The 66,586-nt window shown below is 38.6% G+C and overlaps 2 protein-coding genes across 6 annotated transcripts; both read right to left on the reverse strand.

Moving 5' to 3' along the window:
* Positions 1–6,975: 6,975 nt before the first annotated feature.
* Positions 6,976–59,262, reverse strand: POC1B (POC1 centriolar protein B). Of its 5 annotated transcripts, none has more exons than XM_030478362.1 (12): positions 59,159–59,249; positions 58,896–58,977; positions 50,587–50,758; positions 49,657–49,836; positions 48,257–48,364; positions 47,205–47,320; positions 46,726–46,859; positions 45,921–45,989; positions 41,869–42,021; positions 35,413–35,496; positions 9,188–9,370; positions 6,976–7,968 (listed from the first exon to the last, which is right to left on the reverse strand). In XM_030478362.1, the coding sequence occupies exons 1-12, from the start codon at positions 59,171–59,173 to the stop codon at positions 7,864–7,866; spliced, it is 1,401 nt and encodes a 466-aa protein (XP_030334222.1). In that variant the 5' UTR covers positions 59,174–59,249; the 3' UTR covers positions 6,976–7,863. The 5 variants fall into 5 exon arrangements, with proteins under 5 accessions (XP_030334222.1, XP_030334223.1, XP_030334221.1 ...); XM_030478363.1 differs by having other exon boundaries at positions 6,976–7,339; positions 58,896–58,980; XM_030478361.1 differs by having other exon boundaries at positions 58,896–58,980.
* GALNT4 (polypeptide N-acetylgalactosaminyltransferase 4) lies at positions 56,323–59,232 on the reverse strand. Its single transcript, XM_030478360.1, has 2 exons — positions 59,159–59,232; positions 56,323–58,434 (listed from the first exon to the last, which is right to left on the reverse strand). Exon 2 carries the CDS (start codon positions 58,410–58,412, stop codon positions 56,661–56,663), a length of 1,752 nt encoding a protein of 583 aa, XP_030334220.1. The 5' UTR covers positions 58,413–58,434; positions 59,159–59,232; the 3' UTR covers positions 56,323–56,660.
* Positions 59,263–66,586: the final 7,324 nt, after the last annotated feature.

The raw sequence follows: 66,586 nt of genomic DNA on the forward strand, positions 1-66,586 counted from the left end.
AGGGAGGAAAGGCTGCTCTGGGTCTCCCATCTCACAGACCAAGGGACTGGGCTGTGTGACGTTCTTATTATCAAAATAGCTAATTCTGAACAATCAGAAGCAGCCAATGTGTGTTTCTCCCAAGACCTTTTCCCTGTAATTAAGGAAAAAAAAAAAAAAATCAAAAAAAGAAGTCAGGAAGAATCACAGGTTCAGTCCAGAGCCGTCCTGGAGCCATGGAGCCTGGAGAGCTGCCAGGCAAGCTGGCAGGAAATCAGGCAGGCTTGTGATGGAAACCTGCCTGTGTTTCATCGGAAGTTCATCCAAACAGAGACGCTTCTGCGAAACATTTTGCTTATGACAAATTGGCATTCTCTGACAAAAACCTGTGCTGTTGGAAATCTCCCAGCCAGTGCTTCTTATGGCATAAACATTCCTTCAATAATAATAATAATAAAGAAGAAACTGGGTGTGTCATAGCTAACATTAATGGGCTACATTACACATCATTTCGTAAGTGACATCTTGAAAATGAGACCTCAGGCATTTCAGTCTGGTACTTCATGATGAATGCTGAAGGCTCAGCTTTATTGCCCTGCAATGTACACAAATGTAAAAGTGATGGTGAGATGCTGGGAGATGGATACAATTTTATTGTATCCATGATTTTTTTTTCATTGTGAATAGCATTTTTCAGATATTACAGACTGTTAGTTTTGTGTTCCTCCCTGTTCCTTCCAAATCCATTAGACAGAAAAATATGGATAATTTCCTCCCAATACTCAGATTATGTAACAAGGGCATAACTCTCTCCTTTGAAATTACTAACTTGAGCATTTAGAGAAAACAGAAAAGTGTGGAAAACACACAAACAACTTGGAATAGCTGGAGAGAGCATCTTTCTTTGTAAGAGGGATATTTCCTTTTTTATGGTTTTGAATGATACTGGAAACCTCTCTCATTCTATCATCTCTTCCAAAGGAGTACCCAAAAGGCTGTAGGATATGGCCTGCATAGAAACTGGGGACTAGTCCTGAATACTCTCCATCTACCTGAGCACCAGAGCCAGAAGTGGGAGGCTTTAATTCAGATATCTGTGAAATAAATAGCAAAGTGCCCATTTAAACTAACCAGAAACTCAAATTACAATTTGTTTTCCATGAACCTTTAAAGGAACACAACCATCAGCTGCTGTTCAAATTTTCTTTCTTTGCCCCCCAGTCATGTGAATACAGTGCACAAAATTAAGACATTTTCAGCATGTAACTTCAATCACGTGAGAAGTCCCACTGGTTTCAGCCAGCGACTTCCTATTGAGTCAGCAAAGTACTTATGCCTGCGTGTGATTTTAAGATGACTAATCTCCCTGGCTGTGTCTGCACTGCTGGGTAGGTGCATTGGGCAGGATGTCCTGCGGTCCCGGCCCCCGGCATACGCCCTGGCTGCATCCTGGCTCTGGGCTGGGATAAAGTTGGCATGACCACAAGCTCCCCTATGCTTTCCCCTTTCGTTTGGAAAGAAATCCCAAGGTCCAGCAAGAAGTGCCGTGTACTTTGTGAGAGTCTGCAGCCAGGGTAATTGAGGGGACGACTGGAGGGGCATCAACTCTGCTGCATGGCCAAAAGCCCAGCTTCATGCTTCGTGCTGAAGCTCTTTGGTAACTTGGAGTGGTACTGTATCAGCCCTGGCTTGAACGAGGCTGTCACAACTACTCTAATGAACCTCTCACAGTCTTTCAATAAAGCAGCTATTTATAGGCTAGGTCTATACTGAATAGATTGCAGAAGCTGCACAAAAGCTCACAGTGTTTCAGCAAGGAAGCTGTAGAGAAACATCAGTACAGACCGAAACCACTCAGCGCAGTTACAGACAATCAAATATCATAATCTACTATGCTTTGCCTGATTACACTCGCTGCTTAACTGAAAAGTTAATGGCATTTTATTACATTTATAAAATTTTCTGAGAAGTGAAAGCTGGTCTTATGAAATAGAGGAATTTTCAAGTCTTACAGATTAAAAGCTAAGCCTTGCTTTTCCTCACATCGTTTTTAGGTGTAGCATCACTTCATTTTAACAGAATACCCCCAGTAATCAGTGCAGAACTTGGACACAGTCAGAAACCATCACCAACCATCTCATCTTTCTCTTTCAAATTGCTCTTTTTAGCAAATATCCTGCGTCTTGTGCTCCCAGCACATATCATAGGGTGAAAATATTAATAAAAAGAATGATTAAAAAATGTTCAACAAGTGCTCTCATGAGGAAGAATTGCTGCTGGGAGCATTCTGTCCTTTTCACCACCCAAACACAATGCATCTTAAGTGTTTCTTTTTGAGATGTGCAAGATGAAAGTAGCATGAAGCAGCAGAACCCTTTGCACTTGGCTCACCTGAATCTTCCTTAGAAGAAATAGGAGAAAGGATTTTCTGCTTTGTCCTTCCCAGACTTCTGTCTCTATGACACTTGTTCATAAAGTCCCAGTAAACAGCAAACTGCTGCAAGCATGCTTTGCTCATGAATCTTATAAAATTCCTTCTGAATCTTGTGAGAGAATTAATGTTCAATATTGGTATTGGAATAAGTATTGTAAGTCTCTGGCTTCCACCACTGTGGCCAGGAAAGGTTCCAGTGACAACCTCTAGCACATACTTGCAGTTCCTGCTACTTTCTCTTTGTCCTAAGGTTTTATCTCTGTAAAAGGAGCAGGGATTTCCTCTGGGGATTAGAAGGAGAAAAAAACTTGAGACAGATGTACTATTTCATTACAATTCAAAGCACAAAAGGATGAAAAAGATAGCTAATGGCTGATTTTTCTTCTTTTCTTCTGACAATTGCTTCCTCTTTAGCAGCTTTGAAGAGCAGTTGGGTCCCTCTGCACCAGGTCTGTAAGGGCACAAGCCATAAGGGACTTACAAACCTAACTACTACTCTGAGTTGGAGAATCCTCTATTTAGATGGCATTGAGGCCCTCAGCATTTCTTCTCAGCCCCCTCCTGCCTCTGCAAGTGCACTGAGGTCTCTGAAGCCCAGGTCCCTGCTATAAGCATGGGAAAACCGTGTGACCCCAGTCGCCAGCAGACTCAGTACCCCCGTTAATGTCAAAACTCCCAGAGGATTCCTGAATTAGATGTTCCTACACTGGTGTAGACCACTGCTGCTTACCAGATAGCTGAATTTTACACTCAGGTCCCAAGAGACCCTTGGAATCAAACTATCAAAGTAGCAAACAGCTCTTCTGACCCTGACACACCAAGGTGTGGGGATTTTTTTCACTTGTTTTATTAGTTTTTACTTCTGAAGACAGGGAAAATTAAGTGAGGCAAGGTGAAGACCTCAATCTGATTGTGTAGCTTTGTGGCAGGAAACATGTTAGTGAAAATAAGCAATTTTCCTGCTCTAAGTTGCATTTACAAATACACTGGTGGTACCTTGTCTAGAACTGCTGACTCTTTCATAAAAGAAATATTTTGGGATGACACATTTTGTCTTGTATAAGGTTCCTCGGTGCTCACCAGTAAAATCCTTCAAGACCAATAAATACTCAAAGAACTTATTTCATATTATGAAAATGTTTAAGTACAACCCTGAGTTATAAATATATTCTGCAACAGGTAATAAATGCAGTTTATTGGTCACTGAGTGGGTTAGAAACTATTTTTTCTCCTGAATGTAAAATTTGGGGTGAAATTGAAGAGTGTACTCAGCACATCCTGTTAGCTGAGTCAATTGAAATTGCACCTGTTCTTGGATGCAAGTCATAACAAATGCAACCCATATACATTGTAAAGAAAAGGACTTGTATGCACTTTTCCAATTAACATCTGCCTTTTGGCAAGTCATTAACCTATTTTCTCACAAAGAAACGGCTTCAATTGTATTATGCATCCAAAGCGTGCAAAGTCCCTGAGGGGGCACTCTGACAAGAACATACTGTTCCTGGATCCAACGTGAACATACATATTCATTAATTGTTTGGGGCAAGGAGTACAGAATTTCTGATTTTTACAAGTCTTACAAGGTGAACAGGTTATATAAAGCTATGTCCCTGGAAATACATTCACATCCCAGCTACTGTCACTCAGTAGAAGACTCAAGAGCGGTTTTGTGCTGTGATATGGCAATGAAAATAATTCAGTAATACTGTAATAAGACTTTTAGGAAGAAAAAAACCCAACCCTGCTTACCCTAAAAGTAGTACAGTATATTTTTTATTTAAATAAACAGAAATAAAGGTGGAAAGTTGTATTTCTCAAATCCTTCATGCCCCACCGAGCTGTTCAGGCCAGCCATAAATAGCAAGCATCCTTAAATTTGCGACCACAATTTCTCCAGCCAGATTAGTTGAATCAAAATTTTAAAGTACTGTTTAAGTTTCTCACCATAAAGATAATGATAATGAAGCAATGAATTATTATCTTACTTGTGTAAAAGCAAGAGATAACAATCCCCCAGAGACAAGGGAGTTGTTCAGATACATTCACCCCCAGGAACTAGTTTTCCAAACCCATAATTTTATAAATATATCAGCAGTAGTAAAAAGTAATTGAGAATTTGGAGAATGTAGTGGTGTGTTAAAAAGATAAAAATAATAAAATTAATGAAACAACCTCCAAAAAAAAAAAAACAAAACCAAACCTCAGAATACAGTTTGAGTTGTCAGGTTGGTCCATAAAGCGCAATGGATTATTGGCATAAACTGATGTCTCAGTCAGATTTTGCCATGGTATTTGAAAATCTGTAAGTTTTGATCAAAAGAAAAAATGAAGTGCCTTAAGGTCCAACATTGCAATGTTTAGCCATTCAGTGTCTGCCCCCACGGTGATAATTAGGAACCTCTAAATGTGCTCCCAAAGTAAGTGCATATTGCCATCCAGAATGAAAAACTGAAAAATATCCTTATTGCCTCAACATCATGCTTTATGTAATGGCCAAGATAAAAATGCCATTAAAATTCCAATAAACTTTAATGGGAATTACAAATAAAATTTAAGGCACAGTAGTAACTGGCAGCATTTCTTTCAATTTGGAAGAGCATTTACGCTTTGAAATACCCGCAGAAGCACGTACAATGAGTAGCTGAGCTACTGCATAATGCTTCAACGCCTCAGGAATCTGAAGTTGGGTTCCTCCAGGGATAATCTCCCTTCGAGGCTGGCAGGAGAGGTTATTCCAGATGCCACCTTCTCTCTCTCCCCACCTAAACCCTGCGGGGGGTGGATCTACTGCACATCATTCACACATTGCTGTTACTACTTTTAATAAGTAACTGAGCCATTTTTGCAATAGGTGGCCTGGGCGCTGGAAGCACTCCTTCTCCATCAGAGTGGCGTATTTACATTTACTATCAGAGGGATAACTTGACTTGAGGAAAGCTGGACTGCATCAGGTACCTGGTTCAGCTTGTTTAGAACAAATATGGATTTTCAGTACTTCACCACAGTCTGCAACACAGATATACTTTTCATAATCATTTAAAGACCTGTACAGTTATGTTTTCACATGCTGCAGGAGCACAACTAAGGCTAACAGCAGTTATTTTCCTCCAGCTCTATAACATAATTCAAATCAGCCAAGTCACCAGTTATTTGCCAGAGCACAAACCCTAGGGTAAATGCTTCCGAGAGTTTAACCAGCCCCTTTAGGTGCTTTTAAAGGAAGTTCTTCTATTCCGCAGCTTTATTTGAAATTACACAAATGAAGAGAATGAGGTAACTAGCCCACACCAATGTTCCTTTAAAAGAAACACCATATAAGCAGGTTGTGTTTTAGGAGAGCCAAAAATGTAGCTTTTAGAATTGAAAAATTTTGGCTTTAAGCCTAAAATTTAGCTGAAAAAGAATTTAGCTTGAGGAAAACACCTCCATTCTGATCTGAAACAACCATCTCTAGTTTTACAGACACCCCAAGTGTCATGCATGTGGGGTTTCAATATAAAGAGATCACCTGATATAATGAGAAGAATGTATCTTAATTTGGAAATGTTATGTTAGTTCATCAGATTCACAAACAGCAGAGGAATAAACTGGATTAAGTAGTAAATGCTCCAGATAATAGGTGCTGAATAGGAAGGATTAGTGGTGGGACCTAAGGCAGAAAGGAAAATTTCAGCAGAGATTTTATTTAAAAATACAGAAGTAAAAGAAATTTCCAAATCTCATTGATAAATAATCCTGAAAAATTTAACAACAACAACATAAAAAACCCCTCTACATATTTAAAGCATACAGAGAGAGTCCACTCAGAGAAAACAAGAAGCAAGCAAGAGGATTTCAATAGCTACATGGTTTTGTGTCTTCTAATGGAGCCAAGAAAAGGCAAAGACCAGAACTCGCAAATGCATAAAGCAAAGTACATCTGACCTAAAAGACAATATTTACATAACTATGCCTTATATGCCATTATAAACAATTGCATAGGCATTTGTCAGGCTGTTTACACTGGAATATGTAAAAAATAAAAATCTGTGGCTAGGAGGTTGCATCAAAACAGTTGCATCTAAAGTGTTTTATAAGAAGAGACTGCTTCACTGTGATAAACGGAACTACTTCAAACTGAGCTGAAAGTCTGTAGTAAAATTCAGAAGTTACCAAGCAAGTGAGATGATGTCTGGCTACCTGAAGGTGATTGATTACTATGAGAGAAAATGAAAAGTTATAAAAGAAAAGTGGATTGCTCATTGCTTTGGCTTGAACCACAATAGTATTTGCACAGTGAGCTTCTGGACTTAAGCTGAACTCTATTGATGTTAATGAGGTTCAGCCTGGGAAATGGGCTTTATCTATATATGGTCAGTTGCAGAATTGGATTAAAATGCTCCCCCCATTTCAAGTGTCCTATTTTTCAACATACAAAATGTGAAGTTGCAGAAATGGACGACTACCTAGTTTTGATTGTTGATTTACAACACGTTTTCTGCAATTGCCATTTAAAAAATAATAGGTAGACATACAGAAGCATAGATGTTTTCTGTTAAAAAATAAGACCTACAATCAGCTTTCTAAAAATTGCATTTTTATTAAAACCAAAATCATCATACATTGCAAAGTCCTTCCTGATTAATGACATGAGCACCTGTCAAAGTCCTTGAGAGATGAGATTCTTTTGTATTTATGATACAGATTTTGCATCACTTTGCATTTGGTTCAGATATGTTATTCAGAAGTATGAAGCTGAATTTTATTTTTCTTAATACGAAAAATGAATTTTGATGGGGGTGAGAAGCAGAAGTGCTCGACTGCATCAGTCTTGCAGCTGAATTCACACATGCAGTTATAGTTTCAAAGTTTACGTGACTTCATTTTCATACTTGTAACTAAAGGTTTTTACATCACATCGTCTTGCAATCATCACTAAAACACCTAGAAGATATAGAGTAACTGTCACTACCTTTTTGGTAAAATGTTTGAGAGTATGTAAGGGACAAAAAAAACCTCTGGCATTTTTGGAGTTAGGGCTGATTAGGTCTTATTTAATTTAGGTGCTTGAGTAATGCGACCTTAGCACAAGGAGCATTATTTTCACAATCCTTACCTGAGCTAAAAAAACTGCATAGTGCACTTCCATAGTAATTGCTATTCATCTAAAAATACATAGTTTGTTGCTTAGTTGTATTCAAAGATCTTATTAGGTTGAAATAAGAGTCTTGTAACGCTCAATGGTAATGACTTTGGAAACCACTAATTTTGGCCGAGCTACACTTTATTAAATATACAAACAATCTGCTTGCTACCAATGTTTAAAATATGTTGTATACTTTTTCTTCAGTTATTATATTGACTTGTTAGAAAAGGAGGGTCTATATTTTTTTGCTTATAGCAAAATTCCGTGAATGTATGTTTCATGAATATATGAAACATTAATCAGTACAGTTCATTTTCATCTTTTATGCTTCCTGTCTTTCTTCAAGTAACATTTTTTGCTGATTTTCTAAACATTCTTTCAATTTATCTTCAGTCAAAGTCAGACGTTGTTCCAGGATTGAAACAGTCTGCATGAAGAGGACAATAATTTCAATTGGTTTTGTACTACTCACACATTCTTACAAGTGTGCAACACAGTAACGTAAGAAAAATCATTTTAACTCAACAGGAAAAAATATCCTAAAATGGCTTTTCCTTAGCTACTCCAGTATTTACAATTAAATTTAAAAATAATGGGTTTGTATCTCTGGAGATTGTCTAAAGGTTTAAAATTGTTTTCACAAAATATTTTCTCTGAGAGCATGCAAGATATATGTGCATATATAAATTACTCTGAAATACTATGTGAAAGTTGCATCCATATTTCAATACAAAAACAGCCGTCAGTGTTGACCTCAAATGATATCTTCCAAAAACCCAAAATAAACTTCTAATGCATCCCCAAAAAACAGGAAGTGAGAAAAAATATGCTATTAAAAGGCATTCTCCAAGAGATTGCCTTCATCAGACAAGGTTTCTGGACACAGGCTGGCAGTTTCTTTTTAATCCAACTTACAACACAAACCATTTTCAACTTGACTCTGACTTGACTCTGTACTTCCCAAAACTTATTTCTTGAGTTAACATTCGTATTGCAAAACAATGCAGGAAAAAAAACCCTTAGGCACTCCCTTTTGATTTGGTTTAATGTTAATATATGACAGCCCACAGAGTGCTATCTTAAAACAGAGTGGCTAAATCTGGATCACTAAAAAGAAGTATTAAGCATTTGCAAACAAGTGACTCAGAGTCACTGCTGGCGACTAGTATTTGGGCAGTTTTACTGACACTAGGAATTATTCCCCTGCTTAGATTCCTACCCAAGCCAACACCTTGAACACTAAGTTTGAAAAAGTATTGAATGGTACATTACAAATTTGTTTTGTTCATCCCCTGCTAACGCATGACTGTTCAAGCTGGAATCTGACAAAATCTGCTAAAGAACTGGCTTCTGGAAAATCAATGCTAGATCTCATTACTAAAAAATAGTGAGTCTTTTCTTCCTGAGTTAAAAATACAACAATAATATTTATGATTATGTAGCAGGAAGCTCTTACTTTAGCAAACACAATGTGATCAATATTTACTGAAAGGAAAAAACCAGAACAGTCACTTGACTATACAACTATTCAAAATAAACCCATAGACTTAGCATTCTGGTTTATGAACATGGTTCATGGGATTTTTTGCCCATTGACAGCATTATCATTTTCCCACTGCCAGTGTTATCTGTTATTGCATACTTACTAGAGTTAAAACATCCAGCTGCTCCACAATGTGCTCCAAAGTGTTACCCAGGGAGGGGGCGATGCCTGTTTGCTTGCCCACATTATGCACAGCTGATTCACTCTCATTCTCTGACTTCCTTTTTGAACTTGTTGCCAAGACTGAAGCAGAGGGATTCTGCGCATCTTCATTGCTGACATAATCCTTGAATACAGAAACACCATTTGAAGATTGAGTTTCCTTTGTCTTCATTTAATTGGAACCATATAAGAAGATAGAAAAGTCTGGCTTTTAATTAAAAAAAAAAATAAAAAATCTGTTTACACATAGATGCACACACACAAGGGTTTTCAGATTTGCTTCTTGTACCAGGTCCAATTCATAGCACTTCAATTCATTCTGACCTAAGAGAGAATTTCAGCTGTGGTGGATGAGGCAACAAGAGAAATCTCAGCAGACTTTAAGTACATGTTTCAGGTACATATGGTTGAGGAACTACATGCTGTACTACTAGAGCTTGAATTAAAGCTCCAATAAGTACTACTGCTGACTAACGTTGTCTTCAAAAAGGTAACTTTAGTTCACAAAGGAATTCATTCACAGCAGTTATATGGATGAAAAATCCATATGTGACTAGATGATCGCAAGGGTTCCTTCCAGTGTCATACTATGAAACCTTTGTTTAGTATGAATTAACTTCTTTCAGCATAAAAGAATTAAGTAGTTTTTAGTTGTTTACTCAGTGACATTACTTTTTGAGGAACTGATTCCTTCAGAAAAAGGGAGGAGGAAACAACAGAAAAGACCCACACAATGCAAAGTTAAGAGAGAAATAACTCTGATGTATAAACTTTGCTCATGGGTAAGAAAGAGAGCACGATCTTCCCAATCACTTCTGGTTTTGTTTGTGCCTGGAAGTTCTTAATGGCACTTTTGAGTCATGAAAGGTTTAAATCATCACTAATTCATTAGAAGGTCCTTTACAACAACTTTACCTGACTTAATGACTTTTTCAGATATGTTTGAAAACTTCTTATACCTTTAAATAATTTTAGTTAATTTTAGACTAAAATAAACTGAGGTAGTCAAGTTTTATTATATCTAATTATATTTCCACATATCCATATCATTTATGAATATATCATTTATGAATATCCACATCATTTATGAATATCCACAACATTTATGAAACTTATAAATGGTTACAATTTAACTGCTTCTCTGAAACTTAACGACAACTGATAAGAATATCCATTAGCTATGCAAAGGGGAAATTTCAGTCTTATCTGACATATTTAAAATACACAATTTTTATGAGGTACCCAAAATATATTTATGTTGTAAAGCTGAACAGATTTTCAAAAGGAAGAGTCTTAAAATCATTGTTAGACATTAAAAAAAATTAAAAATCTCCCACGTCTATAAAATAACCTTGCAGAATGTGAAGTGCTTGGCAGAATTAGTGGCAAACCTTTACAAGATTACCTAGGCATGTTGAGGAGTTTCTGTGAAGCAGGATTTATGTGTAGTTGACCCTGCCTTTGAATCAGGTAGGATCAGAGAATGATGGATGAAATACTACTACTACAGTAATGTAATGATTTTAAATCTAAGTAATACTAAATTATATCAATATTATCAGGAACTCATATTGCTGGATTATCCACTTATTACACTATTTCTGTGTCTTCAGTGCCATCCTGCACAGTCCTGACCAACTAACATGCTCTGTTCTCTGAACTCGCTGATTCTCCAAAATATTTTCTTCCCTAAGTTTTGGGGTTGTGCTACCTACATCAATGAGAGAGAACTACGCAAGAGACAAGTGGTGTCCACCATCTGCCTTGAAAGGACTTTTTATTTTACAAGCAAAGCATAAGAGCAAACCAAAAATGCCACACACACAGAGGCAGTAGAAGACTGTGGGTTTAGGGATGGGAATAGCTGATAGCAGAGATTGTGGTGGGGTAAGAGGGTTTTGTATCTTAGGAAGAGGAGGGCAAAGAAGAAAGACTCACCACCCTCTCTAGGTTAAAAGCACCACTGTGCATTTCCGCAAAGACAGGTCTCAGCCCCCAACCAAGAACCCATGATGTGCAGAGCATGGGATTGATAGGGATAGAGGGAGATACCCATGCATGTGCTTCTATACGAAACTTACAACTCTACAAAACCATGTGAAATCCTTCTCAAGATTTTAGATCACCATGGTATTTGATGATATCTCACTTTCATTGATTTCACTATGATGAAAGAAACAGCTAAATGAACCAGAAGATACCTCCAGTTCCCTTTCAGCCCTCTTTTCTGTGCTTCGTGAGTGATTTATGCAAACGAACTAAGCATGTCAAGTAATAAAGGCCTGACACAACCACTGCTGAAATCCATCACTGATTTGTACTGATACTAGGTTGTGTCAAAAAATAAAAGCATGCTAGACATCGAACTACGGATTTCAAACATTAAACATCCGAGGCTGTTCTACAGAATGTCCCTGGTGTCCTCAACATAAAAAGGACATGGAGCTGTTGGAGCGAGTCCAGAGGAGGGCCACGAGGATGATAAGAGGGCTGGAGCACCTCCCATATGAAGACAGGCTGAGAGAGTTGGGGCTGTTCAGCCTGGAGAAGAGAAGGCTGCGTGGTGACCTCATAGCAGCCTTCCAGTATCTGAAGGGGCTCTACAAGGATGCTGGGGAGGGACTCTTCCTTAGGGACTGTAGTGGTAGGACAAGGGGTAATGGGTTCAAACTTAAACAAGGGAAGTTTAGACTAGATATAAGGAAGAAGTTCTTTCCAGTGAGGGTGGTGAAGCACTGGAATGGGTTGCCCAGGGAGGTTGTGGATGCTCCATCCCTGGCGGTGTTCAAGGCCAGGTTGGACAGAGCCTTGAGCCACGTGGTTTAGGGCAAGGTGTCCCTGCCCACGGCAGGGGGGTTGGAACTAGATGATCTTAAGGTCCTTTCCAACCCTTACGATTCTATGATTCTATGATTACAACATTTGCATTGGACTGCAGAGAACTGGCCTTCTCAGTCTAAAGCTATTTAAATTCATGGCTCATAGTGTAATGCTTTGTCAGCCAGGCTGTTGCCTTTTAAAGGTGTGAAACAGTGGTAGAAAGGGTACTCTCTCCAGCCATCTGTTTGAGTTTTGCTACTGGTCAACAGAAAGCAGCTTTAGTTCAGTGGTTATGATGCTCAGTCAGGAGCAGGTAAGTCCTGTTCCCATGAGGGGTGTTTTATTTTATATTTAAGGGGACAAAATTAATAAAAACTCGAGAGGAGAAAGGATTTGAACCAGAACTTCCTCACTCCTAACTAGATTGTTCAATTACATCTTTCTCTCCAGCACCATGAATTTCAATTTCTTCTCAATATGAAAAATCTTGTGATGTCAACTTGAAATTATTCCAAAGAATTGCACATTGTGAAGGACTCACTTGTTAGCACAAGATGAAATAGAATACAGATGGTTTGATATTTGGACAAGGTAGGCAGAAAAAGAAATACCCATTTAATTTTATGTTGCTTTAGCTCCTTGCTTTAAAGTGTTAGAAGTCTGCAAAAGAAAGTGTTCTGAGTATCTCAAAATATTCTGTCTCACAATGCATCCCAGGTACTTTTAGATGAGCATGAAGTATATAGGATTACTGCATCTTAAGACTGTCCGTATCTTCCCTTTGCAGATTTCATTATGTGAGATAACATTAATTCAATCCTAGAAGAGCTCAGATTCACTGTGTTATTTCTGATTTACCAAGTTACATCTGAGGTCCTTGGGAAACAGGATTAATGGAAGCTTTTTGGCACACTTAGTAAATCACAAGATGGAGATAGTCTCAAATGCTGATTAACACAGAAAAGATTAAGCTCAATTTGGCATTCAAATGTTCAAGAAAAAAATATTGCCACACATTAAAGAATTCCTGCCTTATAACCAATCATACTATGAAGAACATCCTTGTATTTAACTACAGCAGAAGAGTCCATTAGAATAGACTTCTTAATGAGATTTCTATAGAAAGATGGTGAGAATATAAAACCTTGCTTCTGTCTGCAAATCTTGACTGCTTGCCCAGAAGCTTCCAAACCTCAACCAGCATTAGCTAAATGTGACAGTGAGGTAGAGGCCTCACTGTTTAAGTAGTGACAAATTTCAGGAAAACTGGAGGCAAGGTAGATGGGACACATTGCAGGAAAGACAGGTAGAACTCAAAAATTATATATTCTGCATGGCATTAATAAACCTGCCCATTTATCACATACCTTATGGAACACAGGCAGCTGATAAGGGAAGTGTCAGTGAAAAGCCGGTTGGTGCAGGAACAATTTGTAAAGCTTATGTGATTATTCTTTGTAGACACCTGTATGCGTCCTCTGAAAATGCTAGCACTCTTTGCTGATTCTAATCAAACCTAATGAAGAGGTAGGGGTCTCCAAAGTAGTTAAGTTCGTCAAAGCTTCAGGAAACCATTTGCCAGAGTTTCCCACCTGAGGTTAACGCTGATCTATAAGTTCACACCCCTTTGCTCCGAAGAAGAATAAGGATGCAAGTTTCAGAAGCACGAGAAAGACTCAGGCTGGAACCCATGTTTTCCCAGACACCATTATCAATAAGCTCAGTGGAAATGGACCTAAGGTAGTTTGTCTAATATTAAAAAAAATACTTGTACTAATGTTTTGAGAAGTACATTAATTTTCTTGCCCTTTGAATGACACAAGTAACTAAATAACACAGCCAAAACAGATGTAACTGTAAACTTCAACTGACACTGATTTTGCTTAAAGGCATACTGCTTGGCAAGTTCAGTATCCTAAAGATACTCTATTAATTCTCAAGTACTTAAAAATAATGAAAAATAGATTTAACATTCAATGGCACTCAAATTAAAAATTTGCTGTCTGTGATTTGAAGTATTAGGATTTAAAAAAAAAATCAAGCAAGAGAGAACAATCTGAGGTTATTACACATTGACAAGTTCTTCTAAAAACAATTCTACTCTGAGATTGGTGTTTCTCAGTTTCTTTTTAAACAAGCCTGCTATACTTCAGAGTGAAAATAAAGTTGAGATTTCAGTTTAAGCTCCCACAAAGTGATTACAAATTTTGCTATTAAAGCCAACCTAAACAGATTCTTCCAGCCCAAGGAGGAAAGCTGTCAACTCAGGTAAATAGAGCAAACACTAAGCTACTAAAAATCTCACCAAACATTTTTTTCTTACAGTAAAATTGATCCAAAACTCAATGTATCAGACAAATAGGCTGTGAAAAATGCTTTGTAGCTCAGTAGATTGCCACCAACATTGCCAAGTCAGAGTACTGGCAAAGTCATCTTGTAATTTAGTGGGTTAAGCAGGAAACAGAGATTCCTCTGTTATATACTCGAAGACTTATAGGGACAAAGTGACACAAAAGTGCTAATATAAATAAGGCAAAGGCCTTGATGTTTGTCAAATCTGAAACGATCAAATACAGATAAGCAAATAATTGAACTTTCAAAATTCGTAAGAGAGAAATGAAATGAGATGGTTTCAAAGTTTCAAATCTAAGTTGTGCCAAAATGGTTGTTATTTTGTTATATTCTGGAAATTTCTACAGATTTTTAAATGTTGTCAGACATCAAGTATGCTGCTATATCCTTGAGGTGCCTGCTTTACATTTTAAACTTTCCTAGTATCTAAATTTACAATCTTCTCCAGCCCAGTGAAGGGTCCAAACCTGCTGAAATCTACTGCAATACTCAAATGCCAAAACCTTGTTATAATGGAGTGACACCAGTCTCAGTAGGTTTCCTTTACTTTTGGATACTGAGCAGTTCATGTACACCACTTTCATTCAGCATAACGTTTTATAAAAAAGTTCTTTTTAAGGAAATTCTTTCAACCCCACAGCCTATTTTACATAGCATTTCAAGAACTAGATGTTCCCTTTCTTTCAAATTAGCCCCTTTTCTAAAGTACTTTAAATACTACCAATTCATAAACAACAATTCTATATGTTGCCAGCAATGTAGTAAAAATGCCTCAGAATTAAAAAAACCCAAACTATTCTTCTGAGAGACTTCAGAGCTATAGCTTATTTTGAGAGAATAAATTTGAATAAGGCAATCAATTTTAAATTGTTATTTCTGAGCAAAGCTAAGAAGAAAATTAAAATGTGTACAGTATTTCCATTCACAGCCTGTTAGTAATAAAATGGACTCACATTTGGGCAACTTCATGTGAGTTACAAATAAGGAGGAGAAGGAACAGATTTAATTAATCAATAGGAAGTTATTACCATGACATTAGCAGCGGATGTTCAGTAGAAAATTAAATTTAGCTTATAAATGATGTCACAAACAGCAAGCCATAATTGCTCATCTTTGTTTTCTATCAAGCAAAATAGCCAAAACTCTGTGGGTGGTACTTCATCAATTTGTGAAAAATCCTTACACATAACCTTATTACCCCTGCCTATGCCCAAATGTTTTCCCATGAAACATTCACAGATAGATAGAAACAAACACTGCACCTCAGTCTCACTTCACTTCCTGATGTTTAAGAGTAGAATCTGAGTAAAATGCATCCATATATAAAGATGCTTTAGCAGTTTTATTTATAGAGAAAAAGAATCTCCTCTTCATATTCAAAAAATATGAAAAAATACAAGTCTCTGTCACTCAACTGAAAATTATTAGTCTTCAGTCTTCTAAGGGCTTTGAATTCAGAAAATACAGACAACAGCTTCCAAATGAATATCTTAATGATCTTATAATTAAGATGGGCTTATACGAAAAAGTGATATTGGTAAGCTTCCTAATGAATCACAAAAATTGGCATGGTCTGCTTTTTAAAAATAATCCTTTAAATTTTGAACACATGGTACATTTGCCTACTAATACTAAACATTTCTGATACTGTGATTAAAACAACTACAAACAATTAGTCATAAGTAGGGCATTAAGCTCAAATAGACCAGAGATCAGAGGCATAATAGAGTACTCTTCCACCTTACCAGACCTTGATTTCCTGTGGGTTTTGGTTATAGGAAATCATGGGAAGTTTCTCAGAAGTAACAGTACTATCATTACCACTGCTTCTTCTTCCCTCTTGTGAACCTACCCTGGAACAAAAATGGTTCACTGTGGATAAGCTAAATTGAACCATTTGGGAGAGTTTCTTTTTTCCCCTCTGGTTTTTTTTTCTAGGCCATAATTATTCACAGATCATTTCTACTGCTTTGAAATATATTTTTTTTCTAGTCAGTAAGTGATCCACATAAAACAGAGCTCTCTGATCTATTAGGCTAACACTGAGTATGTTAAATCACAATGTTTTATCAGTTTCTACTGCGGAAAACTTCCCTGTAGTTTCAGCTGATGACAGCACTCTTCATTTCCTCTCCTCTTGCACGCACATGAATCAGCATAGCAAAAACCTGCCACGTGCCAGGCTCTGCAACTTTCTGCCCCTTGCTCTCTGACGTGGTACTTGTGGTATAATTTATTTGCAAAGTTTAATTAAAGTTTTGCATTCAAGCAGTAAAATACAGATAAATTATGCAGTGCATCTAAAACAAAGTTCTACCAAGCATTTCTAGCTTGAGCAAACCTCTTTCAGAGCAACTTGTAACACAGAATTTCATACTTAATTCAGTCTTTCATGGCTTCTTATGAACCTCAGTCTTCTCTAGCTCTTAAAAGAATCTCCAAGCTAAAACCAAAAATTGAAAGCACATAATGTAAGTGCACCTCATCTAATTTGACAAGAAAATATTTGGTCTCCTCCTCTCTGGCACTGGCATAATCTCTGAAGGCAGCACAGCCTTAGTTTAGATCCTGACCATGAGTAGTGGCATCAGGATACAAACTCACAGCCAACAAACCAAGCCAGACTATCAGACTGCCTTCCTCAGCAAAACAGGCATTTTCAGCTAAATACAGTAGCTCTACAGCTTGTAAATTAAGAAAAAAACCCCACAGATCCCTCAAACATGTTCTAATCAAACCATTACATTTTAAGTATTTAGAGAAAACCAAGGATTTTCCCCACGAAACAAGCAATACTGCTGAAAAGTTAATAAATAAAAAAATAAATGTCATGAACATGCAACATGAACTAGATAGAAATCATTAGAGGTTCAATTTCCATAGGTGAGAATTTCCCCGCCAGGCAGCCAATTCTAAATATAACAGTTCAGATAAGCCATATTCAAACACTTCCGTAAATTATAGAAATACTTGCACCACAGGCATTGAAAATAACAATATCTACACTATGGAATAAAGGTAAAGGAAGGTGATAAAATGATCTTCAGTATAGCTTCAGCAAGCAACTTTGTAAAGCTGAGGACAGACAACACGAAAACACAGGAACATTCCCACTATTCACAATTGCAAAAATAAAGTAGTCAATTTTAATTTAGGCAAATTACTTTGGACTGCATGTTTGCACATCCAAGGGAACATTTTACAGCTAAAAACAATGCTAAAGTTTCAAGTGATAACTTCTTTTTACCCATCTAGAGTCCGAATACAAATTTTATTACATACTTGCCTTTCTTCTTCTCCATACTAGGGCAGGGAAAAGCTGAAGGAGGGCTGGAAGAATACTTGAAGCAGAAACTGGAAACATAATGAATTAGATACTAGAAGTGAAATAATGACAGCAAATGAATAACCCTATATGGACAAGGCCTCCTTTCTAATACTGTAAGAAAAATGTTCTGCTATTTTTGATACTACAAATGATAATGAATAGTAACAGAAGTAAAAAACCCTAGGACTTTCCTAGCATGTGGGCAAACTCCCTATCCTCCAAGCAGCATATTGTGGAGGTTCACAGAGGGCATCAAAACGTGGAGGGCAGGAGGCAGAGTTACCTCAGTGGTAGTGAGAGCAGAGCATCCTCACCAGGAACACATCTACTCACAGAAATGTCAGCTGTTCTGTATTGCTTGCTCACAACTTTTTTCTGTTCTTTCCCCTACTTAAGAAACTGACTGAAAGTCTCTGCTTTAGACCAATAGCTAGCTGAGCAAGTCCAACTGAACTTCACAAAGAAACAATAGCTGGTAACAGTATGATTTATTGTGCAGTTTTAAAATATATATAAGGGTTAGCACCTCATCTATCACCTTCAAAGGGCTGACAAAGTCACCTACTATATTCATTGGTATTGTTCAAAATGAATTTACAATGAAAAGAGATCGTTCAACAAACCCAAAGGAATTTCTCATTCCTGAAGGCATGTTTACACCTAAGGAAAAAAAATCATATACTTTACAATATGTGATTGATTTCTCTTAGACAAGCGCCTCTTATACTTAACCTGTTGGGGCAACACTGATCTTGATCAAGTTACACTCTACGTAAATGAGAAGAAGTAAAGGAACACACTTCTGTCTTAAACCCCACCTCTCAATAAGAATGAAGGTTACTGAAGACAAAATCCTGAAAAGACACACTGCCAGGACAAGGATTGAAGGATGTAAGTGACCACCTCCTAAACCCTAAAAGATAGCCGAAAAGAGCTGCAGTCTCTGTGCTCATCTCCACAGCCCAGGGGCCTGATGCTTTGCAAGCGTGGGAGACTGCTGCACAGAACTAGTGTAGAGCCTCTACATGCGCAGCTTCCCTTTGTGCACATACACATACTGCGTTAGCAGAGCTCCCTGGTGTAGAAGCAGCACAAAAGATCTGTTTGCCAGCCCATACTTCAGTATATACTCATACATTATCTACACACAGCCTTCTTTAAAAGTTATAATCAAAACCAAGAGAAGCTTGTTTCTGTTGGTGCAGCTGCAACAGTACCAATGGGTTTTGGCAGGGTAGCAGTGTCAGTGCTATAATTTGAATTATTTCTTTGGGTACTTCATACCAACATAACTCATGCCAATATAACTTTGTTGCCTAGACAAACCTAGCTTGCCTCCCATTACAGGCTGGTAGCAGGTGCAGGGTGTCCACACAGATTTCACAGTGAAATTGCCATCCAGAGGGACCTTGACACGCTTGAGAGGTGGGAAAACGCAAATCTCATGAAGTTCAACAAGGCCAAGTGCAAGGTCCTCCACTTGGGTCAGGACAACTCCAAGCGCAAATACAGACTGGGGGCAGGGGGGAGGCGTGGTGGTGGAATGGATTGAGAACAGCCCTGCAGAGAAGGACTTGGGGATGTTGGTTGATGAAGAACTGAACATGAGCCAGCAGTGTGTGCTTGCAGCCCAGAAAGCCAACCGTATCCTGGGCTGCATCAAAAGGAGCATGAGCAGCAGGTCGAGGGAGGTGAATCCGTCCCTCTACTCTGCTCTCATAAGACTCCACCTGGACTACTTCAGCTCTGGGGCCCCCACCATATGAAGGATGTGGACCTGTTGGAGCGAGTCCAGAGGAGCGCACAAAGATGATCTGTACAAAGAGAGGCTGTAGCAGCTCTCCTATGAAGACAGCCTGAAAGAGTTGGACTTGTTCAGCCTGGAAAAGAAAAGCCTCCAGGGAGACCTTAAAATAGCCTTCCAATACCATAAGGGTTGTACAAGAAATCTGGAGAGGGACTTTTTACAAGGGCATGCAGTGATAGGACAAGGCAGAATAGTTTTAAACTGAAAGAGGGTAGATTCAGATTAGACGTTAGGAAGAAATTCTTCACTGGTGGTGAGACATTGGCACGGATTGGCCAGAGAAGCTGTGGCTGCCCGATCCTTGGCAGTGTTCAAGGCCAGGTTGGACAGTGGTTGGAGCAACCTGGTCCAGTAGAGGGTGCCCCTGAGTGTGGCAGGGGATTGGAACTAGATGATCTTTAAGGCCTCTTCCAACTCAAACCATTCTATGAAATCTTCTCTTCTTAGACGAGATCGGGCAGCTCTGACTTCCCTTCAGAGCAGGGATAACAACAAGAAGGTATATCACTTGATTGGGTGGCTATTGACAATAGCATTGGGGTTTTACTCCTACTTCTATGGAGCAAGCAATCTCATCCAAATGATTTACAAGAAAATATCAAGGAATAAAAAGCTTTAGAAACAAAGTTAGCATTCCAGCACAGTAGAGTCCAAAGTTAAATACAACATGGCCAGCACAATTGCTTGAAGACTTTGCCTGAGAGCCAGACTTTGCCTCCCTACTACTAGGGAGGAAAAAAAAAATATAGCCAGGAAAAAATATTTTATTATGTAATAGAGGAATACTGTTCCTCAGCATGTGACCAATGTTTTTGTTAGCAAAATGTTACATCTATAGCAGATGATGAATAAAGATATGAACAACAGTGTCAGAAAATCCAATAAAGAGAAAATAAAGCTTCAAAATTTTCCTTGAGAAGTCAAATGTATGTGCTTTTGCTAGATTTCATTTAATACCTGGAAAAAGAAGCAAAACCTACACTGAGCTATTTCAATGCTCACCATTAGTACCAGCTGCACAATTTGTCCAGGTGAACACAATACTGGGTGCTGCTGACCTTAGTTCAGAGGTGGAATTTTCAAAAATTGCTTTAGCAGCACTAACATAACTTTGTACTTCAGTCAGTTGCGTTTTACAATTTACAGTGATAGAAATCACATTAGGGATCTGCAAAACTGAGAAATTTGAGAATCGCATACAAATATCTGAGAAATGTTAACTTTGGAGTGGCCTGGCATACAGTCTTGAAAAATCATTTATTTTAATTAGTGTGCTATTACAAACTTCTGTCAAAATACACACATTATTCAGCACCAATTAAAATGCTAAATGTGTTGGCACGTAAAGATTGGTAGGTAGAAAGTTTCTGCTTGGCCGTATTAAAAAAAAAAAAGGAATTCACAATGATAAAAATTACAGTTAGAGCATTAAGTTTGCCAATAATAGCTTAATTTTGAAATTCTTCATAATTTTTTCCCACTGTTGGGCTGTGACAGTTGGAACTTTGCGAAAACCAAAATAAACACCTTACTGATTTGAGAACATGTTCTGCAGTTCTGCCAGTTCATTAAAATCAGAATTCAATTAAAAAAAAAAAAAAACAAACAAAAAAAGAATAAAATATCTCTCTGTATTAAGCCGAGAGAGTGGGTTTCATTGCTCAAGCAATTCGTTAGCTACCAGGCTCTTAAGATTTATCTTCTTTCTAATTGACACTTAGTATTTGTATTTTAGCCAATTTCTTTCTTCCTAAAGCGACAAAAGTTAACAAATCACTGGAGGTGACTAACTGTCAGCATGAGATAAATGGCAACATCACTCTGACTGAATTTGGGTGGTCATGGCAGGGGGAAAGGGTAGGAATAGTGGCCCACTCTGTGAATTACACTTCCAAGAACATGTTATTCTCAGATTTCACAGGAACATACTACTAGAAGAGGTCTTGATCACTGAATCCAGTCCTCAGGTACAAGGAGTTTGCATCTATACCATTCTCATTGAGTAATCTCTTATTTTGGAACTGACAACATCTCCCATGATGAATTTCTTTTATGACTATTTAATATTTTAAATAGCACAAATATAGACAAAACTTAGTTTATACAGACTATGTTCTAGCCAAGCAAAAGCATAAATCCTTCCAATTTCTGCCTCGGTAGGTGCCGTTATATCGCAATAGTCACATCCACAATCCTGTTGACTTTAGTTAAAATAAATATGGATAAATACAAATAAAAGAAGTAGTCAGCTAAAATATATGGGTTTGTTCTCCACTCTGCAAATGATGCTGGGAGAAAGTCCCCTTTTCCCTTAGTCTCTGTGTGAGAATGTCTTGTGAGTCAAGATCCCGATTTATTAGTGATGTGATACAGCTTTGCCATCAGCTTTTCCTCCCTGTCAACCCAAAAAGAAGAGGGACTTAAAATAAACCTAGTAGAAACTCCTTCTTCTCCCAGCAGCAAAATGCTACGAGGACAACTTGAAGAAGCTTTATCTCATGATTCTTATAGGATTCCTTTGCCACCAAGCTGCAGAGGCAATTGGCAAACACAGCAGAAGGGAAGCAACCTGGTCTAGTGTCCGTGACAACTCACAACTTTGTCTTCCTGCAGTCACACCTTATTCCTCTTTCTTGGTACAAGAAAAATATTGACTTACAGTTTCCCTTCTCTGTAGTGATGCTTATATGACCAGAAAAGCTGAGCTACTACAAGCAGATACACATACAACTCAAAAGAAACAAGACCAATGCTTACTCCTTCATTCAGCAAGGAGTAGCACCTTTTGCATAGAAGAGGTTCTGAGGAACTGTGGATTGGCACATCTCTCCATTTAATGTATAAAAGTAAAAAATAATGTAATTTATGATTTTTTCATAAAAAAAGCATACCATCACATAAGGCAGTAAAAAAAATGCATACACAAAGAAATATCTCCTCAGAATATAAGGATATATAAAAAAGGCTACATATATATTCTTATATATGTATTTCTACATATAACATTTTTCTATGTGTGTGTATACATACATGGATTATTTCATGTATATATATATACACATACAAACACATATGTAAAACACCTTACAAGGTCTTTTTACCTTAGAATAGAGGACAGCTCTGTCCTTTATAACATGCAAGGCTTTAAAACTCTGTGTATATATAGATTAGGAAAGTAAATGGAAAACACTACATAAAGGGTTTACTATTTGAAGATTAATGTTAACAGGTCACAATGTATTATTTTATTCATACATCCCCCCAGGTTTAAATTAATTTGTTAAACTCCCACACAATTCTTCTGCACACATGCCATATTTAATTATGATTGCTGCTACATTTCTAGCACTTGTAGTGTGTTTGGGAGTTTTTTGTTTGTTTTGAACAGCCAAACTTAAAACATTGATTAACGTTAGTATTCTTTATGTGGGGAAAACCACAGTGCATGTACAAGTTGGAGCTGAAGCACAAGAGTAGAACTTTATTGTATCACTATATCTCACTAAACTACTGCATGTCTGTTCTGGAAATCCTGACCTGGTGTAATCAGAGGACCAAGAAAAACTGAAAACTTTTATTCTATTCCTGCTTGCCATTTCTTTACCAAGCAACAGAACAGAATTTATAAGAATCCCCGTGGATTCAACTTAAAGCCCTCTTGTTTTATGTGATGACTAAGTTGCAGTCTTTCTATAACATTTCTGTTGTCAGAAAAAACTCCCTTATTTGTACTAATACTGTGATCTTTTAAAACTTCTGAAAGGAACATTACTTTGATAATTGATTATCACCAGCAGCAGCCTAGTGATAGCAAGACTTTGTGGAACTGTGTGTCCATGCAAGGTACAAGAGGATGTACCATTTCCCATACTCTGTTAAAAACACAGCATCACTGGTACTCCCATGTCACCTATGTCCCTGCATCTTAAGGAAAACAATTTCTAATAATAACAATGGACATTAACATAGATCTTTTCTAGAGACCAATTAACTTGAGCACATTAACATTTACATATAAGGTACTCCTGCTAAGAACAGGAGGTCAGATTCTGAAATGTGCTTGACTTCCCTTCTGCTCATGTCCACATGGTACTTTCTTTGAAAGTAAAGCACATTTCTCTAAATAGCTTGTTGTATGGGTTAGAGATCTAACTAAATTGAAAGAAAGATAAAGATATAAGTAATATTTAAATACTTCACTAAATTAGCATCAATGAAAACTGCATTAAATACTATCCACTGGGATACAGCTGAGAAATATGAATTCAACTATGCTAAAAGGCATGTAAAACAGATTATCATACTGTCACGTTCTTTATAAGTTTTATTTGATTAAGGCTGATTCTGTGCTTGCAACTGCATAGAAGAGCTAAACAACATGTAATCAATTGTACAATATCAGTTATGACAGGTAGTGGTCTACTTAAGAAGCGGAGATGCCACACACTCTGGGATATGGAGGAAGGCATATCCCTACTGTGTGCCACACACCACACTTGATGTTAAAATGACAATAAAAATGAAAGCAGTTGGCACTATAATGCCAGATCAACAACTGGCATTCCAGTCCTAAATGCCAAATTCCTGTTAGGGATTTAGAGCCTTCACAGATAAAATATACTGTTGCTTTTTACAACTGTAAAAGGCAAAATAATACAAATTACCATAAATTAGAAGTGGTGAAACACAGCTGATCAGGATAATTGAAGGCCTCAACAAAAACTCTATAGCCATTAGAATTAGAAGCAACAAAATGGACATTTTACCCCACATTCCTAAGGAAACAATGCTGAGACCATTTCTGTCTGCTTGCCCCCACACTTCACTTTTACATTTTGAACTTGTTGCAGATTTAGGGGGGTCTGATGGAGAAAGAGATATTCTAGATAGGGCTGATTTCCTATAAGTTTCCTGAGAATAGATTGTTAGCTAAAGGAGAGAAATCAGTAAGTACTCCCACTGGGAAAAGGGTTCTGACATAAGTTTACACATTACTGGAGACTAGAGAATGCATGAGAGAAACAATTTAGGACTACCTCAGAGAAAGGGAAAAGCTTCAAATAAAACCTTACAGCCAGCTATGAAAAATAGGTTTGTAGAAAGCGAGGCTACATAATTTCAGTCACTCAAGCATTATTTGTACCATACAAGTATAATGAACAAAAGTCCTAGCAATGGCATGCTTATTAGCTAGAGGTGTTGAAGAGTGATGCAGAATTTTTCTTAAGTTGTTAATGAAGTATTTTTATCTTCCATTTTGGAAGATAATAAATACTGTAATTGTATTTCTGGCAAAATACTTTCTATTCCAACCATAGCAAAAAAAGACTTAAACAATTTACACTGCATATAAATATTTTTAAATCCTGGCTTACATAGTTTGAACTCAATAGTTTTGAAATAACCTAACAAGTAAGCTAATGATGTTGATTTTTAATATATCCTGGAATAATGGAGAAATACCAGGGGGAGTGGAGAAGCTGACATTCCATCAGTAGTTAGGAAGGATAAACAGGATAACTGCATGGTCACAGGTCACAGACAGCTTGAGAATTGTGTCAGAGAAAAACACTGAAAAGTTGATTTAGGACATATATAGAAAAGATTTAAGGCCTAATGTCAAGCAAATCAATACAGTTGAGAAAAGAAATTGTCAAAGCAAAGACCTCTCTAGTATTTAGTCAAACTGTTCCTGACAGAAGTATTTTTTTTTTAAATCCATAATATGTATGCTACATTTTTAATTAACACATTTTAGGTTGTAATGCAGTATAAAGTCAATTATCTAACTAGTGCTTCTTCATAGCTCTCTCTCCCCCATCTGCCCCCCTCCTCCTCTCTCCCTCCCACCAAGCTTCTTTTTTTTCTTTTCTTTTTCTTTTTTTAATTTTCTTTTTTACCCCAAATACCATTTATTGCAAAATTCGTAACAGCAATGGCATCCAGTGTTTCTCTTCCAGAAGAACACCCTAATCACTAGCCATGGACTGCTTCTCACTTGCTTTCCTCTGATGCCATATACTTTCAGCTGTTACTTTACAATGCTTCAAATTCAAGCATGAAGGATGGAGCTGCCTCCATTCAGCCTCTGTCTCAGTTACCTGCTGTTTAGGTTACAGTTACAATCATGCAAACAGAAGCAAGCAAGCTGAATCCTCGTAGGCTTAAAAATTAACTGAATCCAGCACACCTACAGCCTGAACAAAAAGAAACCATTACTATCACCTCCTTTGCTCGTTTTTTTCCACTGCATCTTAGGAAAGATGATGTTTAGATGTCTCATGCATGTAACATACCTGTATATGTTACAGCACGATCACATTGGATACATGGCTCCATGGACATGGCTCAGCCTCAGTTAGGTCATAGCCAACACTAATCTCCTACTTAATCTCCAAATAATTTTTTCTCATTATTTCCTTCGTGCTGGAATTAGTGTTTGGATAGCTGAGCAGATCAGGGAATTGACTTGGACGGAATTAGCCAGACAAAAATAGTCATTAAGTTTAAATGGCTGTGAAATCATCCTGTCCTACCTGATTTCTACTTCTTCCCTAAAACTACTTTGGTGGAAGATATGAGGCAAGATGCTTTCCAAGTTTTTCTCTATCAAACATCTATCTGACGAAAGAACATTTTTGCCCTTGGTACTGAATTTATTTGAAAAGTCTCAGTCTCTCAGTTTCCCTTTAAGCAACCTATGTAATTTTTGGATCTGACTCAGTGTTTCCATTATCTCACATGAAGCAAGTAACTGCATCTCTAACAGCAAACTAGATAGTAATGCAGCAAGGTTTGCAAGGAGAGATGTGCTGTATTAGAACAGTTGATATATTTGGAAAACACTCAAACAAGCTTTTAGGCAGAAAGCACCCTCTGGGTTTAGAGATCACTGTAATCTAAGTGATAAATAGAATTTGCTAGTGCTTGTTCAAGCACTGTCATTTAGGAAAAATAAGAAAAGATTTAAACAGTATTAAAGTGTTTGCTTTCGTAACAAACTCGCATTAACTATTTTGAATAACATACGGCTTAGAGATATATATATATATTTCACTCTATATTCAGGGTTCTACCACACAGTTGCAAGCATGCTGTGCTAAACTTAGGCTCCAGTAATATTTAAGAACAAAGGGTAATTGAAGGGCAGTATTTTTGCTTTAGCATCGTGTTTTCTGACATGCTCGATCTGTAGCTCAGCTTTATTCAACTTCAGATAAACAAAAATAAAACCTTGCAACCTTCCCTGATGGAGCCACGCACTATGAACTAAACTTTCCCTTGTTTCTCAGTCCCACAAAATGTGCAATCTCAGAATTATTATTCAAGTCCCGTGAATACTAAGAAGTTCAAAACTTAACTTGTTCTACTGCATGAAAAAAGTTAAGACAGGTGTTTACAGGGTAACAGAGCTACCGAATGCTAACTTCATTATCTTCCATTCAGCTAAATGACTCACAAATGGCATTTAGATCAGTAGTAAATCATCATCTAGGTCAGCAGGAAGCTCATTACAGACTGACAATCCAAGTGACAGAAACACTTTTCTACAAGTGCTATATTAGTAATTTCCTGTGTGAAAGGCTTGCTGCTGTTCCTGCATTCCTCGGGGGACGTTTCTTCTCAGAGGATGTTACTCTTCCCCAGGAAGAGGAAGGAACCAGTTGTTATTGGATGTGTGGGCTGATAGCTGTCGGGCATTTTCTGCATGCCACAGAATCAGCTGTGAGAACTGTGAATATAGCTTAGATTCCCAGCCGAAGTGGGGGAAAACACTGCTTGGGCAGACAAGGTCAGAGTGTACTCATACAGTATCTCAGGAAGTTGAAAGAGAAATAATACCTGGAACTTCCATACCTCTAGTTCCCAGAAATGTGCTGACTTAGGAAAATATACAGACATGGATCAACTTGAAAAGCATTCCCGAAGTATGTTGCCATGACTAATACCCTATATGAAGTAAAATATTGCCAGTTCTAAAAGTCATCTACAAGAGCCAGTTATCTTACAAAATAGTACCAGTAGTCTAGGGGTAGCATCTCTTAATAGTGTTGATTTCATCATAGAATGGTTTGGGTTGGAAGGGACCTTAAAGATCACCCAGTTCCAACCCCCCTGCCATGGACAGAGACACCTTCCACTTGCCCATGTTGCTCAAAGCCCCATCCAGCCTGGCCTTGAACACTGCCAGGGATGAGGCAGCCACAACTTCTTTGGGCAACCTTGCCAGTGCCTCACCACCCTCATAGTATTTAAAATCTACTAATCTACTTTCTTATAGTTTAAAGCCATTCTCCCTTGTCCTGTCACTACATGCCCTTGTAAAAAGTCCCTCTTGAGATTTCCTGTCGGCCCCCTTTAAGTTCTGGAAGGCTGCTCTAAAGTCTCCTTGAGCCTTCTCTTCTCCAGGCTGAACAAGATCAACTCTCAGTCTGTCTTCATAGGATAGTGCCCATAGTGTCACTATGGGCTAAAGCAGTATAATTAAACTGACGAGGGTGTATGTGTGTGTGTGTGCCTGTAGATTTAGTTTTCTGTTAGGTCCCTCTCCTGAGTTTCCTGTCCCATACCAACTCAAGCTCTCTCCATCTATGCTCTGAAACTCCTACAAGTTACCAGTAAGTAGTCTGTGCCTAGTCCCGCATCAGTGAATTTAATGTCACATCCCACTGGCTTTTTCTTTAGTGCATCACTTTGTTTCCTTACTCTACTAACTTATTTCTAAATTTGGTAAAAAAAAAAAAAAAAAAAAAAAAAAGAAAATCCCACAAGCAATTTGATTAAAAAATTATTAGGGAGATAGGATGGAGACAAATAAACAGTACTCATAAGGTACATTTCCTTAGGAAAGCAGGCTAAAAATAGTATAGGAAATATTATATTCTTGCACTCTCTAGTGCTCAAATTCAGAATTCTGTCCCCAATGAAAGCTTGACTTTCTCTCAAGCTCCAGTTCACTCAAAGAAGATAATGAAGCCTATTAAGGAACATCAAGTCATGTATTATTACCTAATTATGTAGCGGCATAACACATTTCCTGTTCTCTCCTTGTAAACCACCAGTTACACGCTGTGTTAGAATAGCAACACGGCAAAACACAAGGCCCATTTGGATCATATTCTTTTATTACAAATGTTGTGTTCACCTTCATGTATCTGATCTTTAAACGTTATTTGATGCTAGTGGTATCAAAGGATACTGCTTTTAAGATTAAGTACACAAATCTTTTTAAACATGCCTGTCCTCCACAGGGGTTCAAAATTAAAGTTTAGAAATCCACTGTTCAATATGCCAACCCTTTTGGCACTTTTAACAGAAAATGAGCCATTTTGTTCGCATACTCCATATATTTTTTGAAAGGTCCATAGCTGGGCAACTGAAATGCTCTTTACTGCCTCAGGGTGTAGCCTTTAGGAGAGATGGGAGACTTTCCTTCTCTGAACATTTAGCTGCAGAACTGTGGGGAGAAGGCAGCCTATCTTCTTCCCCCAGCCCCACACACTGCACCTGCATAGCATGCAAGGAGTTGAAAGGTCTGTCTGGAGCGGGCTGTAAGCCAGGATGATACCAGAAATTGCTTGTCTGAGAGCAAGACTGGACAGAGAGAAGGATTCATTCGTAAACACAGAAGAGCAGAGTTTACAAGTTCTTCTTTTTATTCTGCTGCACTGAACACTTCTGAGTTCCTCTATTATAGCATTTATTCTATGTTTTTGCAAGACCTAGCATCAGAGATTCAGAGCCCATTTGAGAGATTTTGTTATGCTCATCGATGGAAAAGGTACAGACAGTTTTACCTGAAATACTTTGGAAAAACAGGATCTCTACACATTATTCCCTAATTTGATTCCATGTTTGTGATCTGGAGTTCAGATCATGGAATTGGCAGTTCATTCAAACACATATTTACTTGTAATCAGAAGAACGGCAGTCTATGGAAAAAAAAAAAAAATCTACAGCTATTCTGGGAGTGGCCTTTCTTACTTCTCTCTCTGGGAGCAAGGAAAGTGAGGTGATGGGAGAGCCTGGGACCTGTCAATTTTTATCAAAGCCCTTCTACTGGTGGAATCGCTTCTCAATACAGAGCTCACTCTAACTGGCAATTGAGTTTTGGACAAGGAACACAAGCAGGACATTTTTCTCTATTTTTTGGAGGACAATGATTCCAGTCTTCCTCTCAGAGGGATAGTGCCAGAACTTTCCTTTGGGAGAGAAAAAAAAAATGCATGAATATCATGCAGTGGTCAGAGCTGAAGTGAAAGGCTAAATGTCTGAGGTCCCAAGAAAACCTGATATCCATGAACTACAGAAAGCTGTTGTGCTTTTGGATGAACTGTGACACACAGTAAGGGCAACCATTGTGCACAGTTAAGTGCCATATGAGTTTTATTCTACTGGCTGTTCCTTTCTGAATTAAGACTTGGGCCCCAGAGGAGATGATCTATGTATAATATTCCTATTCTTTCCTTCTTCCTTTTACCCTCCCGTTAACTTCACTGAAGACAGTTGGTGTTTATTTCTATGTAAGGCTGAAGCCAAGAAAGGACGTAAATCAGTAGTTGTGTAAGACTTCGTGTATACAGAAATGGAAGAAGAGATGCAAATTTTGCATTCATAATTGCTGTCTTTACATGATATATAGGGTGTTTTTTAAGTTGGGGGTTTTGGGGTTTGGACTTTTTCGGTTGTGCTCAAATTAAAGGCATAAAAAATGGTGTCAAAAATACCTAAATCCTGAAATACATACTGGGGAAGCAGTGTGTATAGGATAAATTGAGAGTACAGATACTTCTACTTTTTGTATAAAGACACCTACTACAAATGCAGTAAACTAACAATGTCATACACTGAGAAATAAAAGTTGCGCATGCTCTTATTTGCTTTGCTTTAACATATTTTACAAGTTGGGGGGAGGAAGAGGGGGAGATTTATTCTGTTTTAAAACATAGTATGTTCCTTTGGCTCCAAACAGAAACAATCCTTATCTTTCCCCTTTCAATAATTAATCCAGTCTTAACTTTGTAGAAATCATAACTGTAAATGAACAATAAACATGTCTTGTTTTCAGTGTTAACTAGGTCTGGAAGAGAAAGAACAGCAAACATCTCCCAGCCAGCACAGACATTCTGACTTCCAGATTACAGCACATTGCTTTGCTTCCTCCAAATCCTGTTTACATGAGCAAGGTCAGGGGATGGAGCACTAAAGAGCCTCTACAGTGATTTCCTGCTGCTGTCAGTAAAAACTACTGAGACATCATCAACTTTCCCTTGTTCCCAACAGCTTATCAGGGACCAGAGGTTACGAAGGTACTGCCTTACAGACTTGAAAAAACCCAACCTCCCTCAAAACTAAAAGTAAAATCAGAGAATGAAACAGGAGGAAATAATCCCAAAGGGAAACAAGAGTTCCAATTTTTCCTTTTCAATAGTTCACAAAACAAAGACAATATTAAGCTGCTTGACACGCAGAGAAGAAGGGGCGGGAGAGACGCAGTACAGCTTTCAGTGTCTTCAGTGAGACAGAAAGGAGAAAGAAATACAACCCCCAGCCCCCACACCTTGACCCCAATTCAGTGAATATTTTCAGAGTGTAAAAGGCTAGAACACACCTCATTTTTAAATAATTGCAACACATATGAAGGCTCTTACCATTAGAAAAGTCAGGGCACTACACAAATACCTGTTAGTTAAGCATATATGCTTGTCTTTACACTGGTTTCAGTAACACATAGAGAACTAAATAAATGAATCATCAAATTCAAAGCTATTTTCCTGACAGCAACAATACCAACAGGAATTCTTAATGTTTTTGTAATTACAGTCCAGGAGAAAGCAGCTCCATACTGAAGATTACACTGAAGTTTTTCCACTAACACAATTACCACATTTGCTTCACTAAGTTTACAAAGGAAGGTGCATCAGTGTGAATCTTATATGAAAATGGGTTTTTCACCATGTTCATAAAGAACTGACCTTACAGCTTTAAGTTAGAACACAAGCTGAAAAGATAAGGTGTTTACAGTTCAGAGAGTTTAATAATTTAAGTGTTTTCTAGCAAAATCCTTATGAGAACATTCATACCTGCATGTCTTGGCTTAATCTTTGAAGCAAGAAAATAAAAGTAAATTTAAAAAACTCACATAAGTAGGCTTTTTAAATGTGGAAGTTGTTATGGATTGTTGGCTTTGATGAAGCAACAAATTAAAATTCCTTGAAAAGAAGAGGAGGAGTGGGAGGAAGAGATAATACCAGTATTTCCTCATACAGATAAAGCTCAAAATAAAAATGATTTGCTAAGAAAATGTCTAAACATATATTTTAAATTCACAATAAAGAATCAAGACTGTTGAATGTTTAAATATTTGTTTTTCAAATCTTCAGGCAGACTGTTATCAGAAGAGATGACAGTGATACTGTGCTGCACCCTAATTATCTGCAGTTGCATGTCCTGTTTTGGGCTTCTCAATGCAGGACAGACACTGACATCTTGGAGCAAGTCCAGAAGAGGATGAGCAAGATGGTGAGGGGGCTGGAACACATGATACACAAGAAAAGGCAGAGAATCAGGTTTGTTCAGCCTTAAGAAGGAAGGATACATCTTACTGCCATCTCAAACATCTAACGGGTGGGTAGAGAGAACACAGAGCCAGACACTTGTTGGAGGACCACTGTGACAGAATTAGAGGCAACAGACATGCTGGAACATAGGAAATGCTAGCTATATATTATGAAAAAAAAAACATTTTCACCAGTCAAACACTAGAGCAAACTGCCAAGTGAGGTGGTAGAATCTCTATCCTTACACATATTAGCAAATGAACTTGACAAGGCCTTTAGGAACCTGATCCAAGTTGTCTTTGCTGTAAGGGGGGGATTAGGTGAAATCACTCCAGACATCCCTCTCAACCTATACAGCTCTATCATTTTTATTAACAAATCTTTATGGAAGGGAAGAAACGGAGTACCTTTTTGCTCTGTCACAAGTCATCTTAGGGGCAGTAATAACATATTTCCTATGACCAGTAGCACAAGACAGAGTTCCAATAGCTGAAGAAGATATTACCAATAGGGAGAACACTTTCTCCCATTCCCGGGAGTAGCTTGAGATCTATGGGAGTTTGCCCGCTTACCATTAGGAATTTTGATAGCCAATCAACAAAACATTATGAAGGTTTTGTACAGACTTCTAGTTTCCCTGAAGATATTTCAGGGAGCTTTAGGGAACTCATCACAGATCCTCAAAAGCTTCTCTGGGACAAGGAACTACACTGAAGCTGGTCTTTAAGTACTTGAGACAGTGACCTGAGAAAGGCTGTATCTCTGTTCTTCAGCAGAAAAAAATAAAGTAAATACGTTGATTAGCTGCTTCCAGTGGCCCAGGGACTTGCCAAAGTGTTTTGTAAATAACCCTTAGGGCCCTGCTGTGTTACATCCATGATAGATAAAGACATTGAACAAGAACCCTTAAGTTACCTGAATGCAGAGTGCATTTTTCTCTCTGCATGTGTCAGAATGGCAGAAGAATGGCTTAAGCTTGAGCAAAACACTTCAAAACAAATAAGTAGGTATAGACAGGACATATATAAATTAACCTGGAAATCTGATAAAAGATTTTTAGTCATTTAAACAGTGCTTTTCCAGTAGAAGTAGGTCCAAAAAGCTGTAGGCAGCTTTAAGATGGGAGTAGGGCAGTAGGATGGGGGAAGCATACAGTGATATTGTCTTTGATAACCAGTATAAAGAGAGCAACCCAGGGGGTCTGGAATCAGGGAGAGGGATGGGGAGGGAAAAATTAATTAGAATAGGGGTTGGTAAACTCAAGTTAGAGGAGGATTAAACAAAACAAACCCACACACAAATAATGCACAAACACAGTATCAATCAAGTGAGGATAAACAGTATCAAGAGGAAATCTGGCAGTGAAGGTGGGATGGGAAGAAATTCAGCATCTGCCCTTGCCCCTTTGATTTTCATGAGGAATACATAAATGCTCTACAGACAGAGCCTCTATACATTAGGGAAATTGAGCCAGCTTCAGATGAAAAGGCCCAAGTCACCAAGATCCAGAACCCTTTGGAAACAAGACACAAAGAGACTAGGTGGGTGGCCTGATTAAGAAACAGGTGATAACTCCACAACCAACAGAAGCTGGTAATGCAGCAGACATACACTGGACAGGATGATAACACTAAAAGATGAGTTGACATTAGAAAGCAGGGAGGACCAGATACGTTGGCAAAGTTGGTGTAACTGTTACTTACACCAGTAAGTATGGGAGAGGAAGGATGCTAGTAAGCAGAGAAAACATGCAAATGGTTTCTGGATTTGTGTCAATAGAGGTGTGTCAGACAGAGCCATAGTCCCTAAGGCTGCAGCGTGAGTAACAAGTACACAGAAATGCTAGATGGAAAAAAAGATGCAAATGGTGAATGTTGAGGTGCAGAAAGGGAAGAATCAATGGAGAAGATCAAGATAATGGGGAAGAACATAAAAACGGTAGTGATTACTGACACAGTCAAAAGGCATGAATTTTGAAGCAACATTTTTGTAATGAAAACTGCAAAGCCAGCCAGCCAGCCATCAAAAAGATGTTGTCTCTAGTGGGTCAAGCTATTCATACTATGAGTTCTGGACACAAAGTTTTATAAATTGCTCTCTTCACAAAAGAATTAATGAAGGAGATAAAAATGATTGGCAAATTTATAGATATGTAATGAAGAATTACAGTATAACTGTACATTTAATTCTGTGATCAGTATTAAGATCAGGAAGTATTTTAAAGTGATAAGTAGCCAATAAATTATACCCACCACAATCCACTATCTGTCAAGCCTACTAAAGAGATTTCTGTAAGTCTAAGATAAATTCTGTCAAAAGTAATTTGCAAGTAACCATATATTCATTGTGAAAACGCAACATGACAACTGCTAAACCTTAAAATATATGAAGTTATCTCTCAAATAAAACTTATATAATTATTTGTTTTGAAGTAAAGGTTTCTCAGACATCAACCTCTGCATCATAATCTTCAAGAATTTTATAAAGTACCTGCACAACATATCATTTCATAAAGCATGGATGACAACAGAATAGCAGAAACCATGCCTGCTGCCTATTCACATGTATTAACCCTTCAGCCACAAAAACTCTTATTATGGTAACTAAAATTGCTTAAGATACAATTTATATCTTCACAGGAACAGATTCAAAGCTAAAAGAAAAATTCTCATTTTAACCTAATTCTAGAACAGTGCATCTCTTAGATTTCATACCAGGAGAACATATTTTTCCTCCTACGAAACTACCGTTAAAACATTGCCTTCCTTTCCTCCCACATGCCATACCAATGTCACATGAAGAGCTAACACTAGAAGGATCTAATCCTATGATTCTGTCTTAAAAACGTGTTACTTTTTTCTCTCCTAGAAAACTACTAGATACCTTAAAAGGAGAAAAATTAAAACATCACCTTTGGAATTTTATCAATGAGGGAACTATTCTTTAGGTTTCCAATTATTTGCAGATAAAGACAATTACAAAAAGTGTTTGAGAATAAGCCACAAATTTTAACAGCAATGCCTAGATATAATTAGCATGGGCTTATAATTAGATTTTCTGCTTAGTATATGGGTAAAATGACTGGTATAATGTGAAAGCTTTGCTATTACACCATCTTCTGGTCAGCCTTTGGAACTGTGAAAGAAAGCTTAAGCTGAGAAGTTAGGATACTGAGCCCTGAACATTTGACAATTGTTAAAAAAACATATTTTGTTCATACAGACAGAAAAAGCATATATCCAATAACATTTTATTTTAAGATACACCATATCTTCCCCCTCCCCCAGAAAGCAACTTACCAGAGTACTGAAAGATGAAGAGGAACTAATCTCTATGACAGGTGGGTCAAGTGCTTGCGTATTACCCACAAAGGTAGGGTTGACCTGTTCAAAATTAATTATAAACATTGTTATTATTTCAGCACCAGTAGATAAAGGGAAATAAGACTGAAATATAAAGGACCACTTGCTACATTAAGGCACCTCTGTTGACTAAGGACTGGAAACAGGCTTTAAGATTTGTAAAACTGAAGGTAGGGTGCTACCCTCCAGCCATAAAAAAATCCCCTCATATAATAAATATAACCCAGATACACATTTATTACAGAAATGTAATTTATAATTCATAAGCATCTATCACCCAAAACTAACTCAGGGAATTCCTACCACAAGAGGTGCAAGCATCAAGAAGTTCAGTTGTACGACAAATCAATAAAAATGAAGTTACAAATACCAGTCTGAAATGGATTTACTAAGACAGCTAAGCAAAAACCTGCCCAAGGCTGAAGCCATGCAATTAACAGAGTGGTCAATGATGCTGCTGAAATACTGAACAACAGGAAGTATTCAAAAAAATCCCCAGCTCTAACTATCACTTCCAGATGTGTTTGAAAATTTTTGCATGTGCACAACAACTATAAGGGCTCCTGAAAGTCACCTTTGAGTTTTACTTTCCAGCGTCAATCACTTGTGGGTGTAGTTACAGGCTGTCTTCCCTATTCCTCCAACCACTAGGAGGACTTGTTCCCGGCAGAAGTGGCATACTGCCCTGGTAACAACTTGAGAGTTGCCTTCTAGCAATGAGGCTCAATTGCTTGTTACAGTCCAAGGACAGCAGGAGCCCTCCGCTTGTGAAGGCTGCTATATACAGCAGCACTCCTTTCTGTATGTTACAGTGGTCCTCTGCCTGTTGTAGCTTTCTTAGGGCACATCCTCACTCATGGTCATACTGCAGCTTATAAATCCCACTACCATTCAGCCTGAGCTAGGGTGAATGTGGTTGCAGCCACTCTGTTTCAGCAGTGCATAGGAAGGTGTGCACCAAGCCAGCCCCTAAGCCAGAGTTGCCTTACTGCTGCGGGTACATCATTAGCACCAAAGCTGAAAGTGAGCTGAGCACACACTGAGCAGCCCAGATCGATCAGTTCCCAGTTCACACTCAAGTTCCACAAATCATCTATCACAACCAAACAGACAGACTGTCGACATGCTTTCTTCTTATGTGCCAGCTCCGATTGCCAAAATAGCTTGAAAAAAACCCTGTTGTGGAAAACAGGTAGGAGGTAATACTGAAATCTGTGGTAAGTTAACGGGCCAAACACAAACCATGCTGTTACTAAAAACACAGGAAAAACTGCTTTATACTGGGATAATGTCAGAGGCTGATCGATCAGATATGTCATCACGACATCTGCCATTTTGGCATCCTATTATCACAGTTGGACTACTTACTTACTGTTGGTTATAGTAGTTAATCTATAACTTTAGCCATATTTTGTTAATGTCCTTTCCTGAAAGTGAAATATTAACATAGGAGACCATAAAGTTAGAGAAAGCTGCTGCTTTTCTTTATCTTATGGTTTCATTTAAGTATCAGAATATCATCCCTATAAAAATTTTTGTATGTATTTCACTACCATACTATCATCTAGGTGTATCACAGCCTAATACATTTGCCCTCTCAGCATGATGAGGAATTTGAGGAATATTTCTCAGTATGGAAATATTATTCTTGTTATTTTATGAACTGACAAAATTCACAGAGGGACTAGATGACTTTCAAATCACCAAGAAGCCTAGTGTAGTAAAAAGAAATGAACTTTCCTCTTTTTAATATTTTATCAGTAATCCAACAGCAGCGTTACTAGAGACAGCATTAATTCCAGCCTTGAAAGTGGACAACATAAAGAAAACTCACACTTGCCTAGTGGCAGGGTTATATTTAAGTTGCTGAAAGTTCATTGGATACAAGGGTAATTTTATTTTGCATTTTCAAAGAGAAGGAACCTACCATTTCACCTGAAGACTGTCACAACTCTGGCTCAGCCAGAGCTGCTCACTCAGTAACATCTTCAGTGCTATTTCCACAAGCAAAAATCCCTGATACTAGGGTCCATACACCAAACATACTTGGAAAAAAACTGAACTTTAAAAAACAAGAAAGAAAAGACAGAACACTAGCAGGCAAGGTAGAGGGCAGTGTCATGTATTAAAGGCTTTCAAGCATTCCTTTAATTACCTGGTAAACTGATATATAAGTATTTTTGTTCTCTTCTTCCAATATGATGCTATAATTATCACATTTTGATACACACAAGAAAATACATTTGAAGGAAGGTTTCTACACATCCTTTCTACACATGCTTTCATGTAAGGAATTACAGATTTCTAAAGACTGAAATAGAGTGAAAACAAAATATATTATTTAAAGAAAGTGAGAGGCAGGAATTAGGATCCCCACTTAGGACAGAGAACTAGGGGAGGAACAAAAGAAGCAGGCCCAAACAAGTATGTGATTCTCAGCAGCAGGCTTTAAGTAAATTATTATGCCCCCATAGATTTCCCTCTGTTGATTTAAATAAACCATATCCAATCTCACAAACCCCCTTCACTTTATTTTTATAATGCATTTCATAGGACATTGCAGTTAGAACAAAAGCCTAAAAATTAATAAAATTAAAAGAGGAAGCTTTAATTTAATCACACAAAGTATTTCCCCAGAAAGTGATGTAGCTAGCTGTGCAATAGTCTCTCCAAACATATCAAGATAAATTTAGCTTTCAATTTGATTAACCACCATTCTCTGTGCTAGACAGGGGCCCTCAAGCTAAGCTAGCCATATATTCTTATTTCTACTGCCACCTAGTGTATATTTGGATTTCCTTCCTCTAAGAAAATACAGCTGAAATCACACTGAAAAATTAAAGATGAAACTAAATCAACGGTAGCTTTTCATGCTCAAGATATTTAGAAACTCTACACATCTTTATATGTTCAAACCTCAATGCTATGTTTTTAAAGGAAACATTTCTACCTTCCATCCGCTTTGAAGATGCCTCTAGTGAATGAAAGATTAATGTACAAACACAGGAAATTCAGAAATACAGCGAGCACCAAGTGGAATGCATTTCTTTTGGTATACTCCACTAAAACCGCATTACTGATTAAACATATATATTATTTTCAAATACCTCCTAAAGCTCCTTGCTTCAAAGGGAGACAATGACTGGGATTTATCTCAGCTAAATTTAGATGTACTGCCAAACACTTGTTTTTGAGCTGGTCACCCAAGATTACCTCTACGGTCAATGAAGAAAAAAGTAGGCACCTTTCAGAGAACAAGTCATTTACTTATATTTCTAAATTGTCTGAATAATTGTAATGATTCTAAGCTTTAAACCTCTACTTAGTTGAATATTGAAGAATCACATTGATCACTGCAATTGGAGAACACTTGTAAAGATTTTTAAGTCAAGAATATGACTGTGTTGAAATTCAGGCTACTGCTGGTTTGAAGAGGAAGAGATACAAGTAAGGAATTTCTTATAAAAGTTAATTATGCTTCAAAATGCAGGCAGGGAGAGAGAAAAAAAAATAGTATCTTAAATATCACTGGTTCTGTGTATAGCTTGGAAGAGTGAATAAGAAGAGTTTTGAGAAAAGGTGAAAACACACTGAAGTTTCAGTCGCTACCCCGAGGGCAAAACACCAGGTGATATTTGTAATTCTTCTGTATCTGTAACGCCCTTTTGCAAGCTGTTTTGTTCAAAACAACATTTCCAACTGGCGATATGTGAAAACACTACAACTGTCTCTCTGAACCCAGCTGAATAAATTCTGAGCAAAGCCAGCTCCATTTTGTGTATACTATTTTCCCAGAATCAAGTCCTGGAATAGCAGGGACCTTGCCACACTGAGGCAACCAGGGATAGAGAAGCAATAACTGCCCAAAAGTAGTAAGAAACCTGCAGTGGCATGAAACATTGCGACTTAAAAAAGCATAGACACAATCACTTCCCTCCTGAGTTCTGCCTGTGCATCTGTTGAACTTCTTGCGTTCTACCACTTTGAATTTTTTCCTAAGGCAATCCATCTTCATTCCTGCTATAAAGGTGACTGAACTTAACCAGCTCAGCATAACTCAGGGCAATGTATTGTAACAAATCTCAAGTGTCTCAATGACATTGTAATGGCTTGCAGCGAACTTTAAAAGGTCACATATACTTTTAAACATGCCATATTTGAACTGCTTCCTCTGCCTGCCTGTAACTCTTGCATATGTTACCAAGTCTCTTAAATTAGTTACTTTAGTTTAGTTAAGATCAATCCTCTTCCCCTGTTCCTCATGAAAAAGAAAATAAACAGAAAGCAAGCAGTCCTGCATTTTCTCTGAAGTGCAGAGAAGATAATAGGAAAAACTGTGTAATTTCAATTGCTGCACTGTAATGGAATAGATCACCCAGAGTGATTGGGGAATCTCCATCCATCTTCAAGGCACCCTAACTAAACATGCTTATTTGAGAGCAAGATACCCTACAGGTAATGTGATGTTAATAGAAAACTAAACACAGCAGCCTTTTTTTAAAAAAATCCTGAAATCAGGCTTGAAAATATTCCACAAGTGTGCAAAACTTTGTTATGACAAGTGACAGCCATGAAGCCCTTTCACTACTAGGGCAACTAACCCAGAAGCCTATAAGCTGCTACAAAGGTTACAGCCATGAAGAAACACAGCCATTAGTTTAAGTGAAATCTGTTAAAGCTAACTGATAAATAATTTCTTGGCCTTCAACGATCAAGTTTCCTTTATGTGCCCTTTCAATATTGGTAATGAGGTGCTTCCTAGCCTCAGTTTAACTTTAGCCAGAATTCATTAATGCTTTTCCAGAGCTCCTCAATTAACCTGAGAACAGGGACAAGGGATAAAAAAAATAAAAAAATCTGGAAAATTGCTTAGAAAACATTCATATGTTTGCCAAGCATCTGAACAGCAGAGGTCTGGAGAAGCTGATCTGAAAAGAAAGCAATGAACCCTGCAGCTATAAACTACTGTGGGTTTTTAGCACGTGTTATAAGTGGTTGCAATTTGAACATGTCTTGAAGCAAACTGTTGATGCAGCAAGAGTAGTTTAAACCTGCTGGCAGATGCTGTGATTGAGTTTGTCCTAGCACTGACCACCTATACTGAATGCTGCTACCAGTAAATTTAGCTTTGTTCATTGACCTTACAATGAATATGACAGTCTGGCACAGTTGTTTACGAAGCTTGTCATACATCCAGTTGTCCTGCTCTTGTTCTGACCAAAAATGCTAAGCATCAGAAGGCTTCATATCCAACTTGACAACAGAACCAGACACATGAGAATAACTGATGGATTCTATCAGCATTCCCCTCCTCCACAAAAATGTTTTCAATCTTTACACTACTCGTATTGCATATATTCATATTGCACACAGACAAGAAATAAAGAAAAAAGCTCAATATCCTCAAATCTCAATGTTTTAAGTCTGAGCAGGAAACAAATGCCATGGCAGAAATATCTGCACTTTTTATGAACAAATCCAGGTAATGGTGAATTTCTATAGTACTCTCTTAGTGTATGACAAAACCCAGAAAGTTCCTAGATTTATATCAGATACAGCTCTTGGATATTAGAGGCACCTGGAGAATATCAAAGAAGAGATAAACATATAGGTAATCACCATGCAGAAGCTAGCCAGATCTACTAAGAACAGTCACAAGTTCATCCCTGGGGTTTTAGCACAAACAATGGTCTTGTCTAAGGCATAGTACTGTTTACCTACTAGCACAGCTTTCAGACAACCTGACAAACACAGGATTTTCCAAATACAGACACAGAATATTTGACATTTCACTTTGGTTCCCTAATTCCCAATACTTCCAAGGGTTGCTGGTAGAAGGTTTCACAGTAAAGCAGCTGAAGAATTAAATTATAAGGAAATCAGACTACACAGTGACATAAAATACAGGACTAGCCTAGAAAGGCCTTCCAAACTTTTAGATAGATATCAAGATCTTCTCACAATACCTAAAGGTCTTGGAAAGAGGGACAACTTTTGATAATCAAATATTTGACTTTCAGTAATAATGCTACCTTGTCATGCTTATAATGACATATTTCAAGTAGTATCCTGAAGCTCAAAGATTCAGGTATCTTCTGCGACAGTTGCCATGTTACTTCAGGAACCAGACTATCAGCTATGTTTTGTTTAAATTAGGTGTAGAGTACAGGCTTACACAAGCAGCACAAGAGGAATTCACCAGGATAAATCTGACAGCATCAGCTAGCCTAGTAACTTATGTACCCACATTAAGGTTATGTATAATACTTTGCAAGCAACCATAACAACAAAAAGCTCTCTGGTATACACAGAACATATTTAACTATAAATGCTAGACAGATAGTGTTTACAAAAGCTTCTGGTTTCCTGTATTTGAGTACTTATTGCACTTACCTCAACTGACTGAATTTTTTCACCATGGAGATGAGGTGACCTTGGGTAAATATCAAGAAGATGAGGAGGATCATCAAGATTTGTTCTTCTAATATGGTGTTTAAGAACTTCTTTATAATCACATGAATCAAAGTTGGTTTTCCATAGTAATACCTGTAAGGAGCCATCATATCAGTAACCACCTAAAACCTATTCAGTGCCTAAAACATAACTACTCAGTGAAGTCTGTTATTACTAATAGATCACAACATCAGAATGAGCCTGCTGTCACCATTTAGTCTATCTTTACTACAACACAGGCACTTCCCCAAAGTATCCTGTGCTTCAAATCTAACAAATTTAGTTTAATCTATTTAAATATATATATCTAAAAGATGTCTCAATGCTCAAAAAACAAAGCAAACTTCTGTCCCACTGAACTGTACAAGTTATTTTTTCTGCCAAATCAAGGGATCATATACTATCAATTTTCTTTCCACTATAAAGGCTTGCAGGTCAAACAAGAAAGTTTGAGGGCAAAAGAGAAAATACAGAGTTCCATAGAACTCTAAAGCACTTGGTTCCAGTGTTTTAGCAAAAGGAATCTGTTTTCTGAATCTTGTCCAATCACATTCAAGGTAGAAACAAGATACAATAGTCAGATACGCCCAATGCAGTTCAAAACACTTACAGATTGCAGTTTCCAAAAATGCATTGTTGATTTTTATAGCTACTCCCTAAATTAGAGGGGACAAATGTGGCACCATGATCAGACTTAAAACTGTCCAGCCAAAAATATTTTTGACAACTATTACAAATATTTTCCAGAAAATAATAACTAGACATAAACAACACAAATCACAGATTTGTTCACAGAAATTCCAAGTGACTAAATCATATTTTTAATATATTCCTAAGTAGCTGCATTGTTACAAGTTTGTTTCAGGTTCAACATTTTTCATGACTCTGTTGAGTGGAAGACCCTAAATATGCACTGAGAGACACAGTGCACGTATAAAGATGGGCCCAAACTATTTCAGACATTAGCATCAGTGAAAACAGGATGCATGGATCTCGGTACAAACTATCTAAACCTGCCTCAGAACCTGGCATAGTTAGATGTTAGGTTAGTTGATTCACAGCAGCTCACTGTGCTGTAAGAGAGAGGTCCCGGTTTCTCTCACTCCTCAGCTGTGTAGTTCCACTACCTCCATCACCCTGTCCAGCATAAAGTTATTCATATTTTTATTTGGATTTTCCCCATTTTTTCAAGCTATGTTTCTGCTGTTTTAGCAATTAGAACTGTCTCAGCACTTACTGTAAACAAGAGTATAGGCAGCAAAAGCAAGACCTTTCAGTGGGGAGCATCTGAGCTCTCCGAGCTCTAAATGTTTCATTTTGCTCTAAAGTGGAAGGCCATGCCATTGCAGCTTCATCATTACAGATAACAAAATTAGTAAGAGTAAAAGCAGCACAGAAACATCTGTATATCCTTGAGTATCTCAAGGGCAATGCAAACAGCGTAAAAGCAACTATATGCACAACCCTACAAAAATAGCTATTCCATAAGGAAGTATTTGCCTTTATGTCAAGGCAGTGAGACACACTAAGTTGCCTCTTCTATATAGCAAGAGCTGAATTAACAGCACAGGCTACTACCTTCCAAAGGAATAGGTATAACTTTGCTCTTTCACTTAAAAGGTTTTATGTCTTCCATGGAAGCAGGTAAATGAAATAATTTGTTTTGTGCACATATAGCCAAGAAGTGTGAAGAACATGAACTTCAGAGCTCTACATGTTTGAGTTTTTTTGATTGAGGAAAGAAGCAAACAGGAAGAAACAGTGCTTGTTTCAAATACCTAACATGCTTCTGAGCAAAGCTTTCAGCTGGCTCTGCACCAACCAGAAACTTGAAACTAGAAGCAGAGATACTGGTTTTCCTTCTTTCATGAGGAATAAGAGATTTTATCTGTTGTTTGAAAATGTAACAGTCTTCAAATAATAACTCAATTCTATCACAGTGAGTTGAGAAAAAGTCCCATAACTATTTTCCTGGCAGACGTGGGAGAGGACTGCGGATGGGTCAGCAAAAAAAGTATGTTTGTGGAGTACACATGTGCATACACCAACAGAAAATTGACACTCAGGAATAAAGTTCTTATGTTTACTATAGATAAAGATACATACATAGGTAGTTACCACATAATGGTTAGCACTGCACATTTTAAAACTTACAATACAAAATTGAAAGTTATAGCAAAATAAGTAGCCCTCTCCCACTAGAACGTTCACAGGAAAAAGGGGAAAAACTTCAAGAGGTAAAAACATGCCTTTCTGTAAGGTAAATAAAACCAGGATTCATTATCAGACCTTCTAGAACCTGGCTACTTTTTAAATTCAACATTTACTTAAGAAAGCACTTCCTGATGAAACTGGATCTTCCCTCTCATGCATTCAGCATGAAACCACTACACTGAATTGCTGAGAAATGTGAGTCACATTACAGATTTTGCACTATAATACCTACTCACCCCAAGATCCCACATGCCACCAGCTTTACAGCATGGAGTCAAAGCAGGAGAAAGGCAATGAAATGACTCCACTGAATATGCATATCATTCAGGGGATCCCAAATTCAAAGGAACCTTGCAGTAAGACAGGCACTCCTAGGGTATGTTGGCATTTATTTCAGAGGTTGAGTTAGGCTTAATACTGTAGGTCCTTTCCATTATCATAGCTTCTCAGATGGATCTTCTGTCATGTGGCCTAGTCTAATACATGCACTTCAATTCCTCCGAGTTAAGTATAATTGTCATAATACTAATTGTCATAAAACTCAAAAGTAAGTATTCATGAGAAGTAAGGTAAACAATTCAGGATTACCTAGGAATCAAAGCTTCATTCTGAAACTGAAAAAATTTTCATTAAAAAACAAAACCAAAACCCTTTGGTACAGAAAATAAAAAGATCAGACTAGTGGCTCAAGGAATAAGTACCTTTTCTCCATACTTGGGAATTTTTCTGCTTGTAAAATTAATATTGAGAGTTTGCTAGTGTTTTCACTTTTCCAATAACTGCAAGTCTTGGCACTGGTTCTTTCTAACAGTTTGTGATAGAAAGGAATGAGTGCTTTCAAGTCATTCTAGAAAGTGTGCTACCTGAAGTGACAAGTAAAAACCAGAAACAGACTGTATTCTTTCTAATGATAATAAAGTTTTTAACTGAAAAGTATTTATTACATCCCAAGACTGTCTCTGTTTCTCTGCTGAAATATATTTCAAACTCCACCAAAACAGACTATAAATATGATTTACGGTAAATTCAAAAGATCTTAATTTCTACAGTGTGGCTTTGTGTGTCTACATCAAGCTTTTAGCTTTTCATAACAGGAAGCAATGAAAAAGACAACTAATATTAAAAAATATTTCAGATTCTGAAACTCTCAGCCTTGGGTTACAAAGATTTTTTCTCTTTGGAGACTGTAAAGACCTGATAGAAATTATTTCAAGCTTGATAGTGTTTTTGTAATTATGAGATTTATCACAGCAGATGAAGATTAATTGTATGATTTGCTGTTTAACTTTTTTTTGTTTTAAATGCTCAAACGACTCTTCCCTGCATGAAATCTAATACTTTGCTAATTTGCATTAGTGAAACTGCAAAGCCAACAATTTTCCCAATTCTAGCAAAGTTTTCCCAGTAGTACAACTTAATACTTACAATTACAGAGTAGTAACTTTAAAAGAAGTGAAAACCTAATGGAGAGTACAGATTTTAATACTAGTTGCAACCCAACTACTTTGTTGACACCGAATTGTGACACTTAAAATATTTCTGTTTAAAAAAAAAAAAAAAAAAAAAAAAAAAATCATTCCTTTATTTTAATATGTAGAACAGAAATGGATAGTGTTATGGTCATCTCATCATAACATCCAGTTGAAAGTCTGTGTAACATACTGATAGACAGAATACATGTCAGCATGCTGTAATTAGCATGGTTCTGTGACATACTACATTTAACTCCCATCCACTGTAACAAACATTACAACAATTAAAGAGACAATACCACGAACCTGAGCATCTGCTCCACCTGAGGCAAATTCTTCCCCTTTCTTTGAAAAAGCCACAGAAAGTACGGGTCCCTGAAAGAAAAAAAATCAGCATACATTAAAGTTATGCTATTACTGTAATCATGGTATTTTAATACAATGAGAAAAAGACTTATGCCATTATCTAATATAAATAAATTTTTCAATTTTAATAAAGGAACAATCTAACTGTAGTGAAATTTTTGCAAAACAACTTGACTGAAGAGTTGCTATTGCTTATCTTTGAAAGATGCTGTATTACAATTACTACAATCAATACTAGGAAAATACTGGCATTTTCCTTAGATTTTATGCTTTAACTCTGCAGTGAAGAGTTATCAAATATATATTATATTACTCTATGCGTTTCAGTGATTCATTATCAAAAGCAGGGTTTTGCATTAAAAAGAAAGGGAGAAAACATCTGCTATTCTTCATGAAACCTATCTTCCATAACTCTCCCTGTTCTTAGCACTGTTTTTCAATAGACAAAGACTACTGTGCCAAATAATTGATTTTGACAATCAAGAATTAATTCAGAACACAATATATTACTTAACATTAAGCATGCATAAAATATTGACAGATTAATTGCACAGTCATAGGTAAAACTGATGCATTTCCTTATGCATTTGTGGTTAAGGTGTCTTAATACAACTCTACGTTGTCCACTAAAGCTTACCTGCAAAGTGCAGGATACAAGACACAATGGCATAAGTGTTACCTTCCCTTTGAAAAGATACCAAATAATCTATTAAGGTCTCTATTTAAATAGGATTATTGTATATACCTTGTGCCCATGAAGAGTGTAAATAAGTCTTCCTTCTAACAGGTCCAAAATCTTAAGGGTGCCATCATCAGAAGCAGTGATGAGATAGTTACCAGAAGGATGGAATGATACACAGTTAACTCCTGCTCTGTGAACTAATTTACAGAAGATAATATTCAAAGACTGTATATATCTACCAACAGGAAATGCAGACTTTATTTCTTTGGTCTTTTCTACTTCCCAGAGAACAAACTACTTGATTTAAGGGAAAAACAACCTACGTGCTGGGGCATAGCACTCTCCAAAGTAACTGATTAGTTCTAAGAATTAAGAGAAGCATTGCAAAGGAATAATCACAATTCGGACTGGACTTTTAGGGTTGCTAGACTACAAAAAGATTCTTTACAATATGAATTGTTTCTCTACTTTCCCCATTAAGGAGTGAGATCAAATAACCTAAATAAATCACACTGAATTGCACAGAACTCCATTGTTTTTACCTTTGTAATGCTGCAGTAGCTTGTTCATTCGAATATCCCACAATCTCACCGTATGATTGGAACCTGCAGAAGCTATACACGTACCACTTGGGTTGAAATCCACAAAATTTGCAAATCTAAATATAATTGATGAAAACAGATTAATTACATGTTTCCACAGAAATACTGGGGGGGGTGTGTGCATATGCACACACACACACACACACAGAGAGATATATATATATACACACCACATTAACACTGAGTTGCCACAAATTTGTGTGGAATCAAATAAGGTATTTTAAGCAACTGAAATAAGCATAAGAAAATAAGATGTGCATGATAAATCAGACTGTATAATCTGGCTTTTGTTAAAAAGATAGTATAATTGTTCTGACTCAGATTTTCACAGATTGTGTTGCAGTACAAAGCTCCTAGAAGGAAGTGCTGCAAAGAGTTTGTAAGCAGAAAGTAAAATAATTTTGTCTAAGAACAGAATAGCTAGCTATAACAATATTTTAGCCTAAAAAAAAGATAGATAGATAGTTTTCTGCAGCTCTTTATTCATGAGGAGGCACCCATGAAAATAGCAAAGTAAATATACAAGACTTAGATTCCACTGCCTTTGTTAATTAAAACTCTGGTTCCAAGATGTTTAAGACAACTACAGGTAAGTAAAAGCAAATATTTTCTAAACCTAAATAAGGCAGGTCACTCAAGCCAACATAATACTGTTTTCACCAACAAGTGAAGAATTCTTGAACTTCTCTTCTTTTTGAAGCACCCGGTATCAAAAAGCATTATCGAAACAAAGCAAAAACATGAAAACCTTCAAAAGTCCAAGAACAATCTGACTTCTCTCTGGCTTATTTCTTGACTATTAGAAAACAGCTTGGTAGGTACAATCAGTTAAACTTTTTAGAACAATGTGATACAAACTATTTTAGTTTACGTGGGTGGTAGAAGTTTGATCTATTTTCAGACGTAACATATATAGATGTTATGAACTAAAACATGAACAATCTCATGAAAATTGCACACTTTCATTTCTCCTTTTTGCTAGTAACACTTACCCTTCATAATCTAAGAGGCTCTCAATACAAGTTTTATTTCTTGTATCCCAGATCTTAACAGATTTATCCTCACTGCAAGATGCTATTAATCTTCCATCAGGTGAAAATCTGGAACATGCAAGTGTGTACATTACTACACAACTGATACTACCTAGATTAGCATTAGAGACCTAAGTTCCAAAACACCATAACCAAGAAAGCCCATTTGGAATTAAAGTGTGTAACATTTAAAGGACATTTGAATTTCTCATATTGCTTACGGAGTAATAAAACTGAAAAGAAAAGCTTCTCTCCCCTACTTCTCCCCCCTTCATTTCACAATCAACTACAGTTAAAAACAGAGCCATAAGCAGGGAGGGTGGGGTGGGCTGTAGAGGGGGGTGGGTAACAGCAGCCTAAGGTTCTCGCTTCATATGCAAAAAGATTATTATAGAAAACCATAGGCAAAAAGACAAAGAGGACACAGTAGAACCTTGTGTTCCAGTTATAACTTACATATGTATTCCCCTGTGAGTTCTCTCTAGACTTACAAACTATCAGCAAAACATTCATGATTATTCCTAGACTAGCAGACTAGGTCTTTAAACAAGAAAGCTGATTCGTGTTAATTTCACCAACCATTATTATTTCTCATATGCAACTGCACAAGGACATTCGAACACAGTTCAAGAACTTTTACATACAATTGCCTAGAGCTTTTATTTTAATTTAAACAATCAGATACTTTAGAACTCTGTAGGGCTCTGCACTTCACCAGAGTTAAATTTCTTTCTCAAGAGGTTTAAATCAGGCCTCTCTTAGATGCAGATTTTCCATTAATATGGAGGAGAAAAAAAAAAAATTCAAAGAACAATCTTTTCTTGTCTTTGAAAAGCTGCCCTGCCTTTAAATAGAGTGCAAATCTTAACTTGGAGTACAAAGGCCATTTATTTTACCTTTTCCAATTATGTAAGCTTAACTCATTTTGACTCATGACCATTCTTTTATACTGCTATGTTCCAAGCATAGTTGAGAAAACCCCTACTGTGCATAATACACCTAAAAACAAGTGAATCTGTGAAATAAGTTAATACAGCACAGAAACATACAAGACTGCAGAAAGACAGGATACAAATGAATACAGAAGACCCTATTTGTCCTCTAAAGTAAAAGAATTAACACCCAGCAAATTTAATATGTAGACATATTAACGCACAGAGCGAGCTTTCAGACTTCAACCAGGAGATGTATATATATCTCTCTAACACGTGTGTGCATACAATTGATTTATGTAAATGTCATTATTAGTGACAAATCATTGTTTATCATTCACAGATTTTTCTTCTCTTAGTTCTGCCCTGAGAAATAAAACCCCTTTGTTAGTAGTTCTGCTTCTTTACAAACAGAATAAAAACACTTACTTGGCACAGCAAACCCAGCGAGTGTGTTGGAATAGGGAAAACAAAAGGCATGGATGGCGAACACTCCATATTTTTATTGATTTATCATTGGACGCTGAAACTAGAAAGTCGCCATCATGAGAGAAGCTCACGCTACGAACAGATGCTATATGACCTTTCAGTACCGATGATTCTCCATGACTAGTTTGGGGGGGAAAACACAAAACCCAAGACACAAAACACAATTATATTGAACTGACTGAAACCCTGTAAAACTCAAAGTTAACATATTTGGCATTTTATGCAAATGAAAAAGCAATGTATACAGGTTTAATCTTAGTTCTGCCAATATTTTTGCCTTATTTGAATATTAATTACTAGAATAACAGGCCTCAAAGCAATTGTATGACCAATTTTGGAGAACAGTGTAATTCACTAGCAGCACTAGCCTCCATACTTGAAAGAGAATTTATTATATTTTTGATACAGTAATCTATAAAATATTTTAAAGTTTAAGTAACACCAGTCTTATAAGATCATTCTTAATAGCTAATAATCACCACTACTTGAGAACAGTCTAAAAAAGCAATTCAAAATTTTTTCCAAAACCGCTATTTTTTGTTTCCCTTCTCACTTGTCTCCCCAAAATGAAGTGCAGCCATACAATCCTTATTAAAAGAAATATATAGTTTAAGCCAGAAGTACTACTAAGCATAGTCCTATGCACATGAAATTATGACCTCTGAATTGCTGTATCTTTGAAACTTCAGAATATTCAGTAAAGAACAGAGTAACACAGTAAAGAACTGTGTTGTTTACACTCCCTAATCTCTGTTTCTGTCAAAGCCCAAGGACACGGGAAGGAGAGACAAACTTTTCTTGGGTAAAGACTCAATTATTGATGTTGCACATTAATGAAACACATGGCCAGCATCACCTAGTTATACTCACATGCAAGGAATCCATAGTCTGACAGTACGATCCCGAGAAGCTGAAGCAAGTAGCTGCCCATCTGGCGAGTACTGTACGCTGGTCACTGCTTCTGCGTGGCCTACAAATCTGTAAGCTCTGCATTGTGCCTTCAGCTTCCACACCATAAGAAACCTATCCAAAGAGGAGGTAGCTGGCAAGAAATAAAAGATACTATAAGTCTACTCACTCTTAATAGAAAAATCAGGGCTAATGCCTACAGATTTGGAATACCCAGTGAACTGACTGTGTATTAGGGGGAGGAAGAAGTTATTAGGTTTTAATAGATACTTGGCCTAAGCAGACGCCTGGCAGCCAGCAATGTCAAAACCAGGCTTTTGGAAGGATATCAGAAGACAAGGAGGAGCAAAGGATAATCCTTAACAAGTAGCTCTCCCATATATTAGGCAAACTGGCTTACAGGTACTTTAAAGCCATAGAACAAAAAATACAAAGCAGAACATCATGCACATTCATTAAGTATGAATCCAGATTTAGCATTAACAAAGCATGCAGGACAAATAAAACCAAGGGATCCACACTCCCACCCGTGTTATAAAATCCCTACCCCTAGTACAGAAAGGGATGCAGAGGAAGAACAGTAACCTGCTGGAAGTTGAAGAGGACTTTAAAATGATGTTTTTTTCTCTTCCCACCCTCTTCCGGGCACCAACATAGCACAAAGGAATGAAGTTTATCAGCATGTGTGTCAAGGCAAGCCTCAAACAAAATATTAGGTATTAAACTTTCTTTAGGGATTTGGCACAGAGATACTACTTTTACTCTCCAAAGACTAGCTAATGGTAAAAGATACAAGCATAGAGAGAGCCTGGTCCCACATCAATAGGCCTAAATTTGACACAGAAGTACAGGATATTTCTCCCCTCCAACTTCTCAGAACTCTGTTTTACAGCAGGCTCTTTCTAATTGTACTTGAATGATTTCTTTCTTCCCTTTGATTCAGAAAAATGTGACCTAGAGTTGCATAAAACAGAAAGGAAGAAGTGAAATATAAGCTAAAACAGAATTTGAAGGCATCAGGTTGGAAATGTGCAACAGACAAGCCTGATGGTTTCCAAAACAAATAATGCATGTGGTACCTTATGAACTGCATGAAGGCAATGTAATACTAGCCCTCTTTGCTTTCTGTTCTGAAAACTAGAGGAAAACATCTTCCTTGTTCTCCCTCTGGACTCCCTGTTGCCTAGGCTCATGCAGCATTCCCTCTCCACCCTTAGGAAGGTTTCTCTCTTGAAACCACCTGCTCATTACTGCAACACTCAAAGACTATTACTATCTCCGATACTGCAGTTCCAGCCCAACTGACACCACTCCAGGGGTGACAGAAGACAGAAGAGTGCTGCCCAGGAGAGCGTGAATAACTGACAGACCTGCTGCAGAATTATTTTCCTAAGGCACACAGGCTGATGTGACTCTGTATCTGTACCCCTCTCTCATGCTGTTAATCCAGACAAAGAAACTCTAAGCCAAAACTCTGAATCTATATTCAGTTTTGGCCCTATCCTGCCCAGGAAACCAGGGCCCTTTACCCTTAACAAGCCTCAGTCGAGTTATTCCCCCTTCAAGTAGGCTGAAATCCATTTGGTGCATATGGCTAACACCCAAGTATTTTGCTGTAACAGCAAACATTTTATCGTAGCTAACCATACGCACTAAATACAGGAGTATACAGGGCAATGATGTCACCAGCAGTAATTTTCATTATCAATACTAATCTTAAGAACAGTTGTATTCACCAAAAATAAGCTATTACTGTTATCAAATAAACTTCTCTATTTCTCTTTTTATTCCATTTTAAGGGATTTTGCCTACTTTATAACAATGCTTGCTTCTCCAGTTTTCTCAAGCACAGTATCTTATGGATTTCTCCTCAATCCTTTATGCATTTTTCTCCCCTCGAGTTCGTGTTGTCCATGCATTTAAATGTTCAAAAGAAGGGGAACAAGGACCATCTAGGGCAGATTACACATGAGATCTTACACCAGTGCAGACCAGACGCAGCTGATGCACTCTCAGCGCCTGCTAAGTATTCCAGCAACCTACAATCTGACTTTCAATTACCAGACTACCAGTAAATGGTCCACAACAGATCTCCAGGGCTAATTGAAAGATTGGAACTGAAACAAAAGAAACATAGGTCCAGAAGAATTTCTTTAAGATGGGTTGTACAACAAACGGATCTGTTGCACTTGCTCCTTAGAGAAACCACAACATAACCAGAACCAAGCTTAGAGGTGAAAGACAAAATTTGTCTTTGCTGTAGTAATGAAAATATTTGATCAACTGCAAAATATAACTAGAAAGAAGAAAGCTGAATATTCACACTGAGCTGACTCCAATTTAAAACTGAATCTAGTTTATAAATTCAGTGCCTTTCCCCCCCCACCTTCTTTCTTAAAGTCAGTGCTTTCTGTACACACCCAAGTATAGCTGACGCATCAGTAGCTAATTTGCTTTTCTGGTGATGAGTCATAACAGAATTGAACACCAAAGAATAGACTTCGCCTTATGCAAAGGCCAAGTTTACGCATGGCTTTGCTGCAGTTCTCTAAACAGATATCTGGGCTTAACATATGCCACGAAAAAAATTTATGGTATTTACAATGAAACAAAGTTCAATTTATAAGTTGTGAATATTGATAGCATACATTTTCACATGTACACACATACACATGAAGACACAAGTTGCCGCAATATGGAATTACCATTACACTCTCATTTCCCACAGCAGCACAGTACTGACTATATGAAAGTTGTGCAAAGATCAGAAAAGACACACTCAGCCAGGCTCTAATAGCTAAATGTACCTTTTGGTCATCCTTTTCCTCTACCAAAATACTGAGACCCCCCAATATAATTAAATCAGTGCAAGAATTACAGGTCAGATGAAGTACAGGACTGTGTACATGACGTGTGTGTGTGTGTCTGTGTGTGTGTGTGTGTGTGTGTGTGTCTGTGTGTGAATATTCAACCACCACCACCCATCCAAAACATACATTTAACAGGAACTCTGCCAATCTCAGTGTAATAACGTTCAACATCCCAATACAAACACATTTAACAGTGATTTGCAAGATTTCCTACTTGGAGGAAAGCAATTATTAATTGAACCTCTGTTAAAGGAACCAATCTGGAATACTAAGCACAGTGGATAAATTACAAGGAACTTTTAATAACTACCGTAAGTTCAAGTTCATGGCTGTTTTTATTATATGCTGTATGTACTTACACAGGTGGAAGAGAATTGAAAAGAGTCAGCATGCTAGCCAACATTTAATTATCCGTCTGAATTTTATTTTTTCAAAAGAAACTCCAAAGCCCTCCCACATTTATTCAGTGTTAAGTTTACATTCAATTTCTTTTCAGTCACCTAAAATCAGTAGTTTAAAATATATACAAGTGTTTCCCAAATTTAGAAAGTCTAACAGAACAGAAAATCTTTCAGAGTTTCAGATTTTCCAGAAATCTGTACACATGAAAAACAACTGGATTGGAGTATTTCTGTAGAATTGCTGCAGCTCAGTCCAGAACTAGTGGAACTTGAAATGTTAAGGTCAAGAGGCAGATTCACTTAGAATTATTGCTTAAATAGATAAGGAACACTTTGAACGTCAGTTGTTACATGAAGGTAGTTCTTCATATGAAATGTATTTTTTGCCAAGTGCTAAAAAAGTTAATTGTATAAATGTTGCATAGTCTATATTCACACCATTTAATTACTTTCATCTGAGGAAACATGCACTGCACATACAACTTATTCTCTACTGTGTAGGAGAACCCAGGCCTTTTTCCTGTCATTTCTACTGAATGTAACAGTCTACAGCAAGCTTTTCACAAAAGCACACAGTTTATGTGATTTATTGCTCCCAGTACATAATGACTGGCTGCCTTTTAAAAATTGATAAATGTTCATAACTTGTAGGTCCACAAAAGAATTCCTTGCTGCAGAGTGGAATGGAATTTTTCAGGAATGTCTCCCTTATATAGTAAAGAGATTCCCTTAAAAAAAAAAGAAAAAAAGAAAAAAAAGAATAAAATCAAATTGCAAGTAACCTCCTAAAAATATAACCTCCTAAAAATAAGTTATCTACTTAAAACAGCTCATGCCACACAGTGGAGAGCATTTTTTATCAAGATTCAATGCTACATCCCCACCTCCAAATTTTCTTCTTGTTCCACTTCTACCTTAGCCTGCTTCCACCCAAACCTCTCAACTCTTTAAAACCATCTGAATTTACTCTCGTTTTATTATTTTTGGCAAATCTTAATTTATTCCACATCCCACTTCTCCCTTTTAATCCTTCTAACACTTGCAGCAAATGCACACCTACTACCTTCCTCAAGTATTCAGATTCTTATGCTTACTAGCTCAAATCCCTCCCTACCAGCCCCATGCCGAGAACTACCACACTATGGCTACTGAAAAACATTTATCACTTCAGTGAAAGTAATCAAAAAAGCTGGAATGCCCAAAATCTGAAAATAAGTGTTCAACTTGAGTCACATAAAACTAAAACACAGAGATACTAACGTAAGATTTTTTTCTCCAAGTACACAACGTATCTATTGCATCCACTGACTATGATCACACTCAAAACAGATTAGTGACACAATTCAAGAATCAATATTCTTCAAAAGTCAGCATAACATGATACAGAAAACATTCTAAAGTTGTTCTGTGAGCCACCTAACTAACAAATCTTGGTTTGCTCCAAGCTGCCTTTTGCCTTTTCAACTCCCCTCATTTCAGGAACTCCAGCTTCGAACCTTACCCAAGGTCTCCCATGGTACTATTGTAACTAGAAAGAGGCGGCATATGCTGCGTTATTTCAAAACTCTACCTAGGGCTGATGCCAAAATATATAACACAAAACAAAACAGCCCAAGTTTTCCTCTGTGTCTCCTTCGTCTACCCGCTAACAGACAAAAAAACCAGGATACATGGTATAGTCATAGAATGGTTTGGATTGGAAAGGACCTTGAAGACATCTAGTTCCAATCCCCCTGCCATGGGCAGGGACACCTTCCACTAGACCAGGTTGCTCAAAGCCCCGTCCAACCTTAGTCACATAAGCTATGTCTCCCTAGGATGTCAGGTTTAACATAGGAAAGCTTCCACAGAGGCAACATAAATGTTAAATATATAGCCAAGAAACAGCAGTAGCTAATGCAATTCTGTGCTTTCTTTTCTTCTCTGTTACTTTTCAACAGAATTCTTACTTGTAGCCATCCCTACCTCTTCCCATTTGTAGTACCGCCAGCATGTCCTTGGTTCCACTGCTACCACACTTTTCTCTAAACACACAAGAGCTCCTGACTCACTCTCATGAGGTAAGTTTTCTAGGATAGGCACACAACTGCAAAGCAGTGCCAAAGCCCATCTACTAAAAAAGCCTTCCTTTTGTTCAATGTAATACAGCTAGCTGTCACCCTGAAACCCCTAAGAGTATGTAAATTCCCAGAAAACCACAGAATACTACAGGGCTTAAGATACAACTTTCCACGCCAATGTTGATTCAATCACATGCTACTGTAGCATTACTGAGGGTGTTAGATACATACGTTATCATGTATCTGCAACATAGGTCAGTTAACTCCACCCCAAGAACCTTAACTTTTACTCCTGTAAGTAAAGATTCTTTACTGTCATGTAACATTAAACCTAAAAGGTAATGTGTATAATTTTTTTTAAGGAAAAAAAAATGAAAATCCCTCCTCAGTTCACTCAAAAGCCTTTGTTTTACCATAATCAAGACAGACCAAAGTAAGAAAATAATGGATCAGAATTTTACAAAAATAAAAGGCATTAAATCTGTATTCAGTGATTGAGAAACTAAACCCCAGTATTTACTTATGCTTTCCATACAGTTCACCACAGAAAATACAGTTTCTGCACCACTACAAACACTTCTGAAGACATTCCAAGGTATACAGTCAAAACTGTATACCTTGGAATACAACCAAAATTGCGATCTGCTCACACACTTAAAAACCCTGGAGATTACAGTCCATTCAATTCGTACTCCCAGCAGTGATTATTTCTCAAATTTCCAAATCTGATTTTTATCTGCAGCATTACAAGTTCTCATTTGCACATCAGCACGCCCCTCAGTCGTACGATAAGCAGTAAGGCACTTTCCAGAATGAGGATGATAAATAGTCCCATCTTCTTTGAAATGCCATATAATAATTTCTGGGACAGGAGATCCATCTTTTGGGCAGCTTCTCATACCTATGAAGTCTTCGTGCTCAGGGACTTCAGCACATAGCTCAGTTACAGAGTTAAATCTAATCTCCTTATTTGATGTGTATTCAAAAAATTGATTGCCTCCCTGACCATGACATCCGAAGAGAGAAAGGTGAGCCCCAGTAGGATTATGTTCTGGTAAGACATAATCGAGGCATTCTGAAGCTATTCCCGCACTGCGGATAGCACCATGCCAGCCAGGGCGATCTTCTGGTACGTGCAACTCAGCAAATATGTTCTTTAAATACCAGTTAAAACTCTTGCATTTCAAACGCTCTCTTAGTGTCTTTCTTTCAGAAATATCCCCATAGTTTTCTTTTCTTGCTGAAGGATTTCTGTTGTAGAAGTGCTCTTTGTACTCATCCATCCACACCTCAGCAGCACGTGCCGTGTTCTGAAGGAAATTTGGCCTAGCATAGGGCGCACGCTTTGGAAACACATGACCTACATGGGAGCATGGATGAATTTCCAACATGCCTCCACACTGCCAAACCCTGAACGACAATTCTAAGTTCTCCCCTCCCCAAACATCCATTCCTGTATCATAGGTACCCAGGTACTCAAAATACTTCTTGCTGACAGCAAACAAGCCACCAGCCATAGTTGGGGATCTGATCGGGTCTGTTTCAGATTTGCGCCTGAGACGCTCATGTTTAGGCACCGAGTGCCACTGGAATGTCAGCCTCCAGTCAAACCCCCCAATCATGGGCTCTGCCGTCTGCATGTAGTATTCAAATGTTTTCCAGTCAATGGTGTCAATGACAGGACAAACAATAACTGTCTCGTTCTCAGCAATCCTCTCGAGCAGTGGTTCCAGCCAGCCGGAGACACATTCACAGTGACAGTCTAGAAATGTGAGGACATCACCAGTCGCAAAGGTAGCGCCAATTAAGCGTGCACGAACCAATCCTTCTCGTTTGTTGGTTCTTATCAAACGGACTCTTTTCAGAGTGCTTATGTATTTTTCAAGTTCAGTCTTCAAATACACTTTATCACTCAAGTCATCCACCAGTATAATTTCTTTTAGAAGCACTGAAGGTGACGTTTCAAGAACACTATGTATCGTCCGCAGCAACGTTGACCAGGCTTCATTGTAAAAAGCGATTATAACAGATGTTGTGGGCATTTTTCTGTAGTTGTAAGACTTACTTTTACAGCCACTCAGCCGATTATCTTCAATGTGCCGGTGGAGAGAGATTTTATCACTCAAATAAATATTAATTGCATACTTCTCAATCAGATCTTCTTCCTGTTTCTTTTCCTCAGGACTCAGCTGCAGGCGAGAGGGCTTGCCCCATTCTCCTGGGGCATAAGGATCAGGAGGGGATTTGTCATAAACTGGACGAGCCAAATCCACAGCTTCTTCTGCTCTGTCAGAAAAGCGCCTCTCCCATTTCCCTTTGGTGATGCTCTCTCCGGTGAGAGAAGCACCGAAGGAAGACACCGACAGCTCGACCACAAAGTAAGCGATCATCAAGAAGCCGAGAAACACGCAGCTTTTGCGGACCCACGTCCATCTTCTCGCCAGACGGATCCTCATGGTAGGCGATTAACAGCAGCTCCTAGCAGAGAGGAGCTCCGTGAACTACCGCCGGCTCCCCGCCGCGCCCCCAGGACGGAGCGGGCGGCAGGCTCCCACAGCTCCGCGCTCGTCCCTCTTTTGCAGCCCGTCCCTCCGGTGCCGGGCCCAGAGCTTTCCCGGGGGACCGCGGCAGGAGCGGGGCAGCAACGGCGGCGGCACGAAGCAGCCCCCCGCCCCTGCGGCCTCGGCCCTCCCCTCACTTACTTCCTCCTCCTCCTCCTCCTCCTCTCTCGCCGCGGGACAAACCCCTCCTCCCGCCTTGTGGTTTGCTCTAAAAGTTGTCGCTTAAGGAAGGGGCAGAGACTCCTCGGCCCGCCCGGCCGGCGCAGGAGCCCGCCCCGCGTCCCCGCCCGGACCTGCGCCCGGGCTGGCAGGAGGAGGAAGGAGAGCGCGAACCGCTCCGCCCGGAAAGCTAAACGGCGCCCGGCCCCCTGCACTCACCCAGCCCCGCGGCGTCCGCGTTGAAGGCGACGCCCGTCACCGCCGCTCCGTGGCCTCGGAGAGGCCGGATCAAGACGGGGTCCTCCTGGGGAGAGGGCGCGCACCGTCAGCCTCCGGGAGGGGCACCCCCGCACCACCCCCTCGGGAGCCGTTAGCGTCCAGCACGCGGCGAGCTGGCCCTGCGCCCTCAGCGCTCCCACCGCCCGGGCGATGGGCGCCGGGCGACACCCGAGCGCCGCCCGCGACCGGCACCGAGCCCTTACCAGCGCGGAGGCCATGGGCGGAGCGGGGCGCCGCGGCAGTGGCAGTGGCAGTGCCGGAGCGGCACGGCGGCCCGTCAAACGCCCCGCGCTCCAGGCGCGGCCGGCAGAGCCCCGAGTTCATCCGCCGCGCCAATGACGCGTCCCTCGGTCCGCCCATTCGCCGGGAGCCCCGCGCGGGGCGGGGCCGCCCATCGCAGGGTAGGTGCTCGGCTCCCTCTTAAAGGCGTAGGGCCGCGGCGCCCCCCGCGGGCATGGCCGCCTGGGGTGTTGTCGCTGCCTGGCGGCAGGCGCTGAGCTTGAGGCTTCTTGCAGCTTAGCTGGAGGCAAACCTGAAGAAGCGAAACCTTGAAAGTAAGTGGAGATCTGGCCCGTGTTACCTCGATTTTGTGACTTAGAAGAAGTTTCACCTCAACATGAGGAAGAGCTTCTCTACGTTGAGGGTGACAGAGCACTGAACAGGCTGCCCAGGGGGGTTGTGGAGTCTCCCTCTTTGGAGACATTCAAAACCCGTCTGGACGTGTTCCTGTGTAACCTGGTCTGGGTAGCCCTGCCTTGGCAGGGCGGTTGGACTAGGTCATCTCGAGAGGTCCCTTCCAACTCTAATGATGCTGTGATCCTGTGAAGTGGATGCAGGATAGCCCTGTTTAACACCTCGGACTGATTTTGTGTTAAACCACCTTGGGTAGTTTGGCCTCTTTGTCTTTTTTCCCAGTTGTTTCTTAGCCTGTTAATACTTTCTAGATTCAGTGTTCACATTTGTATCCTACAGAGTTGTCTTTAATCACTCCTTTAATGCTCTAGTGAAGTACAACTACCTGTTTAAAAAAAAAACCAACAACAAATAAAACCCCCAAGCCCAACACAGAAATGTTGGCACTAGTAGTGCTGTGAACGTTTATGCAGTTTCATGGTGCGCTAGATGAGGGAACCAGTCTTGCTGGAAAAATGCTGCTCCAATAGCAGTGCTAGTAAAAACAGTGTTGACATCAATTAGCAAAGGGGAGGGCTGTGATTGCAAAACTGCCATTCTCATATGCAACTGCTCGTGAAGAAGTAACTTATACTGCAATTAGCCTTTATTTTAATTTTATTTTAAATCCAGTCTGCATTTCACCGAGTTTCATCTGACATTAAACTCTTATATCTACAGAATCAGGTCAATAATTAGGCCAACCTGTAAGATTCATCACAGGACAGTTTCAAATCAATTGTGTTTAACCAAATGCACGTTTACAATAATAATTTTAAAAGTGCTGAAAAAAGCAGGATTATCTTCACAAGAATATAAGACGATTTCCATGAAAATCTGCTAGCCATTCCTTACATTGGTGTTATGCAGGCTGAGTATTTGCCTTTACCGCTTCGTAACATAAGGGGTTTTTTTTAATAGGTGGTGGGGCAAGACACATTTACTTCAACTTGGACCTAGCAAAAGCTTTATGTCATTATTACTACATCCAGCTCTGAGGCCCCAAACACAAGAGGGATGTGGACCTTCTCAAGCGAGTCCAGAGGTGGGCCATGAAGATGATCTGAGGTTTGGAGCTGCTCTCCTATGGAGATAGGCTGAAAGAGTTGGGCTTGTTCAGCCTGGAGAAAAGAAGGTTCTGGGGAGACCTTGTAGCAGCCTTCCAGTGCCTAAAGGGGCCGACAGGAAATCTGGAGAGGGACTTTTTACAAGGGCATGTAGTGACAGGACAAGGGGGAATGGCTTTAAACTGAGAGGGTGGATTTAGATTAGATATTAGGAAGAAGTTCTTTACCATGAGGGTGGTGAGGCACTGGCACAGTTTGCCCAGAGAAGCTGTGGCTGCCCCATCCCTGGCAGTGTTCAAGGCCAGGCTGCACAGGGCTTGGAGCAACCTGGTCTAGTGGAAGGTGTCCCTGCCTCTGTTAGGAGGGTTGGAACTAGATGATCTTTAAGGTCCCTTCCAACCCAAACCATTCTATGATTCTGTGATTATTTGTTCTTGGTTTGGTTTGTTGGTTTTGGTTGTTTGGGTTTTTTTCTACGCAACTTCCTTTACATTAGCTCCCGATATTGGTTATCACTACATAAAATATAGCATTTAAAAAAGTCAGTAATTATAAGATTTAAATGTTCCCCATTCTACCCCATTGTAGGAACAATGAGTTAACTAGTTAAACTTAAATTCACTTGGCCTCTTCACCATTATTGAAGACTTCCAGACATTTCTCAACTGTTTTTTGAACTATCATCTTTCTCCTAGGGTTTATCAGCTGTAAATGACACCTCTCAGCAGGGAGACAGCCTGTCCCTCTGGGAAGCAGGTTTAGTACCAGACTTTGAGTGATCTTTAGTTATTCCATCCTTCCCTTCCCAAAACTCCCCCCTGCGCAGCTGTAATAGTGTATTATGGTATCCCAGTAATTCTGGTACCTTATGTTCTCAGGTTCAGATGTGTTCACAAAGCTCCTTAAAACCAAGAGGACGGAAGCACATGTTACTTTATTTGCAAGCTGAGCTACATGACAGTTCCCAGTCATGCTGAATTATTTTTTGCCTTCTTCACAGGTGCTACAATTCCAGCAGCTCAGTATCCTTTATTCATTTTGGGCTGCTAGCAATAAACTGGAATCTGTACCAGCCCACAAAATTCCTGAATTATAAAGTGCCAGGTGATAAGTATAAAGCAAAGGATGGACTGTGATTACCGAGAAAAAAAGGGTGGCATTCCTCTTTCTATAAGTTACTGGAACAGTGTTTCTCAAATTGTAGGGCTTACAAAGTTAGTCTGTTCCATGCTGCTTCTCCTTACCTGTGAGTGTTTTGAAGACTCCCAAATGCTTGTAAGGAAGCAAAGTATTCCCTTGGCGCAGACATGTAATTAGCTGTAATGACTGCAGTTATAAAGCTGACGGGTATAGTTTTTATGCTGATTATTTTTTCTCATTAGCATGAATAGATTTTATTTTTAGAATTAAGATTATTGTAACTCCCAGTAATTTAATGCAATTACGAGTTGGCATTGTCTTTTTAAGGTTGAGAATAACTGATCTGCGATAGGGAAGAGCAATCTATTGCATTAAGTTGTTGTGCACTGTGAAGACAATGATAAATGGTGCCTCAGAAAATACCTTTCAGGCATCGTGTCTCAGCAGGCTGTTGTTTCAGCAGCTGTGGAGTTCTTTTCTCAGGCACTGAGTTAAGGTAATGTATGTCCAAACATTAATCATGTGTATGGAGGAACACTTTAAGATTGTATCTCAAGGTTCATGCAGGCTGCATGGTCACTGTAGGAAAGGACGTAGTAAAAGTACGAGTAGAATTCAAGGACACGTAGAAAATCTTGGTACCCTTTGTGCATGTATGTTGCAATGCACTCATAAATTACACTGATCACTAAAAGGTGATTTAGTAATAACTGAGGTCATACGATATATATGCACAAGGGGCAAATGTAATATAATAGCCCACCTAGAATTGTGTCATATCTAAATAAGGACTTTTTACTGGGTGTTAAACCTACTTCAAAGTAAAACCGAGAGCCCCATCTTTAACTGTTGGGATTACACTGTGGAAGCAGCTGTGTTAGCAGCAGGGCTGTTCAGACCGCGGGAGAGGCCTTTGGCCCTTGGGCTGGGGGACGCGAGCAGGCGCTGGTGCGCCGTGGGCACTAGAGGGGAGTGTGAGATACGCTTTGCCGCCATGGTGTCGGTTATTCATCCACCCACAGGCAGGGGAAGAATGTAGCCTCAGGGCACAAAGGTTTAATTATAGGCTGTCTTGCAGTTGTAGAACCATTATACCTTATGCCCCTGGCGCCTTTCCCACCTGTGATTCTACCTTTTTCCTCTTACATCAAAATGGTTATGAAAATACATGCTAAGACTGTAAAGTAACTTGTGGAGTAGTGCTGGGTTTTTTGGATTCGTTGATATTTTCTTATCAGCATCCCATTAAAATCTGTTTGCCCACAGCAGCAAGAAAATGGAAAAGGATATCAAGTAGGTACATATAGGTTTGAAATGCAAGTATGATTTGGTATATGATGTTACTTACAGTCTAAGAAACTCGTAGTCTAAGAAACATCCCAGGGTCCTGAGTGTAGTTGCTAAGCCTTTCTCCATCATATTTGAAAAGTTGTGCCAGTCAGGTGAAGTCCCCAGTGACTGGAGAAAAGGGAATAGTGCATCCAGATCCTGGGAACTGCTGACCAGTCAGCCTCACCTCTGTGCCCAGTAAGATCATGGAGCAGACCCACCTGGAAGTTATGTTGAAGCATATGGAAGATGAGGTGATTAGAGACAGCCAACATGCTTTACCAAGAGTAAATCATGCCTGACTGATCTAGTGGCCTTATATGATGGAGTGACTGCACCATTGGACAAGGGAAGACTAACTGATATCATCTATCTGAATTTCTGTAAAGCTTTTAATAAGGTCGCCCAAACCAGTCTTGCCTCTATATTGGAGTGATATGGACCTGATGGATGGACTATTAGATGGATAAGGAATTGGATGGATGGCTACATCCAGAGAGTTACAGTCTTTGTGTCCAAATTTAAACCAGTAATGAGTGGTGTTCCTCAAGGGTCTGTTTTGGGATCGGTACTATTTAATAGCTTCATTAATGACATAGTGGGATTGAGTGCACCTTCAGCAAGTTTGTGGATGACACCAAGATGAGTGATGCAATTGATATGATAGAGGGAAAGGATGTCACCCCGGGAACCTTGACAGGATTGAGGAATGGGTCCATGCAAACCTCATGAAGTTCAACAAAGCCAAGTGCAAGGTCCTGCACCTGGGTGAGGGCAATCCTCAGTAATCTCAGTGAATTGAGAGCAGCCCTGCAGAGAAGGATTTGGGGATACTGGTGGATGGAAAGCTGGACATAAGCTGTCAGTGTGCACTTGCAGCCCAGAAATCCAACTGTATCTTGGGCTGCATAAAACGTAACGTGGCCAGCAGGTCAAGGGAGGTTATCCTGTCCCTCTGCTCTGGTGAGACCCCACCTGAAATACTGCATCCAGCTCTGGGGTCCCTAGTACAAGAAAGACATGGACCTGTTAGAGCAGGGGCAGAGGATGGCCACAAAAATGATCAGAGGGCTGTTGTAGCTGATTGATAGATATTTGAGATTTTTCCTTGCTCAGTGTACAGATTGCATTTGTACTGAAGGATAAATAAGAGAACTTAAAGTGCCTGAAGGGAAACCTGTGTAAAACCAGCATAATTTAAAACCAGCACTTCAAAACAAATAACCATCCGGATTAGAAGCCGACAGTGACAATTATTCTGCCAAAAAACTTGTCTTAAAGTCATTAGAATTTGTATAAATGTAGGTGTATTATCCAAAGGCTTTTTTCCTTTTAATTAGATGCTTTTGTGTAAAAGATACGTATCTTTCTAATGACTGCAGGGATTAAATTCCTTAATGTTTCTCGCTAAGTACCCAAACAGCTCAGTAGAAATACTGAGGTAGTAATATGCAGTTGAAGCACACACTGAGCTGAATGTAAACCTCTCTTAGCGTTACCTTCAATGTCAGGCTATAACTCATACTCTCTGCAGTCTGTGTGCATTATTTGAATCTGACAGTGTTTGCAGCCATGCATTGTTTTCTGATAATGGGCCTGGTTTGACTATGGAATTTTTCACTATGGTGTTTTACAGCAGTGGCATTACTACCTGGCTGGATACCCACGTGCAGTTCCAAATGTAGCGAACATATTTCTCTTTCTTCTTTGAATGGTTTAATGGATGATCAACACCAGCAATGTTTGCTGCTTGCCAGTAACATGGGTGTGTTGGTAAATATATTTTTATTTCAGTGCACTGGCATCTAGCTTTTCTAAAAATGAGTAGAGCGGTTGTTTTCTGAATAGATATGTGGCACGATGGTTCTTTACCATTGTATAAATACCTGAGAAACTGTCGTGTTACCAAATTCAGTGTGTTGGAATCAAGTTATTTCAAATATTTCTTGTTTGGTAATGTGTGTTTAAAATCAAGGACTATTCATGTGTCTTACCAGGTTCATGACAGTTAGAAGAAATTTGGAAGAATTTAATAAAATGTGACAAAGGTTTGAACAAATTTATTAATGCTTCAGCAGATGCCATATAGAATCATGTTTATAGAATATCTTCCATTTATTACTGCTTAACAAGAGCATCATCTAGTATAATGTGGATATTAACTGCAAGAGTGTCTTGATGAAAACTGATGTACAGTGAGCTGTTGTATGGAGATGCCTAGCTTAGTGTTTAGGTTATGTCTCACAAGGCAACACTTCACCTAAAGAATCTGGTATGGAGAATGAAGTAGGGAATGGAATGAACAGGATCAAGAGAAACTAAAATAAGAAATTTAGCTAGAAAACATGAGCTCTTGATATTGGAGCTCAATTAGTTTTAAGGGAAAATTTAGCTTTTATTGAAGTCCAAACTCCCTGAAACCTAATTCTGGCTTAGCAGTCATATTTATGAATAAAAGGTGGCAGTAAATCTGTTTGCTGGATGTTAACGAGGAACTTGGTATTTGCACATAGCAGAATTAATACTGGTAGGTATTTTATAAGTTCATGTGGTTTGTTTTAAGCCAGACTACATTAAAACTCTATGGGCGAGGTTTTCAACCATTAAACTAAGGCATAGAGAATGTAAAGCATGATAAAACCTTAATACATCATGCATGACTCAGCTTTTCAAAGGAGAACTACTACATGCATTACCTTTAATCAGAAAATGTAGAGAAGCACCTGGTTTTACCATTTACAATAGATCCACATATTTCAGGAACACAAAAAGCTGTTAGAAACACTCAGAAAAATATACAGATTTTCCTTTGACAATAGATAGACAAACAGGGCTTGAGACAGAAACACCGCTGAAGACCAAAGACGAGAATGTGGGTTTTTTTCTATCCTTGAAGGAGCAAAGCAGGAAGGGATGCACATGTGACTATGAGGCTTTGGGGAACTTGTCAGATTGAATGAAAAATTACAAGAAGTGCATATTACAGCAAAAATAATCAGATACATTGATATGGTGCTTCTTATTCAGAGATTGTGAAGTATTTTTCTAGTTCTGTTAGTTGTTCTACACGGAAGAAGTTGCTTGCTTTCGCGTTTCTGTAGAAGAATACACAGTGGTGAAGGCTATTGGAAGACTGCTGCTGAAAATGTGTGCTCCAAAGCAACTAATTTTATGGCAGATTATAGCAAAATCAGAAACAGAGTTATTGTCTGACTCCCAATTCTGATTTCTCTCTTTGTTGGAGGCAAAATATTGAATTCATGCTAAAACGATCACAAAGCAGCCTGTTAGGAGATGACAGCACCTAACACACTTTGTGCACTGTTTGCCGGAGGGGGAACATGGTATCCAGAGAGATGGAGAAGGAAGCAGAAGAGTGCACTCAATGGAGAAGGGATGATCTTCAACTGCACAGCCTGGTGC

Source organism: Strigops habroptila, chromosome 3 (genome assembly GCF_004027225.2).
Source record: "Strigops habroptila isolate Jane chromosome 3, bStrHab1.2.pri, whole genome shotgun sequence".
In the NCBI taxonomy this organism is placed as follows: Eukaryota; Metazoa; Chordata; class Aves; order Psittaciformes; family Psittacidae; genus Strigops; species Strigops habroptila.

What these genes read in the sequence shown, in the direction of transcription:
- GALNT4 (XM_030478360.1), bottom strand. Translation starts at nt 58,412, where the DNA reads ATGAGGATCCGTCTGGCGAGAAGATGGACGTGGGTCCGCAAAAGCTGC.
- POC1B (XM_030478361.1), bottom strand. An exon ending in CGCGGACGCCGCGGGGCTGG is followed by an intron (nt 50,759 to 58,895) that starts GTGAGTGCAGGG and finishes ATTTCTTGCCAG; the next exon opens with CTACCTCCTCTTTGGATAGG. An exon ending in CAGGTGGAGCAGATGCTCAG is followed by an intron (nt 42,022 to 45,920) that starts GTTCGTGGTATT and finishes GGCTCCTTACAG; the next exon opens with GTATTACTATGGAAAACCAA.